Below are 71,597 nucleotides of genomic sequence, written 5' to 3' on the forward strand. Positions count from 1 at the left end.
TCTCGCCTTTGCAAATCATTTTGGCTAGGTGTGACACAGCTAACAGTGAAAAGCAGACAAGGAAAGTTAAGTATAGTTTAGCAAAAAAATTATTTAACGAAGGAAGAAGGATATAATATAGGGCATGTTGTTTAAAGAAACTAAGCTAGCACAGCTCCTTTAGAGTGACCCTTTGGACTAACTGCCAGTCTACCACCCCCAAACCGCCAGTCTGCCAGGCTGCACGAGGCCCGCGGCGGGGGTGTACGTTTCTGTCACGGGCGCTGTCCCACTCGCGGGACAAAACCAGCCTATTTTTCCCCGGTAGAGCGAGGAGAGCGGCCTGCGGCCCGTCACCCGCCGCCCCCTCCCCTCAGTCGGCGGCTCCTGAGGCCGGTGAACGCCTGTTACCGCCCCGCGCACGCGCCCGCCGCGCGCCTCGCCCGCGAGCGCCGTCCCCGCGCGGCAGCGCCGCCTCGCGCAAGGCCCCGACTCCTCCCCCACAATGCACCGCGCCAGGCAGCCTTTGAAAAAGCGGCGCGGCTCGTTCAAGATGGCGGAGCTCGATCAGCTGCCTGACGAGAGTGAGTAGCGACCCGTGCCCCCGCCGCCGCCGTCCGCCCCGCACCGCCGCGCCCTCGCCCCCGCCTCCCCCGCTCCCGGCGGGGACACCCGCGCCGCGCCCCGCCGCTGGCCCGCCTCCCTCCCCCTCGTTGTGGGCGCTGTGCGGGGCCGGAGCCCGAGCCTTCTCCCTGGCAACCGGGCCGGCCCGGCGCACCCCCCCCTCCCGCCCGCCGCCGTTGCCCCGCCGTTGCCCCGCCGTCGCCACCCCTCCCGGGCGAGGTCCCGGCCCAGCCGGTGGCGCGGGGAGGGCGGCGGGCGAGGAGCTCCTTCCCGAGGGTGCGACCCCCGTTGCCCTGGGGACTGCTGGGGCTGGGCCCCCCGCCCCGCCCGGCTGAGGCGGCGGGGCTGGCCGGGCGTCACCTGCCGGCGGGCGGGGTGCGGGGCGGGGGCGCGGGAACAGGGAGCCGGGCGGGGAGGGGAGAGCGTGAGTGGGTGTGCGGGGTACACCTGACAGCCTGCCCTGCCCGTGGGGTGAGGGCAGTGCGGGGGAAGCAGCGTCCTGCCGCGGGGAAGGGGTGAGTAGCCTGGCGCTCCTGTCCCTTCTGTCGTCCTGGGGGGGAAGGAGGACTTCTGGATTCATAGCATGTGCTGTGTACAGTGTGAGCACCTCTGAAGGACTGGGGGGCTAGGGCATGCACATTGCATCTAGGGGGCACTGATAAATGCGGAGGGAAGAGCTCGGAGACCCTGCATTGTGTGCCGGTGGATGAAAGCTAGCTGTATAGGAAGACAGTATGAAAATACAGGCTTGCACACATACAGACCTATATGTCTGCATAGGGTTTGTGTGAATGTTATTTTCAATGACACACGAGGATTAAGTAAAAACTTAGGTATAGATAAGAAAGATACATATATTGCCGTGTATATGGATTCATGTACAAGGTCTTGAGCATTATAGAAGAGGACATTATTTAATGTAAAATGTGTCTACACGCTACCTTGATATGTCTTCTTACAAAGAATGCAATAGAATTTAGGAAGACCAAGTTTTACAAGTGTATAATTGAAGGTGCTGGTATACCAGAAAGAGAAAATGTAAAGGGCAGTAGGGGCACGTAAAGGAGAAATTGGTCATGTTCTTATGTGCTTGCTTTGTGCTCTTCAGCAGCGTTGGAAGTAATTGGTGGGACAGTTTCTGTGTGCTGTGGATTCTAGATTAATCGTGACCATGTGCCACAAGACACCTAAGCTGCTAGCTGAAAGAAAAAAGCAAGGATTCCTTGATAACCAGCAGTAGCTGAACAGAGCTCTAAGCTGAGCTTGAGGGTATATTTTTTTTTTAAAAAAAAAAAAAAAGGTAATGGTTTTAGCCCTTTCTGTACTGCTTACTTTCCGTTACCCTATTACCCTTTTGCTTCTAGTGATACACTAAGCAGCAGTAGTGATCCCCAGTCTGAGAAACCAGAGGACAAGAACAGCATGAAATCAACAACTGATATCTATCATATGCTCTCATAATCATTGCTGTATTTTAAGTTCTGGCACTTACCGCTGAAGACAGCATCTAAGTAAAGGAGATCCAGAGGATGACAGAGGAAAGGGCGGATTTTGTGTGAGGCAATTTGGAAGGCTGAGACAGCTCTTGCCACAGAGGTGGTGCACAAGGTGGAAATAATGAACGAGGTGGAAAGAATTGAGCCGGTGTGAAGGCATTGCTTAGATAGAACACACATGCACAGCTACAGGCCCAAGTTGTGCATATGGATACTTGCAGATGCTGCTTGTATATAACTTTTGATTCTGCGAATTCACTGTGGTTGTTTAGAGAGTTATTTCAGTAAGGAAAAGGTAATGTGTGAATATGCATCTGTAAATTCACAAGAGTTCTCTGGAGAGAAATATCTCTTGTTGGAAGTGACTTATGGAGTAGGGTAAGACCTGGTAGAGAAATGCCCCTCTACTACCTGTAGATACTATGGGCTTTACTCTTCTGAGGGGAAAAATAATTTGATTATTTTTCCATGGAGATTTTGTTGTATTGATCTCTATATGGTATCCATTGTCATTCAGTTGATTAGAATGCAGAGGGAATTTACTGGAGAAGGAGGCTTCTCCTCAATGGCTTGACCTGTAGCGTTGTAGACTGTATTGACAATAGTCATGACGTAGTTGAATTTTGATAATGTCTTCAGTTTAGTGGTTTTAAGTCCTTATAGAAAATTACTCTGAGTAATCACAAAATTATTCAGTGATTTAGGAAAATATATAGACTAATAACCATTTATTTTTCAAAGTTATTCTGACTGTTGCTTTAAAAAGAACAATTGCTTTTGGGACATCCGAGAAGCTTTAAATTTCTTTCAGAGCCTGTCACTTACTATCTGTTGTTGTTCTGTATACAGCTCTAGCAGAACTGGTCTTACGTAAAGCATTGTAAAACTTTAGATGAAACTGTAAATATGTGCCAAGCTAAAACTGGGGCATTTAGTAGTTTCAATAAATGTCCATATAACAGGGTAGACTTATATTTTTGGTGACACTGTTTTGTGCATCACCATGCAAGTTCATGAACATACCAACTATTCTGTATCATAAGATTCTAAGAGAGAAGTGACTCAAAGTTGAAATCTTGCTTCTGACTACGGTGTGTGGATCTTCTTTAGAACTCCAACAGCTGTCAGGAGAAAAAAATGGTTAATATTCCTACATCGCCAGTGTCATAGTTTTAACCAAACAGATTTATGAAGGATCATCATAAATTAAGGATAGAACTGACACTCTCAATTTGGTACAGTTCAGTCATGTACACTGTACCATATTAGAATCTGATTAATACAAGTCACAGTCCAGCTGAGACAACTGTAATTAATAATTAGCAGTGTTTTATTGCTTATTGGATCTACTTTCCCTCTTCGCTAGAACGGACAGTGTTTAAGTTACTGCTCCTGCTTTTGCCTTACCCATCCTCCAGAGAAGGCACCATGTGTTTCAGGAAGTTAACATAAAGCATGAAAAATAAATTTTTCATCTCTTTGCCACCTTTCTATTGCCTACAGTGGCATCAGGAAGATTTGACAGGTCTGTTGCTTCACCTGTAACAGATACTAGAGTAGAGTGTGTGACTGTTTCACTCAGGATTGTGCTATAATGCAGACCCATGCCAGCAGTGTCATTGTTACGGTATCTGCTTGGCAGGTGAGGCAGACACACTGTGTGTGCATTTGTGGAGGTAATAGGCTTTTGCTGTGCTGACCTTGCCCCTAAGGTTTGTATTTAATTAAGTTTGGTGCAGGCAGGGGATGTTTTGGGTTTTTTCATCAAATAGAGAGGGAGATTCATTTTTTCTCTAGTGTTGGTAAACTGCTAGAAATGTGAAAGTTTCAAAGAGGGTTTGCCTTGTGCTTCTGTTCCTATTCTTTCGAGTTTTGGTGAACTGGATGTTTTCAAATTACACTGTAAATATCACCCCATATAGTTCTTTCATTTCCAGTCCTATACTTAAAATGAAGATATAAACATAGTCCTGACTGATTTAGCACTGACTTCATGCAGCTTTCAGTCTGCAACTTAATTTATAAGGGATAATAACAGTAAGCATTGCAAAATTGTTTTTGGAATCGTCCATAGTGGTGTAAAAATAAGTTCCTAAAAAAGTTAGAGTAGTTCATGACTATCAGACTTTTAAGATTTATGTATAATCCCCGTGAATTTTCTCCAGCATATTTTACGGTAAAGTAGTAGACCATAAATGAATTTTCACATAAAAAGAATTGTAAGTAAACACAGCATACTCAGTGATAAGAAAACAAATTTTGCAGTGTGGTAAGAACTATGCAGTTTCACTTTCAAATTGGAAATCTGATTAAGTGGAATTTGTCCCAGAGTGTTCTGATAGCACCTACTTGCCCTCTGGCAAGTTCTGCTGTGCAGTTGGGCAGTGAATATTCCTTAACCCAGGAGGGGGATAAATGTAATGCATATAGTTGTCTCATAATGTGTCCTTATTTTATCTGCTAAAGTTACTATTGTTCCATTCTTCTCTAAAGCTGGCATTCTGTCCTTTTGAAATGGAAAAGAGAGCTCATGCTGACAACCTAAAAGATGAAGATGGCAGTGTGTAAGTTTACATGCATTTCTTGTAGTTGAGGACTTTTCTTACTAGTGCTGCCAGGGGAGAGGAATATAGTAACCTGGTATGGAGCAAAGTTCTGTGAAGAAAGAACAATTCTGTCACAAATACTCTAGCTGAAAAAGTCCAGAATATTAAAGGTCCCAATTGCAGAAGTACTCTCAATACTAATAATTGGATTTATATTTTGGAGACAAAATTTGTTTCTGCAGACTGTTGGGTTGGTGCCCGATGAGTGACTAATTTTAGTCAATGCATTTCCCACCCTTATCTCCTGGTAATTCTGCAGCAGAGGTAAGTGGTGGGCAGTTTTACTGCTGCAAACCAGATGGCTATCTCTGCCTGAGCAGAGGAAAACAGTTGATTGTACTGGAGTGTACATAATGCTGCCCTAACTCTTACTACTAGTCATAGCAATCTTTTGTGGGTTACTTGGTTATAAAGTACACGCAGTAAAGCTGAGGTGAGACCTTTATAAAACGGACAACACGTACAAATGTGACTAGAGGATTATCCTAGTCCTGATAGAGGCAGAGCTCTGCAGGCAAAAGCACGGGAAAACTGTGTCTTGGTGCAGTCTTTTGCACAAGTGAGTCTGAATGAGGAGGACGCCTGGAATCAGCTCTGTAAAAGTGAGAGTGAGATGCCATTTTTGATAGAAGTGAAAGCATGCTTAGCTAGCTAAATGATCATCAGCACAGGGCCGCTGCCAGGAGTAAACCACTGAGCTACGGCAGAGTGCAGTGTTTCTGTGGTGTTTGTAGGCAAACACCAACAAGTGGCAGGTGAATTGAAGAAGTCAGATTTAGTAGTGATGGGTGTCAAAGTGTTACCCTTTTACAGTACCAATACTGAAAACAGTAGTATATTGCCAAATATCATATATTGGTAGACATTGCTGGTACTGTTTCTAGGGGCTTGTGTTTTAGGACAGGCACAAGAAGGGGAGGGGGGCAAGAATCTTTCTGCGTGGCCTTTTGTCCCATGGATGAAGGCTGCAGCACAAGGGCAGCACTTCATGCATAAATTGTTGTCTTTACCCCTAGCGCAACCTTATGTTGTGGTTCACAGGCACCCTGCCCCTTGCTCTGCTCTGACTCTTCCCTGGAGGGCTGGAGGAGGGAGGTGGCATACCTTCCACCACTTCTGTTTTCCAGTCCCAAGGGGCTGTGAGCCTAGCACCACTGTGCTATGGACATTTGAGGCAAAAAATCAGCAGAACTATATGAGATTATAACATTTGGGAGAGGTCTCAATATTAGTTTTGTGGCTGCTGTTAATACCCCCAAAGCTAATAATTTGGGGATTGTTTGTGCTGCATACCTTAAAAATTTTATACTACCATAGTATCAGCGTATTGTCCATCATGAGATCGCAGTGTTTCAAAAAGAAGGCTTTGGTATTGTGGTTATTGTCTGCACAAGTCCTGTAAAAGGGTTCACATGGCTGAAAAACTGACTTCCATCCAGTAGTTAAATTAGGATTTGGAAATACACGGATGTCACTTCATTAGTGGGTTCATAACATGAGGGAAATACTGATTCATGCTTGAAGCGAAAAGTTATTGTTCATTTATTTATTTATTTACCTTTTCAACAAGCCCAAAGTTTTGGGGGAGCTTAAAAGCTACCCAAAGCCACTTTTTCCTCTGATGTGTGCTTTTTACTTTCTAAGCTTTCCTGAATAAGCAATCCTTTTAGCGGCCAGTCGTTTGAGATGCTTCCTCTGCTGAAACAACTTGTGCTGTGCTTGTGTAGATGAATGATCTCTTGGAGGGTTAATGACTCAATCTATAATAAAGGCTCGTGTTTTTCCCTTCTACTCCATGACTTTCCTCTGTCACACCATTTTTAGTGCTGCCGATGTAGTTTAATTACACAGCTCTTTGAGGTAGTCATGCAACCAACGTTAAAATAACTGCTCACCTGTGCAGAATTTAGACAAAATAGTGTGATGATCTGGAGAGGAAAAGTTTTACGTTATGTAATTGCTTATCTGGATCCTAGAATTTTCTGTATTGATTTAGATATGCCCCTTTGTGCCCACACATTAGTAAAATCAGTAGCTATGGAACGTCCCTTTGGTTACTTGTAACCTTTATTTTTAAAATTGTAATCAGCTGTTACAAATTCATTACAAAAAAAAATCTGAAAACGCTTTCACAAATGTAATGTGCTTGTCTGTGTTTCTGTTTTAGATTTTAAGATCATCTGTTGAGAAGCTGTATTTAAACTGCTTTGCTTCATGTTAGTACTGAAAATACACATCAGGGCATCCACAACTGCCCGTATTGAATTGCAGTCATACTCCACCTCTTTTGATCAGTTACAGTATTTTCAAATGGGGCGAGGGAATCGATGCTTCTTTTTAAACTTAAAATCCAACTTTAATTTTTGAAACTGAGAAAAGCTTTTGTGCTTTTTTCCCATGCCTCAAAGCCTATCTCCACATCAGAAATACTTTTTGGAGGGCAAACTATCAGAGCTCCTTTTGAAGTCTGTTCATACTGTTTACAGAGCAGTTTGAAGAGGTTTTTTAGGTTCTCTTCATGGTAATCCTCTGTACGTGCTCCCTTGTGCTGGGAGAAGGAGGTTGGGCCTAGAGGAATGATTCCCGGCGGCTGCGCCGGTGCAGGGAGAGCAGAGATTCAGGACTAGGGGAGCTGTCCATCGGCCAGACCCCGCACCAGCAGCTGCTGAAGCCAACCGGATTTCTAGCTAGCCTAGCATGAAAACATTGGGGTCCTCATCGTGCTAGACTTGGTGGACTTGAGGTTATTCTAATGTTGATTTTTTTTTTTAATTCGGTTTTACATGGACTTCCTGAAAATCCCTTCTTGCAAGTGTTATAAAACATATAAAATACACTTATTCCTAACTCTTAGTTACTAATGAGCTTCCTGTTATCAGACTATTAAATGCCTCATAAGCTAGAACACAGTTATTTTTACAGCACATCTGTGGTGCAAATATTTTACAGATTTTTTTTTTTTTAGGGCCAGAAAAGGCCATTATAGTCATCTTACATTCTTCATTAAGCATGCTAAGATACTTGTATTTGGAATTTCTGTGCATCGATTCCATGCTTCCTTTTTAGCTATAGTTTTCTCTTTAAAAATAGACGTAAACTTGAAGTCTTTGAATGATAGGGAGCCTGACATGCCCTTTCTTTGATAGCTATATAAAATCTGTTAAAATTTACATTCATTGCTAACCTGAACTTATCCAATGTCGTTTTCCATCAAATAGATCTAGTTATGCCTTTGCTTGCAAAAGAAGGCTGCAGAGCTATTTACTGTCTGAATTATCTTCCTTTGTAGATACTTGTGATCAGTGCAGATCTTGACCTTGTTTGGGAAGAACAAGATTGGAGTGTCTTGACTTTCTCGCAATAAGGCATGTTTTTAGATCTTCGAGTCTTTCTCCTAGCTCTGTTCTGAATCCTTTCCTAATTTTTCAGACTTAGTCAAATGTGAACACTGTGTTCAAGTAATTAATTTACTAACAACGTACGCAAAGCAGTACTCAATAGGATACTAAGACAAGACTAAGCCAATTGTACAGTTTGCATTGGAGTAGTATGCCAGTGTAGGCTACTGAAAGCAGGCCTTCTAATTCCTGAGCCACTGCTGTGGTGAGGTGGCTCTACTTCCTCCCTGGGTTGAGGTTTTTTTATTCTCAGTATTAAAATCATGTCCATGATCCTCTGAAGCTGGAAGCATATTTTGGTTGTAATACCCTAAATGACGATGCATAGGCCTTATTTCTTCCTTTCCACCCATTTGGTTTTTAGGTGTTTGATGTTTGTAGAAATGAAATCTGTGTTATTGTCATAATAGGTATTTACATTCAAGCATGTGTGTTTATTCTACTTTAATCTCAATGTTTATAATTAAAATGTTGGTTAAAAAGACTGACTGTGATTATGTATTTGTTATTCAGAACAGGAGTGTACAAAATTACTGGTATTTAATGTGGGCTGGGATATTATACATCTAATATTTATTTTAACTAAAATTTTGGATAGTTTTGATAAAAATCTTATCATGAATCACTTTGCAATTTTTATTGTTTCTGAAATGCTTTTACCTATATTAAATGCTGGTTGGTTTTTATTGTAACACATTACTGCTTAGAAGATCATCCTAGTTTCTGGTTTTGTGGCCCTGGTAGTATGTACAGTACTGCCAAAATACATGGAAAAATTAGGGAGATGTACTATATTCCTTGAAGCTTGGTGTTGTTGCAGGTAGCCCCTAAAATCAATATAGAAGAACTTGACAAGAGTCGTCATGTATCATATTGTTGCCTTTAAGGTAAAATTAAGCTTATGAACATCTCCATTGTCATTTTGGTATCCTACATGTATTCTAATGCTTTAAGCTACAAGTGTCGGTGATAATAATTTTCTCCAACTTGTTACATTAAAATAGTTTAGTTTAACTTTGAATTTGCCTAAATCAGGAATTTCTTATATGAACACTTGTATTCCTAAATAAAGATGCCCTTTTCTGGTTACATTACTTTAGTTGCAGGTTAAGCGAAAACAAATGAGCAGCCTTATTCTAGCATGCATCTGTTGAAGATTAACTATCCCATGTGGAGAAGTCCTTGGTAACTGATGCTGTTTTGAGCTGGTAATCTTATAAAGCTAGAACGTAGTGTAGCAACATTCTGCTGGCCATCACTTTTCTACATGTTTCTGATGCCTGTCATCTGGGAGGAGATTAGAAGGGCCAAAGGGAGAAGATTAGAAAGGCCAAAGCTCAATTAGAGCTTGATTTGGCTGCTACAGTCAAAGATAACAAAAAAAGTTTCTACAAATATATCAACAGCAACAGGAGGGTCAAGGAGAGCCTCCACCACTTGCTGAATGAGGAGGGTAGCGTAGTGTCAGGGGATGAGGAAAAGGCAGAGCTGCTCAATGCCTTTTTTTGCCTCGGTCTTTAGTGTCAGGACCAGTTGTCCTCAGGAGACTCGGCCCCCAGAGCCTGAAGTCAGGTGCGGGGGGCTGTGTGAACCTCCCGTAATCCAGGAGGAGACGGTTAGTGACCTGCTGTGCCAATTGGACACCCACAAGGCTATGGGCCCGGATGGGATTCACCCCAGAGTAATGAAGGAACTGGCAAATGAACTTGCCAAACCACTCTCGATTATCTACTGGCAGTCCTGGTTAACTGGAGGAGTTCCAACTGACTGGCAATTAGCAAATGTAACGCCCATCTACAAGAAGGGCTGGAAGAATGATCCAGGGAACTATAGGCCTGTCAGCCTGACCTCGGTGCCAGGCAAGGTGATGGAACAGATCATCCTGAGTGCCATTACACGGCACATGCAGGACAATCGGGGCATCGGGGCCAGCCAACATGGATTCATGAAAGGCAGGTCCTGCTTGACCAACCTGATCTCCTTCTATGACCAAGTGACCTGCTTAGTAGATGAGGGCAGGGCTGTGGATGTAGTCTATCTAGACTTCAGTAAGGCATTCGACACTGTCTCCCACAGCATCCTCCTGGACAAACTTGCTGCCCGGGGCTTGGATGGGTGGACTCTTCAATGGGTTAAAAACAAGCCCAGAGAGTGGTGGTGAATGGGGCAAAGTCCAACTGGCGGCCGGTCACTAGCAGTGTTCCCCAGGGCTCAGTTCTGGCGCCGGTGCTGTTCAACATCTTTATAGATGATCTAGACGTAGGGATTGAGTGCACCCTCAGCAAATTTGCAGATGACACCAAGCTGGGTGGGAGTGTCGATCTGCTGGAGGGTAGGAAGGCCCTACAGAGGGATCTGGACAGGTTAGATAGATGGGCCGAGACCAACGGCATGAGGTTCAACAAGAACAAGTGCCGGGTCTTACACTTTGGCCACAACAACCCCATGCAGTGCTACAGGCTGGGGGAAGAGTGGTTAGAAAGTGGCCCGGCAGAAAAGAGACCTGGGGGTGCTGACCGACAGCCGGCTAAACATGAGCCAGCAGTGTGCCCAGGTGGCCAAGAAGGCCAATGGCATCCTGGCCTCTATTAGGAATAGTGTAGCCAGCCGGTCTAGGGAAGTGATCGTCCCTCTCTACTCGGCACTGGTGAGTCCGCATCTTGAATACTGTGTCCAGTTCTGGGCCCTGCACTTCAAGAAAGATGTTGAGGTGTTGGAGCGAGTCCAGAGGAGGGCGACCAAGCTGGTGAAGGGTCTGGAGGGTCTGTCCTACGAGGAACGGCTGAGAGAGCTGGGGTTGTTTAGCCTGGAGAAGAGGAGGCTCCGAGGTGACCTTATTGCAGTCTACAACTACCTGAAGGGAGGTTGTAGTGAAGTGGGAGTCGGCCTCTTCTCCCAGGCAACTAGCGATTGGACAAGAGGACACAGCCTCAAGCTTTGCCAGGGAAGGTTCAGGTTGGACATTAGGAAGAATTTCTTCTCAGAAAGGGTCATTAGACCTTGGAATGGGCTGCCCAGGGAGGTGGTAGAGTCACCATCTCTGGATGTGTTTAAGAAAAGACTGGACATGGCACTTAGTGCCATGGTCTAGTTGACATGGTGGTGTCAGGGTAATGGTTGGACTCAATGATCCCAGAGGTCTCTTCCAACCTGATTGATTCTGTGATCTAATGCCCTTCTCCACTGATTCATCATCATTCTCACGGGTGAAGCATCTGAGTTTGATGGTTAGCAAAGGATCTCAGGCACTTAGGCTGCAAGAATGACACCACCTCCTGTATAAAGCTTTGCTGCCTCTTGCTGAGTTGTTTCGTTTCTATTGTTGACATACTCACCCTTGACCGAATTGATTGAACTTGATTCATATGAGCAAGATGATCAGAAAAAGATGAAAATGATTGTATGTTCGATCTTACAGATGAAGTGCCTGAGATCTTTCAGAATAGTGATCTATTCTGAAAAGCCAGCATCTCTTCCATTTGACAATCCTGATGACTCTGCTTCTGCCTCTCCATCCTCAGTGACATGTACTTTCCCCATGTTCTTAAACTGTGTGTGCTTATTAATCCCTGCACACATTTCCCACCATCCCTTATGTTAATTTGGGGGGGACACTAGTTCTTCACTGTTCTTACTGTTACTGTTCAGGACTTCATTCTTGGTTGATAGCAGGATGCCCATGTATTCATGCAAGCAGGGTATACAGTATCTGATTATTAGTATGAAATAATAATAAAAAAAGGCTTTGATCCTGTGATACCTTTAACGTACAGCTTAGTTACAAGAGCTGAATTCACTATGAATCAGATCATCCTAAAAGCATGTTCCTGTACCAGTCACTGTTAGGTCTCCAACCTGACAAAGGTGATATGTGAGAAAAGAAACGTGCAATAAGGGGAACAGTATAGCCCAGCTTTGTCACCTTGTTTTTGACATGTAATCCCATATTTGTTAGCTGTTGTAGATTTGAACAGCTTGGGAAATAACTGGCGTGGAGGGCCTCTAAACCACCAGTGAGTCAAAACTAGTTCCATTTCATATCTTAAACATTTTTTTAATTTTTTTAAAAGAAGAGAAACTTTCTTTCCTTTTTCTTTTCTTATTGAACTTTTTTAAATACACGGCATACTAAGATGGCAGGAAAAAAAAAAAAAAGAAAAAATAAGGAATATAGGGGTTTTTTTTTGCCATTGCGACACCTGTATTCTCTTCCACATACCACCCCAAACCAAAATGCACTGTTCTCCTGGAAAGGAACAATAATTCATTCTTTGGCTCTGTGATATTCCCTGGAATGCATCCTCTTAGAGGCAAGGATCTCTGGCTCTGTGAGGCTAGTGGGGTTAGGACCTAGATACAGGGCAGCCACAAGAAAAGGAATTTCCAGATCTTTGTAGTCAGAAATGTTCTTGGAACAGCACTTGCAAAGAGAAGCTGAAGGAGGGAGCGGGGTAAGTGAGGGGGGAGAAGAGGATGCAATGCAAGAAGGAGCGGTTGCAACACTGGAATATAACTGGAAAGTTAAAGTTGATTTGAGAGAAAAGCATGAATCTGTGGAAGCACTGTCATGCAGAAATATCTTTCCCCTCTGCTAATGTAGTTGCTTCAAGCAGCTCATTCTTTGAGAGACATTTGAAAATTCCAGAGTGGGAGGGCAGTAGTCAGGCCCAGTTTTGTCCTTCCTGGCCCAGAAGCACTGCAGAGGTCCTACAGATGCAGTGGAAGGATGCGTTACACAGTTTGAACTGTTCAAGCAAACTAAGGATCCCATCTGCATCTATAGTATCTGAATCTGCTGCCTTTCTGCATAAGGAGGTTCCACCAGGGGGCAACTATCCAGCTCCCTACTTGTGAACCAAGCTTAGAGAGCATAAACTACTGCTTTCGTGGAAATTTTTGGCATTGAAGAATTTTAAATTGCTAGAAATAATTAAAAAAAAGTCTTCACTAGTTTCCTTGTCAGTTGTATAATACATTTGCAACTGCATCAGACAAGCAGCCCCGTGGAAGTATGTAGTTTGGACATAAAGCTTGTTCAGAATTTGCTGTGTTAAACAAAAGTGCTCGGCATCTGAAGCTGTTTTGTAGATGTGACACTAAAGGAAAAACAAAACATGAATATGCTTTCAAGATTTATCGGGTAATAAACATACAGTGCAATACTTAGTGCTATGGAGGGTGCGCTGGGTTCACTCATTCACCTGTGAAAGATTTAGTATTAAATTTCACTTTCTGCTTAAGAATTAATTAAGAATGAGTAGACTCTGCATAGGTCATATTGTTTGAAATAACTTATAATTTATGTGGACTTTTTGATATATTGCAGGTTCTTCAGCAAAAGCACTTGTGAGCTTGAAAGGTAAGAAATTAATGTGTTATTTACTTGTACCCAGTCTGACTTTCAGGTGAACTTTTGTTTCTGGCTTCAAAAAGTTCAAGAAAATAACACTGAAGAAGGTTTTTTTGTTGAAATATGATTGGGTTTCTTGTGGATATTTGTTAGTTCTATAGACTAATAATCCTTGGTGTTTGAAACTACATATGTTGTAGTGTATTTAGACAGTGCTCTTCTGGATGAAATTCCTGAAATGAGTTTTTTCTTCCTAAGTACTGCCTAGGTGTCAGGTTTGATGAGAAGACTGAGGTAATCTTTCCTCTCTTGAGGATGAGATAGGAGAAGGATTCTTAGTGAGACCTGTACATGTGACAAAATTTACATTAGGAAGGAATTTCACAATATCATTGTGTTTTCTGTCAGCAAGTTGTGGGCTAAATCAAAAATCTGTTTCATATGTTTTTCTTTGAAATTGTCTTCATGAACATTCATACAAATTTTGAGTACTTATAATCTGCCCAACAATAAAAGTTTCTTTATATATTACAAGGCTTCTATTACACAAGGAAGAAGACATGGTCTGTTGAATATGTTGTAACTAATACAGGCTTGTTTCAATAAGATTTTATTTACTTGTTGATGTGCATCCATTTAATAATTTTTTTAGAACCAGAAGGCAGCCACGTCTTGTAGAGCTTTCCCTTCTCCAAGTTTCAGTTACAGGCACAGTACAGCTGTCTAGATGTGTGTCAGCCTGCCAGTGGAAGTAACTGATTTCAGCAAAGGAGGGTTGAAGAAATCTAAATGTTGTCAGGAGTAAAAAATGTTTTGTTCCTGTTTCTCCTTGTACTGAAAATCTCTTTCAATTTTTTTTTAATTAGTGTTCAGAAAAATTTAATAAAAATATTGAAATCTAAAATCCATTTGTAGTTGAATCCAAAGAAGATGTTGCAAGTAAAAAAAAAAAATATTAGTAGTTGATGATGTTATATTAGCATTTGGGATAGTAGCTATGTTAAAACATACATATATGGATATGTGTATTAATGACATGATTTCTTCACAACAGAGGGAAGTTTATCCAGTTCGTGGAATGAAAAGTATAATTCTCTGCAGAAAACACCCGTTTGGAAAAGCAGGAATCCTGGTTCTGCAGTGGAAATGGTAAGAAGCAATAAAAAGACAACTTCAGAATTGGTAAAATACCATAAAGTGAATCAAATTTAAGGATCCAAAAATTTGGCTGAGATTTGTAGTTTCATAATTTCCAAATGTTAAACTATGTCCTTCACAAGCAGTCTACATAATTTGAATATGAGATGAAAACATGTTTTATAAATGAATAATCAAGCAAATTAAATTGCTGACATTGGTCAAGATAGCTCGTAATCACTTTCTCTCTTTTTTGTAAAGCAAGTGTTGTGTGAAATGTTTGTACTGTATCTACCACCTTGAACTTCGGAATCACAATTTCTGATCAACCATTTGTTTTATCTCATGAAATATCTCATTTCTAATTATGGCTGAGAACTGATGCATAAAGGAAAGGAAGGGAAAATGTCATAATGCGCTTCCATCATTGTGCCTTCTGGGGGGCAGATTTTAATAAAATTAAAGGAATGTCAGTGAAATGTCATGTAGTATTCTGAGAGGTCGTATAGGAGACCTTATGTTAAAGAACAGCCTTGGGGAATGAAAGGTAATGAGCCTGTAGCCTCCAAGGGCATGTCTAGTCTTTGGGTCGACCATTTCCCTCTCTCTGAAATATTCCATTGTTGTTTCTTTCCCCGTTGTATCACATTCAAGCTTTTCTTGACTCTTCTCATCCTCCTCTACTTTACCGAATTATGTGATTTTGGATTGGTTTTGCCACCAGCTATATTGCACCCAGTGCCTTGTTTGTCTACATCTGTAATATTGTGTGCTCTTTTTACTACACCCTGGAGAGTATATGAAATACTATCTCAAATGCTAGGTAGATCTTTCTCCTGTACTCTTCTGGTGCTGCCGCCTTCTACAGTAATTGCAACCAACTTGCCAACTATCACCTGTTTTTTTTATTCAAATCATTATTTTTTGTGAACTGTTTGTTTACTGGAAGGGAAACATTATGTTTGAAAACTATCGCACTTGCCTGCTCTGCACATAATCAAAATATCTGAGCAGCATCCAGTAGTGCTTTAAGCAGTGTGACTAACATCTGTCCTATGTAGCTTGTTCTGTGATCTTCCCCCTGTAGAGAGAAACTTACACAGAGAAGGTATTTTGGTAGGATTCACACAGGTATGTATACACACGTGCTGCTATGTGTTTATGCTAGAGAACATAAGGCCTACAAAATGCAGTTCCAGACAGTGACCAGAACTTTGTGACACCCCTTAGTTCCTGCAGGAGTTCATGTCACAGTTTTCAGCTGTTCCCCAGGAACGCTCATCTTCTCACAGAAGCAAGCCTTACCGGTACCTTAGAAGATTTCATGTGCTGAAGAACTGAAGTCACTAGCCATAACATTTGTATGAAAACTTTGTCAATCTTTAGGTATGCTGGCTGTGGGTGTTAAAAAATAAGGAGTCAAACTTTGAATGTAGCTCAGTATTCTGTAAAAAGCTGGGAGAAAGATCAGAGGATAGTCTGATGTGTTAGCAGTGGCCCATGTTGCTGAGGTGTGATGTAGCCTTCTGCACTAGTTTGAGTTCCCTGAACACTGGAAGTTTTGCAGATATGTTGTACTGTTGGTTGAAAAATCTTTCCAAAAATGCCTGACCTATTTAGCTGACGTGGATGATACCTTTTTTGCAACGCTTGTTATTTTATTCTCTTGTGAGGCACCAACAATCCAGACAGATGAAACACTCCTATCATTTTGGATAGTTCCTTGGAATAGAATTTGGCAGCTTCTGTTGAGGGTTGTAAAACAGTTCTCCTGATCTAGATCATAGCCTTAGCATAGGGTTGAAGGAACTCTTAAGTTTTGTTTAGGTTGTTTTAGCATTTGTGTTCCTGTGTTGGCACATGCTTTTCATCTGGTATAGGGTCAGAAAATCAAGAAGAACTATATAAACATTTGGGAGAAAAATATTATTCTGGAACCAGCATCTCAAATGTCAAGACTAAAATATAATTGCAAATATTCAACAGGAACCTGGCTCTTCATCCTGTGAGCAGAATGCTGTGATTAAAAAGTCCTGGAGTTCTCCAATGTAAGAGTTTTTACTGTTGGAACAGGATTGTGGATTTGTTTTCTTGCTCAAAAGTTAGAATAGTTCTGACCTTTCTTTTTTTAGGGTGATGGTTTGTCGAGGACGGCAGAGATGTTATAAAAGAAGATAAAGACATTGTAATTGAAATTTAAGATTGTTCTTAAGGTTTAGTGAATTGGAAGATGTGAAGAAAAGAACTTAATGTATCTAGATGAAGAGAGAAAAACAACATCCCTAACAATTAATAGGATAAACTAATTACTGTGTTAATGTGATGTGGGCACCGTTTGGTTACCTTGCCAATATATAGTTCCTCTGTTCAGTGTGTATCTCTTTCCTGGTTTGTAACATCGACAAGGAATGGACATTTTCTTCTGTGTGCTGAATGTGCTTAGGTGCCTAGCACATACATGGCACTACTGTTACTTAAATACACTTGTGTAGTTGTATTTATAAAATATATATAATTTAGAGTAAGAAAGGCACATTTCCCTGGGAAAGCTCCAACTGTTCTTATGGCATAGGACAGATAGATTTTTTTGCTACCACTAATTAATTTAATAGAGAATATATCTTTTCAAACAGATACTTTAATCAGTCACAAACTTATTAAATGTCTTTCTTAGGTGTAAATGCTTCTTAGTGAATTATTTCACTTTGTTGATTTATTTTGTTTCTGACTCCTATTAAGGGCTTATATTTGTCATCAGTATTCTTCACGTTGTGGGTGTTATAGATTTCATAGCCATATCAATTTGTAGCACTTTCACCATCTGTACTCAAAGAAGTGAAATCTGCATTTGCTCTGCCTTTACTCATCACCTTTGTAAATAGTCTGAAGTACAAGGAACGCTACAAGGTGCAATCTTGAGGTTCTGCAAAGGAGACACCTTTCTGTTGTGGCTGGCTCCTGTGCTGGGCCACAAAGTCTTCATGGAAGGAAAAGCTGCTTGCTCTCAGCACTGGGAGCCGGTCATACGTTACTCTCTTGTCCTCACTGAAAGCACAAGTTTTTTGTCATAGGGTAAAATGCTGAGGAATAACTAAATGGAAGTGTTTGTTTTCATGACACATATTTGCAATATGGTTTCTTGTTTTTAATCAGCCTTCTAATTCTCTTTGAGCTATAACATCTCAGCACACAAGTAAATTTAATTTAGCTTAAATTCTAAATTCTTCTCTTGTCTGATATTTTCGCATAACTTATTCAAGCTTTAGTTTCTTCAGTCTTCAACTTCCTAGCATTTTGCAGTGTAAGCACTTTCAATGAGTTAAAAAAACAACAAGCCCACAACACTATTAGACTCATAAGAAATCCTTGCAAAAAATTATATCCAGCTAATGTTTTTACTGAGAACATACCAAAATACATACACTGTTTGAATAAACTTTTTTTTTTGACCCAAAATTCAGAACAAACTGTTTAACAGATGTGCTTATAACCAAAGCAAGGACTATTTTAAGCTTAGATACACAAGTGTTTAGACACCTAACTCCTCTGGAAACAAGTGGGAGTTAGGTTCTAAATACTTCTGTGGAACTGGGCCAGCAGTATAGTAATGGGTTATAGTTAGCATTGGAAAGCCTGGAATCTTAAATTCCTTCTCTTCTCTCAGCCCTTAGATCTTTAACTGCTAGGAGGCACTATTTATTGTGCACTATGTGCCTTAACACCAATAGGTGACAAGAGAAAAGGCATTCCATTTCTCTCACTGTGAATTCTGTGCATGAACAGAGAAATAAGATTTTTTTTTTTTTTTTTGTAATTCATTCTTAATTTTGACACATGCAGCCCTTCAGAAATTCAAAACGGAGTCGACTCTTCTGTGAAGAAGATGACAGACAAATAAACACAAGGTCACCCAAACGAAATCAGAAGGTTGCGATGGTTCCACAGGTACCTACATGTATGCAGATATTTTTACCAAAAAGGGGAATGAGCCTATCTGTGTTAGCTGAAAACTGGAATACATTTGCTTTTCAAGTTGCATTATCAGTTGGTGAATATTCTTGTGGGGAAAGCTATTGCTAGGAATAAGCCACAATTCAAAACAGATTTATATTTTTCTTCCTCACAACTGGGTTCCTCAGTTTGTTTATGGGAGTACCTGTTCTTTTTGATCCTGGACATAAGCATACAGAGCTAGAAAGGATTCCAGGCTAATTGCCCATCTTGCTCCTGCAAACAATCGTATCCTGTAGTCTGCATAAATTTATTCAGCTTCAGTTAAAAACTAACTAGGTTTCTTGCACTGGCTACATCATTTAAAAGGCTGCTATGGAACTTAATGTATTCCAGCAGTTAAGAACTTGCTCTAGATTTGTAGCCTAAATGTATTCGTGGCCATCTATACCTTCTTGATCCTGTAATAATGATGTCCTCCAATTCAAACAGCTTGTTTTTCTACTCCTCCACTTGACTGTCTACTCCTTGATAAAGCATGAAAGAGCAGCTGTAATTTCTCTCAGCCTTTATTTGCTGTGTTACACAGGGCAACATCTCTTAGTCTCAAAGAACTGGCTGTCTAGTACCTTTGTCATCCAAATCACTTCTCTGTACTATCACCTTATGAGCGTAAATTTGCCACACTGAAAAAGTACTATTTGAATACTGGTCTTCTACTATTTGCCTTCTAAACTGTACTGTGCAGTTTTGAATGGAGAAGACTTAGCAGTTGCCAGTTTGCTGGGGCCATTTTGTCAGAGATGAGGACCATGACATTTCTCTCTATTCATTACCATGATTTCTTAACAGTAGAAAGACCTGGATAATGTTCTAAGCCCGGCTGGTTTGTACTTAAATGTCTGGTTCAGGAGGGTCCAGTGATTGCTAGATAATAATTTGTGAGGGACTGCAGCTGCCAAAGCTCACAGATCTTGCTGGCCTGCTAGGCTTTGTTTCCTGGAGTTCCAGTGGGAGAAAGGGGGCCTGTATCTAAAAGGTAGTGGGTAAGTGCAGCAGGAGCCAGCAAAGTGCCTACCGTATGCTTTATCCTATTATTGCTGCTACTAAAGGTCAAAATACTTTTGAGCATTTGGGGAAGGATAACAACTGATTCTGGCACAGGGACCCAGTTAAACTAATATTCTCAAAAAGCTGCTGTTTTTTGTGAATAAGTTTTTCTTTCTGTCAGTTAAGACAGCCATCCCTGGAACAAAATTACAGAATTATTTTTCTACAGTCTTGTTTAAACGCAGGCCTATGTATTATGCTTGCAATCTAAGACAGCGTCTTCTACAATTTATAAAATAGCTTTCAAATGTAGTTAAAACTTGATTGTTTATGTCCATACTAGTTACTCTTGCAGTTTTCTAAAAAGCAGACACTCTGCTCAAAGCTTTGGTTGTATTACATTCCTGTGCTAGCTTCATCCTCAGTTTAAGAAGAGTTAGCAAGAATAAAAGCACTACTGCAAATGAGGCAGTTGGTGTTGCTGGCATCTGAGCCGCAACATCACGTATGCTCACTTGAGACAATGTTAGCGTCATAGAATGGTTTGGGTTGGAAAGGACCTTAAAGATCATCTAGTTCCAACCAGGATCCCCCTTCAGTGGTGCCTCAAACTTTTGAAGTCTGTGAGTACTTTAGTGCCATGCTGTTGTTACCAATAATGTAGTTTCAGTGTTGGAAAATGTTTCTGTTAGAAGAGCTTTGTATAGAGAAAATTTGTTGTATTGATCCTGCTAAAGTTTGCCACATTGTTTGATTGCATTGCTGATATAACAGTAAGGATTATTATAGATCTGCAATAAAAAAATTGCCATGAAACAGTATGTGTGATTAAAATGTAACAATTATTAATATGCAATCTTTTATAAAGAAAATCTAGTTTAATTATTTGAATATTGAAGAATGTTAGACTGTGTTTAACTGTTTCCTTTATTTTACTACATAGAAGTTTAACACGACAATGCCAACACCAGACAAGAAAGCATCACAGAAGATTGGTTTACGGCTTCGTAACCTGCTCAAACTTCCCAAAGCTCACAAGTGGTGCATATACGAATGGTTCTATTCAAATATAGATAAGTATGTATGTTTTATATAATTATCTCTTATTAGTATAGAGACAAGTCATTTTCTGAAATTGAGCTGCAAATTTCCATATGTTGGTTAGGTACTCCAAAATTCTTAAATTATTCTTAAATTATTAGTTATTGAAATTTATTTCATTGGGGTTTTTGTTGTTTGTTTTTTTTTTTTTTCTCTTTTTTATAATGAGCAACGTACTTGGTTAGTTCCTTGGGTAGTCTTCTATGGAAGGCCTTCCTTCATGGAAATAATTTTCTTTTTATCACCTCTGTCTCTACCAGATACAAGATTTTATTCATAATGTTTTTAGCATCTTAAGCATGAAGTTACCAGAACACTTAGACTTTTTTGAACCTTTGGATCAGTGTTACACATGGGGTATGGGAAGGAGACTACTACTTCATAAGGTGCTGCTTTAAAAGGTGTAAATGCTGATTTCAGATATTTCTTCCCCATCATCCTGTTTTTATTGTGATCACTAACAGAGTTCCGGGTTGTGACTACTCAGCTGTTGTCTAGATATCGGCATCCTTCTTGGATCACTAATCTATCTCCTAGACTGTTTCTGCAGTTTGTGCCTCAGAGTCTTTGGCACTTATTCTCTTAATGCCACTAGCAAGGTGGTGTGAATTGTTTAAAAGAACTATTTTAATTTAGTCTCTAATTATGAAAAACTAAAAATTCTAAAATGTAAAAATTGTTATTGATTAATTGAATCTTAAAATCTACACTGATTGACTAATATATGAAACACTGGTATTTAATATTCTAAAGAATGGCTTCAGAGTGTCCTGGTTTGGCCCAAATCAGGCCAATTAGTCTTAGAGAAACCAAGGTCACTGCTAAATTCCTCACTGCTTACGAGTGAAGAGCCGAAGGGGGGTCGCAGCTGCAGGGGGGAGCAGACAGGGCAGGTGACCCAAGATTGACCAACGAGGTATTCCATCCCACACACGTCATTCTCACTTTCCTATTTATCACTAACCCACTGCCTCCTGGAGGTGGGGCCCAGGAGGGAGGGGCCCTCCTGTCTTCCACTGATTGGTACCAGCTTTGCCAATTCTCCAGTTAAAAGCCTGCAGGTGTGATGGCAGGGAGCTATTGCATTTTCCCCTCTGCCCGTGCTGGGGGGAGCAACTCTGCCTGAGGAGGATTTCCAAGCTCTCAGTCTTGGCTTTGTATATATTTGTATATATTTGTATATATTTGATTATTTCTATTATTATTGTTATTATACTCTTTTTCATTATTATAGTTTATTAAACCTGTTTTAACTTTCCAACCCATAAGTCTCTCTCCCTTTTCCCTTTCCCTTGGGGGGGGAGAGGGTTAACAGAGAGCATCTGCCACCTGGTTAATAGCCAGCCCAGCTTTAAACCGTGACAGATTTATTGGTGCCCAACGTGGGGCTCGAGAGAAGCTCCAACAGGTTGCTCTGATAAGTTGAATCCTGGCTCTGGTGGGAGGAGACCTGGAGAGCTCAGCTGAGAGAATATCAGATTTCTTCCTTTGAGATTTACGAGGGGTTGGAAAGTTAAAACAGATAGTGAAGATGGTGATGTCATTTTTGAATGCTGTGTTATCTCATCTTTTTATGGAGTTTCTTTCACAGTTGAGTATTGCAATGATGCCTTACCTGCCGTGGGCACTGTGTTATTGCTTGCTTCTTATGAATGTTTACATGCAGTTTAGCAGTGGGCACTGGTCGAAATGTATTGTTTTGGTGTGGGGTTTGATACTGATTTATGCTGTGATAAACTGGGCAGTTAATATTCCGATCTCTTATCTCTATGACACAATGATGGGCAGCTTTAATCGCGAATCAGTAGCAGCGACTTCATCTGCACGCTCCAGGCGTCCTTTAGCTGATTCTGTTAATGATTACACTTCCAGTTTTACTTCGGGAAATAGTACCTTCTCCTTTTCTGCCAAGCTGATTCCACTAGATTTTGTGAAATTAGGATGGTGCTGTCTAGGTGGCATGTTTTTATTTTTGTTTGTCCTGAATGTGTTTCTGATGTGGGATAAGATTAAATATCGGTGCAGGGACAGTTGTAGGTGTTATGCAGCCACCTCAGATCCTACAGTGTGTACTGCCGCTACAGCCACTAAACCCACTGAAGCCTCAGCAGCCTGTACCACAGCTACTACACCCCCCAAGATGGCCACTGCAGCTACTCAGACTCTCAGCACTCCCACGACAGCCACTGCATTTACTCAGACCCCAGCATCTATCGAATCTGTACCAATTGCTCCTGTAACCAGGAAGAAATACCAAAAGAAATCAGTTCGTGAAGAGAAGGATGATGACTCAGAGCCTTCTAAGGCAGAGCCATCATATGACCCAGGTGAGGGCCCTTCTCAGGCAGAGTTAGGGCCTGACACAGATGGGGGTTTCCTCAATCGTCCTTTTAAAGCAGACCCATCACAGAAGAAAGGTCCTTCTAAAGCAGAACTATCACAAGAGGACTCGGACGTAGAGATAACCTACCACTCCTTATCCCTGAAGGACCTGAGAAATATAAGGAAAGACTTCAGCCGTTATGCCGGTGAACCTATTATTACCTGGTTGCTCCGATGCTGGGATAATGGGGCAGACAGCATGCAATTAGATGGCAGAGAAGCCAGACAGTTGGGATCCCTGTCCAGAGATGGTGGTATTGATAAGGCGCTCGCAAGAAAGTCAAACACTATCAGTCTCTGGAGGTGACTCTTGTCAGCTGTAAAGAGCAGGTATCCCTATAAAGATGATGTTATGAGCCACCTAAGCAAATGGACCACTATAGAAAAAGGTATAACTACCTTAGAGAACTGGCTGTGCAAGAGATCATTTATAGACACCCACGGGACGTTGTAGATCCTGTAGATCCTGATGAAGTGGAATGCAACCGATCCATGTTCCGGAAGGTTGTGAAGAATGCTCCACCGACATATACCCATACATTGTCAATATTAGTATGGGGAGAAGATGATATGGCACGTTCTACTGTGGGCAAAATGGCTAACTGTATGCGACAGTATGAAGATAGTATTTCTTCCCCACTGCAGGCACGCATCTCGGCTGTGGAAAAACTGACTAAGGAAAACAAGGACTCATTTAAACAACTGTCAGACAAACTGTCCAAGATCGAGAATAAACTTGACTCTCTACCTACACAGGCGCGCGTTGCAGCTGTTAAGAGAAAATGTTCTCCTACAGGACCAGCTCAAAGGAAACGGAACACATCACGAGGTATCCTGTGGTTTGCCCTGCGTGGTTATGGGGAGGACATGAGCAGATGGCATGGACAACCTACCAGTACCCTACAGGCACGAGTACGTGAGTTGCAAGCTAAAAGAAATACCAGAGAGAATTTTCCTAGGAGGATGGCTGCTCCAGTTACCAGTGAGCAGGACCCCAGTCAGGGTAGATGGGCCTCAAATTCCTTTTTCCCAAGTGTGAATAGGAGAAATGAAGGTCCAGTCCCTGTGAGCAGCACGAATCCATTTCTTAATTAGGGGGGCCCTGCCTCCAGCCAGGTGGAGGAGAGGGACAACCGAGTTTATTGGACTGTGTGGATTCGATGGCCTGGCACATTAAAACCACAAAGGTATCGAGCCCTGGTAGACACTGGTGCACAGTGCACCCTAATGCCATCGGATCATAAAGGGGCAGAATCTATCAGTATTTCAGGAGTAACAGGAGGATCGCAAGTGTTATCTGTATTGGAGGCCGAAGTGAGCCTAACTAAAAATGAATGGAAAAAGCACCCCATTGTGACTGGCCCAGATGCTCCGTGCATCCTTGGCATAGACTACCTCAAGAGCGGGTATTTTAAGGACCCAAAAGGGTATAGATGGGCCTTTGGTATAGCAGCTGTAGAGACTGAGGACATTAAACAGCTGTTTACCTTGCCTGGCCTCTCAGAAGATCCTTCTGTTGTGGGGTTGCTGAAGGTTGAAGAACAACAGGTGCCAATTGCTACTACCACGGTGCACCGACGACAATATCGCACCAATCGAGACTCCCTGATCCCCATTCATAAACTGATTAGACAATTAGAAAACCAAGGAGTGATTGGCAAGACTCTCTCACCCTTTCATAGTCCTATATGGCCAGTGCGAAAGTCTGATGGAGAATGGAGATTAACTGTGGACTATTGTGGCCTAAATGAAGTTACGCCACCGCTGAGTGCTGCTGTGCCAGACATGCTAGAACTTCAATACGAACTGGAGTCAAAGGCAGAGTTCCAGGTTGTGACTACTCAGCTGTTGTCTAGATATCGGCATCCTTCTTGGATCACTAATCTATCTCCTAGACTGTTTCTGCAGTTTGTGCCTCAGAGTCTTTGGCACTTATTCTCTTAATGCCACTAGCAAGGTGGTGTGAATTGTTTAAAAGAACTATTTTAATTTAGTCTCTAATTATGAAAAACTAAAAATTCTAAAATGTAAAAATTGTTATTGATTAATTGAATCTTAAAATCTACACTGATTGACTAATATATGAAACACTGGTATTTAATATTCTAAAGAATGGCTTCCCAGTTAACAAGCATTCTTTTCCAGAATTTATTTATAACAAAATAATTACTGTTTTTCCTTCCTATTTTAGTCACGATTGCTGTGGCTGGTTTTCCTTACTGAGAAGGCAGTCATAGCAACAAAAAACATTTTAGGCTAAGTTCATTACAAGTACAAAAATTAAATGCCCATTTTCATTACTTTTAAATTCATCATATGTAGGATTTAATTCCTTTGAAAGGATTTTTTTTTTTTGCCTTTTTTCCTCCCCTTATTGGGGGGGGGGGGCATAACAAAGAACCCAAACCCTACTTATTCCCAGTAGTAATTTTAATATGTGACATTTATAATTATGATTTTTACACAGTCCAAGAACTTTTAGTTTATTCTCAAACAATTGTCTTTGAAACTTTAAGTCTATCAGTAGACTAGAATTTGAGTTTAGCAGGTAACTCTGAAAAACTTTTTGATAGTTATCAATGTATGTTTGTAATGCTAGTAAGGTATCATGTTAAGGTATTACAGAATCAACCAGCCAGGTTGGAAGAGACCTCTGGGATCATCGAGTCCTACCGTTAACATAGTATTATAACATAGTTTACGAAGGAACTACATATCTTTGGAAGAAAAACTTTTATATATGTTGTTTTGAGTGATATGATCTAGACTTAATGAGAAGCTTAAAAACGTTTAAAGCATAGAGTCAACTGTCAACTGACGACATATGGCTCACAATAAAGTCTCAAAATATTTTAATCAAATTGTCTTATCCGAAATTGAAATCATCAATTTAAATGCCATGTCTACTATTAAGTTTTTGAAATATTTTAATCTCTACAAATATCATATGTGGTTATTAGATTATTGAAGCTGTTTCAGTTGGATTCTCTCTACGCTGCTGCAGAGGACTGTTTTCTGTAAAATCCCATTGACTTCTGACACGCAGAGACTTCTAAAGAGCTCCTTACTACTACAGCGATCATAGGCCCTCAGAACCAGATGCAGCTGTAGCTTGCTTACACCATTTCCCAGAGCTTCCAGTCTTGTGGAAGCTGTGGGTTTACAGTTTGCCTGCTTAGGGACAAGTGAGAGTAAAACCAATCAAATACAGATTCTCTTTCTCCAAAAAAATCAAAACAGTTGTTCTTTACACAGATATCTTATGTTAGTGACAGTAAAGCTGGATAAAATAAGTCTTTTATACACTTCCTTGTCTGTTTCCTGAGCCTCATCCTTTGTGGTTTCCTTCTCAGTTCATGCCACAGCTGCAGATCCTTCTACTGCAAAAATATTTTCTTCCATTCTTGCCCAAGTCTTCTTATCTCTATGCACCTTCCCTCTCTCCTGCCACCCCACACACTCACTTGAAAGTGGTGTCGCTTCCGAGATCCATTTTGTTCTGTGCTTGGGGATATTCCCCTCTAAACCCTAGCACCCTTCAGAAAGTGGAGAAAAGTGGCTTTTTCTAGGATGCAGTTGTTATTTTGTTCTCACCAGGTGAGATCTATTTTAGTTGTACATAGTCTTTAATGATTAATTTGCTATTAGATGGGCATATCCATTGCTGCTCCTGTGTCTCTTCAGCCCAAGAAGGATGTGGTACTACAAAGTAAAAGGCAGTCTTAAAACATAGAGATACAGACAGGTCATAGCATCAAAGAGAAATTCATAAGTCATGTAGGTATGTTCTCTGAACTGTCACTTCTATAATATTGATCCTCTGCTTCATCATGGAGTCATGGTATGATACAGTAAAAGTCTCACCTGTATAGCTGTAGAGAATTACAAGTTGGCTCAATTTTCTGTATTTTGGAACCCTCTGTTGAGAATCTGGGTTATAACTGAATGAATTTATGAAAAAGGTACTGTCTTTCTATTTCTCAGTATCATATTATCTCTTCCTTTATTCTCAATACCTCACCATATCTTTATGGTTTCCTTCAGCGTGTTGCAGTATCTTCATGACACTGCATTGGCTTTGCTGAAGTTTCATTTGCTGCCTTCACGTACATTACAAGCAGGATGAATATATATGTTTCCCTGTACTAACAAGAGAGAGGAACATTTTTAAACATCACTGATAGTAAGGCTCAAGTAGAACAATGGTCCTGGAAACTTCCTGTCTTTGTTGTCAGTTGAATTTATTTCAGGTTAAATTTATCCTTTGAATAGGAGTGTCTTGTTTATATGACTAACTTATACATTTTGTTTTCCATGTATTTCTTATGATGGGTGGGTTTTGGAATCTCGTGACAAAAGTTTACTAAGTGTGGTTAACAGAGAACCAATTATGTTTCAACAGACCACTATTTGAAGGAGATAATGACTTCTGTATATGCCTGAAAGAATCTTTTCCAACTTTGAAAACCAGAAAATTGACAAGAGTAGAGTGGGGGAAAATCAGACGATTAATGGGAAAACCACGGAGGTAATTAATTTCTCTCCTCCTTTCTCTCCTCCTTTCTCTCCTCCTTTCTCTCCTCCTTTCTCTCCTCCTTTCTCTCCTCCTTTCTCTCCTCCTTTCTCTCCTCCTTTCTCTCCTCCTTTCTCTCCTCCTTTCTCTCCTCCTTTCTCTCCTCCTTTCTCTCCTCCTTTCTCTCCTCCTTTCTCTCCTCCTTTCTCTCCTCCTTTCTCTCCTCCTTTCTCTCCTCCTTTCTCTCCTCCTTTCTCTCCTCCTTTCTCTCCTCCTTTCTCTCCTCCTTTCTCTCCTCCTTTCTCTCCTCCTTTCTCTCCTCTACATGTAGTTTTGATGTTATTGGAATTGTTACTTCTAAAGTAATTTTGCATGCAGGTAGTAAAACAAAATAATAGCTGAGGGTAGAAAAACATTTTATTGAAAAAGTGTTTTCTGAGCACACACCCCGCTCCCCCACACACCCTATTCCTTATATGCATGTGTCCAGTCCATGTAGTTCTCATGAGCCTATACCTGAAATGTTCTCTTCCCACTCTAGATAAATGAGTGTCCAAGCTAGGATATGTTTAAATTATTATTGTATCTTCTGTGCTGCAGTGCTTCCTGGCATGGAAGACAGGCCACTTTTTCACCAAGTTTTCTCCTGACTGCAACTAAGCGCTTCATGGGGAAATCACAGATCACTGTACTGAGTTAGATTATATTTTGTTTGATGTAGGCTATTTCATCTCCTGTATCTGTAAACAATTTTACGGCCAAAAAATTGGCAGTCCAGGAAAGGCAGCAGAGCCTCCTTAAGAACAGTTCCTTTTGGAAAGATGTTCATATTATTTGAGCTTAACTGTGAGACAGCTTTTAGTTCCTCTATCATCATGCTCACCACTGAGAGGGACCTGGTGTGTTTGGAGGTTAAATCATCACTTATCCATTTTACTTTTGCCAAAAGTGGGTACCACTACAGAAGATCAGCTTGCCTCATTCAGCAGTCTGTTGGACCATTGATATAACTTCTTTTTTTTTTTCTTTGGGGGGGCGTGGGGAGCAGGGTGATGGTGGTGCTGTTAGTTTTGGTTTGGGTTTTTTTGTTAAGCTACCATACAGTTAGTTTTTTAAAAAGAGAGACTCATGCCTAAGGAACCAGAGGTCTAAATGGGCAGGAAGTTGTTTAATTTGAATTCTGAAGTACAAGTATTTAACTGGATATAGAGTCTGGTTTTGTTTGTTAACCAGAAGTTTATGATACCTTGCTTTTTATCAATCTAAAAAAAGTGTTCCTGTTTGCTTTTCATTTCTTTAATAATTTTTTAAAAACCCACAATTATTGGCAGTCTTTTTCAAGATCTCCAGAGTGGTCTTTGGGCTTGGTTCTAAAAGATTTTGAATTACTCCAAATAATTTGAATGCTTTTTCAAGATAATTTTCATCTATCTCTAGAGCAAAGCTTTTTGACATTACTGTTCTGTTAGAAATTTCTTGTCTGTCCTCATCATATGCAAGTAAGCTAAATACCGTGTCAACACCAATATCTCCCATGAGGCAGGAGAAAAAATAAGACATTTTACATCCACAGTGTTGATGACAGAGGATAGTAGTGTCTCTGTGTGATAGCTGTGCACATGGTTGTCATCTTTTTTTTAACTTTGTTTTAAATATATTGTAATATTTTCTTATGTCTGTTGCTACTTTAAATGTCCTATCACACCATCAACAGTGTGGTTGATTGGCACAACAGTGTTCTTCATGGGAACCTGCAAAGCTTGTAAGATTCCAGTAGACTGTGAGGAAAGATATGCTCCAAGAAAAGGAAGAGGTAATAGTTAGTCTCGTGTACTCTATATAAACTTCATTGGGGCTGAGAATTAGCAATGGGTATGAATTAAGCTCAGATATGCTTGTCCTGCAACTATATGATGGTGATGATTCTTCTGTTAGTTCAAATTCTCATGACTGAAGTAGAAACTGAGAAAAACGTTCAGCCTCTTAAAAAGCCTCTATAGAAAAGTAATGATGTTGCAATGGGATCTGTACCATAGTTTTCATCTTGATTTTTTCATAGGAATGGCATGAAGATGGGATAACCTTTATTAAATACATTTGGGGGGCATGGGGTAGGAGATTTCCTGTAACGGAAGCCACAAATACATTGCAAATACTTTCTACCTCCATGACCTACAGAATTCGGAACAGAGACTTTTTAAGGACATCTGAGCTAGTAGTAAAACAGTAGTTGCTGTTGTAGGGACCTCCAAGGTCAGTGATTAGTATGTTAGCATTTGAATTTCTTTTTTTAAAAGTGCGGGTCAAAGAACATCAGGCAATATCTGATGTTCCTGATGCAAGACCCTGGGCTCTGTGATCAGAAGGACTATTATTAAAGTCTATATTGCCTTTTTTTTTAATTTCTTTTTTTTTTTGTCTTGCTGTGATTAGTCCCTCTGTTCTCCTCAATGAAACTGAAAAGCTCTGACCTGCATTTTGCAGCTTCATATTCACAGCCCACGGCAAGTGTTATTTCACACTTGTTCCTTCCCAGTTGTAAATATGAAGCAAATAGCATCTTTAAATGAGAATATCCAAATAAGCTTTGCGTAAGTGTCCCAACTACCATCTCTCTCTCTGTGTCATATCCCTTTCCAGATATTTTGAGTTCCTAATGAGGATTATTAGGCAATACACAATTCCAAGTAAACACATTCTGCTCCTCAGTGATAAACTGGTGAATGGAACATGCACCTACAGTCGCTCAGTCTACAGTAGTTTCTAGGCTATACAAAGAATAGTGACAACTTTTGCAGTGGTAGTGGTTGGAAAGCCTAGTAAAGGAACCTTCCGTGCAGTGCATTACTGCACATACCTGACAGAAGTACATCACAGCTTCAGTTCATTCCTCTTCATTCTTTTTCTTTTTTTTAATGTCTTGCTTAGGACTAAGATCTCATTGTGTTAACACTGTACACACTGGACAAAACAGATGGTCTATGCCCCATATAACTTAGAAACCATGTATAAGATAAAAGGCAAATGATGTATGCATGTAGACAAGCGAGTGTGAAACTGCTGGTAAGTACGAAAGAAAGTGGTCTCCGCACCCTGGCAGCTTAGTTCCCAATGATCTTCTTATACACGTTACAAGGAAGAGAAATCTTGGAGAACAGTGAAATGACTTTGTGGAACTCTCCAAGTGAGGGGTACACAGAAGAAAACATAATGTTTATTTTGGCGTGTAATAAGAGAGTAGTATAAGCAGATTTGGAAATAGGACTGACTGCTCAGTACTGAGTGAGAGATAAATAACTGAGGAAGATCTTGAAGGGATTTAAAACAGAAAATAATTTGCAGTATAGAAGGGGGAACCAGCGGAGGAGTTGTCAGTGTCTTCTAAAATAACCTTGTAAAATAGGACTCTTATTGATCAGTAATCAATATATAACTGTATGAGTTCCACAGAAAATGTTTAAATTGCATTTCACTGCAGTAAAGCAATTAACAAAGGTAGTAGATTATTTGATAAATAACTGCTTCTGCAATTAAGCAGACCTACAATAGCATCTGTACTCCTTTTTTTAATTACTTCTTTCATTGACACAAGAATGATACTTTTTTTTTAATAAGGAATGAGAGATAGGATCGAGTCCTTAATGTCTTTATGCTTTCAGTATCTCCCTTGTGCATCGTGCCTATTCGGAAGGTTAAAAGTGAAAGCTGAATAAAACCAAGAAAGGGCCTTGGGAGTAAGTCTTTCATCTTTTAGATTACATTTTAAGACACACACCCCCCCAAAATGGGGGAGGAGACTGCTAGAGATTATCTGATTTTACACAATAGCCCAAGTTCAAACAAATTTGTACTTTTACTGTGATCAATCTTGGAACAATTAATCTGCAGAACAGAGATTTTTGTGGCTGAGTTTTGCTTGCATCTGTGCAGAGTACAAGAGACAGACAAGTGCCCTTTTATGTTCTGAGTCTGGTGCTCTTTCACACTAAGTTAGTTTAATTGAGCTAATGAGCACACGTGAAAGGGATCTACTGTGTATCAGTAAGTGATGGCAGGCAGGACCTCACAGTAACTCATCCTTACATGCATTGAACTGGTATTCAGAGTAGACTGGACGGGACCTGCTTTAGCTTTGTTATAACACCAGGTGGATCCCTATAAGCAGAAAAAGTCCTGAGGAGTTGTACTCTTCTGATATACTAATGCAAACAGCTAGCATTCCTGAGTATTATTTTTAAATAAACTGTTATTTTAGGAGTGGTAATTCTGGGGAGTAAGACTGTATAAATCCATTCAACTAAATCCTTTTCTCTTGAACGCTTCACCCCAAGCTTTTTCATTTTCCCTTACTGATTTGTAAACTATGCCTATTTATTTTATGTGTCTTCACATATGTATGTTTTCAGTGCTGAATTTAAGTATAGTTTTGCCTAATTGTATTATAGGTGTTCCTCTGCATTCTTTGAGGAAGAGAGATCAGCGTTAAAACAGAAACGGCAGAAAATAAGACTTTTGCAGCAGCGGAAAGTTGCAGATATTTCACAGTTCAAAGATCTTCCAGACGAAATTCCATTACCGCTTGTAATAGGAACAAAAGTTACAGGTAATTTCTTAAAAACAAACAAACAAAAAACCAGCCAAGTGTTTTGCAAATATTTTAGTAAACCAGAATGTGCTTAGTGCACATAGTTAAAATAAATTTAAAACATCAAAAAAATGTATGTTTTTATTGTTAGCTCATTGAGGAGGTGCTTGTGAGGATTAGCTAGTATTTTTAAAACACTGATATGGTTTTGAGGTACAAACTTAGTACGGTTTATTATTTCTGCTGTTCAAATTGTAGATTTTTTTTTTTTTGGTATAGCTAACAAATCTTGGAGAGAGATGCTTCAATGCAAAGAGCTGAGTGCTGTCTGAAAGTTTAAAATCTAACCTAATATAAAACTTGAGCTTTATTTTTCCAGAAATATAAAAATACCTGTTTTGAAGCAGATATACAATTGATACTGCAGGGTAGTTGGACCTGTATACTAAACATGACATTGCCTTACTGAAAAAACTTACACATAACTGAGGAAGGAATATTGTTAAAAACATTCCACAAGTTTTGTCTAATTTTATAAAAGCTTGAATTCCTCCATTCTATCTGTTTATGATCCAGATGCTTTTCAATTAAGCATGGTATTGCCCACTCAAGCCACTACTGTTCATTGCTTTTTGCGTTCTTTAGCAACACTGCCCATAATTCTTGCTGAAGAGCAGGCATGCACAACACTGCCTCTCCTCACTCTCCTAGAGCTGTATCCTTGAGCTGCATTCCTCAGTGTCTTTTGCTAAATATGTAGTCATCAGTGGAAGTGATCAAAGAGAAATGCTATGCAAAATCATCCGGAAATTTACTTTTGCCTGCAAAATGTGTCTGTCAGAAGGTACTGGGTATTAAATAGTGTTTTATTTAGACATAAATGTAGTGCTAAGGATTAGATTTGGGAAATACTTGACTTGCAAAGATAAATTTGACAAAAATTTGGGTAGTATTTCTATTGCATACAGTTCTTTTTCTGGGCTTACTTTTTTATTTCCATTTAATCTGTGGGTTTTAAATATACATATAAAGGGTTACTTGCAGAAGATACATTATGTCTATTTTTCTGATTGGTATCAGAACATTATAATGTTTGGTTTGTTGTTTTGTTTTTGTTTTTGTTAAGCACGCTTGCGAGGTGTCCATGATGGACTATTCACTGGACAAATAGACGCTGTAGACACTCTTAATGCTACATACAGAGTGACTTTTGACAGGGCAGGTCTTGGAACACACACAGTCCCAGATTATGAAGTTCTTGTAAGTATTAATGACATATTCTTAAAATAGCTACAATAAAAAATAAATTAAAAAATCTACAATTGTATGCTTTAATCAAAAAGAAGAAAATTCAAAATATTACATGCAGGTGATATTGTCATAAAGTAGAAAAAAGCATAACAGATGCATGGGAAATTCCAGGGGAATGAGCTTCTACTGTGTATGGTTTTATAGAACAGGATGACCCTCCATGATAAAAACATAATGGCTCAGGCTGGAATAATTTACTAGACCTACTATTATAGGTTATTATAATAGACTAAGTTTAATATGAAGAAATATAACAAGTAGTGTAAGATCCTAAAGAAAATTCTGCTATGGGATCCTGGCAGGATTTGCAGAAAATGTTCAGGAAAACCTGGCTCTTTGTAATTGCCAAAGTCTGGAAAGGCCCATGGTAGTTGCAAGCAAGTATTATAAGTTGATTGAACCTCATTTTGAAAGTTTTTATGGTAATGAAGCCACCTGTGGGGATGTTGCTTTCGTCAAACAGTTTGGGATTATTTCTTAGCTAATAGGCTTTGGTACCAAATCATGAGCTCCAGGAATTGTTCCTGCCAAACAGTCTGACCTAGATTGCAAGCTTTTCAGAGGACCTCGCGTTGTTTTGTATCTCGTGTAGTGTTGACTCTACTAAGGGCCCTTTGGTCTAAGAACTAGTCTTTATCATGATCTGAGTTTGGAGCCTCTGCTGGACTTCTGCTCAGTCATGATTTGTCTCCAGCTTCCCAATATAATTTTTGGAAATATTCTTGCAGGTTTTATTTGATGTGATGCCATAACACTTCGAAAACTCCAGCAAGGGAGTATGATTTTTGAAGCTCCTGCTAGCCCAAAAGCAAAATGTTAATCTTTTAATGTTGTTGGTTTGGGGGCATGGATGGGCATGGATAGTCCGGAGTCTAGAAATAAATTATATATTCCAACAGGTGTGTAAAATTAATTAATCTGACAGCTGAAGTATATCCTTCCTTTTCCTGTCTTACAGAGCAACGAGCCTCATGAAACCATGCCAATTGCTGCCTTTGGACAGAAACAACGGCCTTCAAGGTTCTTTATGACCCCTCCCCGATTGCCTTATACACCTTCACTCCAGTCTCCAGTTACAGTAAGTTACTTTTTTTCATGTGATATTAATCATTGAAATATTTTCTGATACATGTTGAAGCTGTTACCTTGAACAGTTTTTGAGATTAATTTTCTGAGGACACTTGGCAAGATAAAAATTTTAGCAAATACCTCTAAAAACAAGCTATTAAATTAAATGTTCTTTTTTGTATAGGACAATGATCCTTTATTAGGACAGTCTTCGTGGAAAAACAAAATTTCAGGCACAGACAGTGAAACACTAGGGGGCTTTCCAGTAGAATTCCTCATACAAGTGGTAAGTGTTAACTGCAGCTCTTAATTTTGTGTATTGTCCTTTTGTGTTTATTCTGCCAATTCTTCAGTTAAGTGACCTTCTGTTGATTTATGACAGAGATGGTGATATCCAAATTAACTTTGAAAAGCTGTTAATGATATTTGTTTTTATTCCCCTTGCCTCTTAATTTTCTCACTTGTCAGTAAGCTTTGAAATACGCTGCTCTTCAGACCGCAGGAGGGGCTTTTGTCTCCAAAAGTGTCTTATTTCTCCCAGCTCTACCACTTGGTCTAAAAAAAAAAAGATATTATTTCTACCTGCAAACTTTGTACTGTGCTAAGACTTACTTTTTATTTAAAATATACTTGCATTATGCAAAGAACATTTGCCCATGTGCATTATCATACATTGTATAATATTGTATTTTATGTTATGTCCTAACCTCTTGGAGAAGAAGCGAAGCCCTCTTTTCCCTGAAAGCAAACATACATGTTGTAGATAAAAAAAACTACTTTTTGTCTTCATCTTTATGAAATAATTCCACAGTGATTTTTGTACACCGGCACAGACAAGTAATGTTAGGAAGCTGGGATTCATTGAATATCAAAACTCATCAAAGCAAGTTACTCTTCAGGATGATGGAAGAATGTAATTGCTCATGTTGGCTCAGCTTAAGATCTGTGATTTGAATTCTTCAACAATGAAAGCTGTTTTGAACATGCTAAAGGAGATAGGAATGATCGGTGTTTAAAATACTAAGAACTGAGGACTAATGTTGCTAAACGCTTCTCAGATTTTAAAGTGTATGTAATTGGTTAAAAGAATCAAGTTGTGTCTGTAGTTCACATGAGACACTAATATTTTGGCCATTCAACATAATGAATTTTATTGGACAGAATGATCTCTTCAGTTTTTTAGGGGAAACTTATCGTATGAAGCTAATTTTGAAAAAGGTGGCTTGGCATCTAGCTTAGCTAAGAAAATGTAAAATAGATGTAGTTGCTGTAAGATTAATTATGTTAAAAATTGAAATACACAGAAGATACGGTCTTTGTTTATGCTGCTAAACTGTATCTGTGGCTATCCTTGAGTCACAGTGTGATCAATGAAACTGGGTAACTAAGGCGTGTGGAGCTTTACAACTATTTAGTGCGTCAAGTTGATCTGTTTATGATATTGTTGCTGTATTTTATATCTGAAAATGTGATTGCTCAGTCACGTTTGGTGTTATGTTATTACTCGTTATTAAGAAATCTGAGTTTTAAAAGTATAGGCCTCTTGCTTGTATTACAAATGATGGCATTTTACAATGATACTGCATTAATATGTATTTTTGCTTGAAGATTGTCAAAAAACGTTGAACAAAATCAGGCCACGGATTTTTGGCATTTGTTTATGTGAACATCTTAATACTTTATCCAGGTTTTTGATAAAGAATCGCTAGGCTTAAAAAAACATTTATTGAAGGACCATGTGTTATTTTTAAGCCTAACATCTTAAGCATTTTAAGCATCAACTTTTTTATTAGTACTTTAAGGATGGTCCTGAAATTCGGTGTTGTGAAATACATGAGACCGGTGAATACTGATTATTGATTGCACTGCTTTCACCAGTCCGGAGCTATTTTTATGTTAAAGGCAACTGTTAAAGATGTTCTAGCCTTTCTTATACACTGGTACAGTAAAAAGATCAAAGCCCTCATTCTGATTTAATGGTGATTCAGGAAGTAAATGATCAGAAAATGTTTGATTCAAATAAAACTTTCTGGACAGCTATTGCCAGGCAATTATTTGTGGTACTATGAATAAACAATTTCATGGGAAAACTTTATTATATGCAGCACACCTTGAATAAGGTTTCAACGCAGCCCCTTAGTTCTCTTTTACAAATTCTGAAATAAATTGGGAACAAAAGAAAGCGTAGTAAAAATCATGTATGGACTACTGATAAATAAATGTTAGGGATATTCTCTTTACATATAACTTGCAGTTGTAAGCAAACATTGGGACTTAATCACGGTCCTACACTGGTGATTCTTAGTTCTAAGTCTTTATATTAATTTCTACATGTTTACAATTTGGCATCAGGGACTGCTATTATTTCTGGTTTTTACTGTGGAAAAACATGTATATTAGGAGGAGAATGGCTCAAAAATTAACATTATGGTATTAAGAATCAAGTCAACAAGAAACAAGTAATAAATTTTTTTTAAAAAAGTCTTTTGTGCTTACATGCAGTATGTATCCTTAAATATTTCATAGGCTATACTGCAGGTCAAAATCAATAGATTGCATTCTTACGTTCTAGTCAGTATTAAAATTTGGAGGGTATTTTTCCAAGTGCTCAGCTACAGCTTTTTTTTTTTCCCCTTTTTTTTTTACCCCTCCTCTTATTTTGTTTGGGGAAAAAAATGAGACTGGGAAGGAAATCACGCAGGCCAAGGCGATTGCTTGCAGGGTCGCTGCCTGCCCAGTAGAGGGAGTATGTTAATGCAGCACGTTCAGAAAAGGGCATTGGTGTCTTCCTGATGGCGAAGGGAGTTATCTTCTCAAGTTAAACGCAGGAAGAAAAATCGAAAAATAGATACTGGATTTTTGACTATTTTCTGCTTATGAAAATTTTGAAAATATTCCGTAGTAAGTTATGACACACTTTGCTTTGAAATGCTTGTGTTCTTATAAATACTCTTTTGACTAAAAAATTAAATCTGAAGTACATCTCTAAACATACTGGTTGGGTTGTTCCTTCATCTCTTTTAACGTGGAAAAGCATTGTACTAAAACCTCATTTCCCGTTCAATGAGAACTATAAAGTGTAGCAGTAAACAGGATGAGTTATGCTGAAAATAGAGCTGCTAGGCAAGAATTTCTCAGGGAAAATAGGGCTGAGCTGAGTTAAAGCATTCACTGATGATACTGGCAAATGAAAATGGAAGTCTATTCAATAAAATGTACCAATGAGAGGAAGTTGGTAGAAATCACAGATCCAGTGAAAGGTCAGAGTTTCTTGTAGAAAAAAACTAGATTATCTTGATCACTGGAGTATGTCTGGGAATAGGATGAATATAATATAAAATCCAAGCTTATGAAGTGGAGAACTAGGGCCCTGCATCCTTGAATAAGTCTGGACATCAAAGTAGAAGTTAAGCACCAAATACCTTGCAAGTTTTGGGGACAAATAATATATTCTGCATTAAGTTGAGGACTCACCAGCTTCATCAAGGAGGAGGAGGACTTAGACGTATCGGGCAGTTGCTGGATGGTGATGACAGCAGAGCTTGACGAGTAACTCTTTGGCAGCAGTGGCAGGTGGTGTACAGTGCTTTCCTTCCTCCCAGGTGTTTTTGTGCCAACATGAGCATTTGTGTGGTGTGTTAGAAACTAGATCAGAGAGAGAATCCAGCTCACACGTAACAATTTTAAAACTTTTTTTTTCTTGCCTTTTCTGAATTTATTATTTGTTGTTATCAGTTCGCTGATTGGGTTCTTCACGTAGCTGCAAAAATGCAAGTCCTGGCTCAGCATGGGCATTGGGGGACAGCACAAGGACAGAAATGAGCAGCTAGAATTAGAAGAGTGATAACCTATGCAGTATTATTGCCTCTGTGCGTCTGACCATGACTTGCCATCCGTTCATAAGACGCATCTGGCAAAGTAGTTGCGGGAGAAAGAGAGAAGTACTGATGCCGTTTTACAGGTCTGGTTTACAGGTCTGTCATTTGGAATGCTGGTACAGGCTTCCTGTTACTCACATTAGGGAAGGATGACAGTGAATGGAAAAGATACAGAAAGGACCACAAAAGTTTAGGAGATCAAGAGCCTTCTATGGGAGAGGAGACTGGAAAGGCTTGGGTTGTTTAGTTTAGTGAATGAACGGTGGAGAAGAAACACCTTACTGTCTGTGAATAAACAGGGATAAATAAAAGGAGGGAGAGCCTATATTTAGCTGAAAAGCAGCTCTGGCAGAACAAATTGCTATGAAGTGAACAAGGATGCATTTAACATGGAAATTCCAAGAAGATTCATAATTAGTTGAAAGAGGTCCTGGAACAATTTTCCATTAGGATTTGTGAGGGCAAGAAACCTGGCTGCTTTAAGACTGAACTTGAAAATCAACAAAGGAGATTATACATAAGCAGATGTACGTTGAACTAGGAGTTCCTATTTCTTCCAGTCCCATGTTCCACTACTAGGATGCAGTTAAACCCCTTGCAATTTATAAAACCTGAAATCATGGCTCTGTTTACAACAGTAGTAAAACTGTTGCTGGTTGTAGCAGAGCTAGGATTTCTCTCAGGGCCCTAGAGAGTATGAATAGTTTTAGGAGTGACGTGTGTGTTGAGAGCACTCCCAGTGATTTCCACTTCAGCCTGCTAGGTCCCAAGGGCAGCAGAAACAGGGTATTCCCATTACAAAAGAGGGAAATGGAAAGCCCAGAGTTGTTCTGTATAAAATAGATCCAATGTCTATACCAGGTATTACTGCAGGAGTATACACAAAGGGCTGGTGCCCGGTCAAGGGCACAGCTGAGAACAGGCTGAGAACTGTGTGAAAAAAGGTATGGTAAGGTAAGTGATATTAATCGTAGTACATGATGATAACACCCTTTGCTTTCATCAGGCTGCAAAAAAAAGAAGATTCTTGACTCTTCGGCCTCTAGCTGGCCATAAATTATATTAGTCTTCCTATAGGGAATTTTGGCAGATGGATTTTAGCATTCTCCAATCTAGGGCACTTGAAAATGCTTTTAAAATCTCTGGAAAGTCCATCATTTAATTTTAATTTATTTTTATTTCTGCATCTTAACTTGATGAACAACAGAGAAGTGTATTTTAAAATTATGAAAGAAATATGTATTTTATTATCTTGAATTTCTATGGCATTTCAAAACTGCTTAAGGACCTATTCATTCTAAAAATAGTTGCTTTGTTTTAGACCAGGTTATCGAAAATCCTTATGATCAAGAAGGAACACATCAAACAGTTGAGAGAGATGAACACAGAAGCAGAAAAGCTGGTGAGAATATTCTCGTTTCAGTTCTTAAAACGGGATATGCTTTAACAGATAATGCAAATAAGTACAATTAAAACTAGAGTCTAGATAAAATCTATATTTTATCGCTTTCTATAATGGAAATTTTTTTACTATTTTTTTTGAAGACAAGTCAGAGAAGTCAGTTGTTTCAAATATGATTCCCCTTTGAAAGCATTGTGCTTTGGAAACTGATTAATGTTAACGTCGGAATAGCATGTCAGTTGACACGTAAAGTAAGGAAATACTATGTACTTTGAGAATCTTGGGTACAAGTTTATATGGCGTGACATTCATCATAATTTATTTTGCGGATGGTAGGTACTTATTTATTTAGCTTTCTGGCTAAAACCATAACTCAGTTCAGAGATTTTCTATATAAAACTCTGAGTGCCCTTGACCGGCATTTAAAATTACAATACCAAAGCAGCTACAGCATAATTAGCAGCAGCAGAATAGTTTTTCTTGCTAGGCTTTATCTAATCATCAGTCAGTAAATCAAAATGATAAGAATGCCTCTTCTACCACCCATGGCTATCAATCAACTTGAAAGTGGAAAGCTATCAGTCTCAACCTTGTGCTGCTGTCCATTCAGACAGTTGTCTCTACAATGTACAGACAGAAGGCTAAAGGTTTGTGGAGGAAGAGGAGTCCTTTTTATTTCTTGAAACCAAAAATGCTGATTTTTTTTTCATGTAAAATATTTGAATGTTGGAGGATTTGATTTATTGTGGTAAGATTTCCCTCTTTGTCCCTTCAGTGATCACGTGCACAAGTACGTTCTGTTATTCTGCTTCCTACTGCCTCATCCCTCTGTCTCTGTAATTTTCTTCTTTTGTGCTGTGATACTGCTCTTCAAAACCTTGTTATACTACATTTTTTCCTGTGCATCAAATGTTTTGCCTTTTAATTTTGCGTATTAATAATTAAAATTATGCAAAAAAGAAGATAGATTAAAACATACCATTGCAACCTCTAACTCTGATACTGAAAAATTACCAACTCTTCTTAAAACAAGCTAAAAAACTTTTGTTTTTACTGAGATATTAGTACTTTTGCAAAGATATACATAGGAATGACAGTAGCCTTCCTCTGACAAAAATCCAGATATTAATGTGTCACTCAGCTACTAAGTCATAAATTAACTGTATTGTAGAATAAGAATATCAAGGAAAATAACAAAATTGAGAGAGCAAAGAAGCAACAGGGAAGAAGGGGATCTAGAAAGAAACATTAAATTTGATATATTGGAGCTCAGTTGTAGCCTAGATAAGGACTTTTAGATACTTTTTAAATTCTTCCCTTGCACTGTTTCCTTTGTAAACCAGCGATCATAAAGCAACCTCTGTTACTATTTGAGGCTGTCCTGATAAAAATAGAGGACGTGATACCTTTCTATTGGGCAATATTCTTAGCCTGTCTTCTAATCCCCTTTGTCCCTTGGCAATCCCATCTACGTTTGTGCCACTGTGTATACGTTGTTTCTCCTTTAAAATATATTATCTTTGAACAAGAATATTTTTCAGGCACCAATCCACTTGAACGTCAATAACATACCTGAATGTGAATAAAATAGAATCTTTTGAGTTCATTCAGGTATAGTTTAATTGTCAGACTTTGATAATAATTCATACAATTGTGATTTTGATAATTTTTAGAGTAACACCACTGTTGGGTTTAAAACAATCCTTTTGTGGAGACCTTTTGTTTTTTGTTTTTTTTTTTTTTAAATGGCTGATCTAATACAGAAATAAATGGAACTGACCAAAATCAGAACTGGGACTGAATTTAGGCCATTATTATCTGGCAATAATAATAAATTTACAATAATAATAAATTTACATGAGGCGGGGGATGTCTTCAGAGGAGCTATTAATACATACAACTGCACATTTTCTATTTCATTTTTCTGAAACGGCAGCTTATTAATAGTTAAGCATCTTGACATCGCTATACTAGTCTTGGTTGCAGGCTATAAACAAGTTACCGTATACATAAAACAGTAAACACTTTTCTGATACCCATTTGGATAAACCTAAATAAAAAGGATGGCTAGTTCATTTTTTCACTTGACCTGCAATAAAGACAAGGTAAAGGTGATGCTGGTGGTTCCAGAGAAGCATGGAGATGCTCAATGACAGAGATATTACCTGCTTCGATCTACTGAAAGCTATCCATCTTTTGATCTGCCAGTTCAGCTCTTTGTCAGTGTTTCCAGATCTTGGATTGCTCCTGGATCAGAAATAGTGCTGGTGCTGAGAAATATTTCTTTCATCATCTCTACCACAGAATGCTCTTAGCCTTTCCTCTCTGATGGGGAATTCACAATTGTCTGCAGCTTTCGCAGCTAACCTGGATGAGTCTGCTTTAGAGGGGCTGGTCACTGAAGAAGGTCTGAAAGTTGCAATTTTTTCCTTATGTTCCAGAACTGCAGGAAGCATGTCAAATTTATGCTGGTTTCCAGTTTGCTCTTAGGTGAATTCTGAAGTTATAGTCTTAGTTTAAAGCCCTATTAATTTGGTATTCAGACTGGTAAATCCCTGGAGATCGTTTCAGTGCTTAAGTTTAATGGGGAACTTTGAACTGAACGGGTAACTGAAACCTTGATTGTGAGTTTTTGACCTGGATCCTCCTGATGAAGGCTCTTGAGTTTGCAATTTGCTGTAGCTCTTGATGTAAAATCTATAGCTACAGGTTTGATTGTATGAGGTACTTGTATCTCAGACTTGTGGCTGAGCAGCAGTGGAAATACATCCAGCTTATCTTGCAAGAGGCCATTTGTGGAGGAAATTTTATAATATATTGTATGTTTTGTTTCAGTTTCGTAAATATCACCCAAACAGTGTCAAGACGCATTCTGAAAACAGTACAAGAAAAAAGTACTGTATTCTGGTATTTATTTTTTGTGGAAAGCGGTGCTTACCCTAAATACTTATATTACCAGATATAAGCTCTAGTAACTTTCTTTTTTGGCAGAACAGTTAGTTGTAACAGAAGGTATGTAGCACTGAGTCATCCTCAGGTGACCACTACCTTACTGGACAGCTGTGCCTCCCATCCTGCAGCAGAGGTGGTCGTGGCCATATTGTCCTATGCTGGCCTCCTACTGACAGGATAGCTTTCTGTTCAGACAGTAGAGAGAAGCCATCCCCAGCTACTGGAGAAATAAGCAGGTCAGACCACAGTCATCTTCTGTAGCATGTACCACCACAGGTTACCACAGCACTTGACGAGAGTAAAAGCGTGGTAGTTACTACACAGTTGTCACTTGGAGTTTTAAATAGCGATACTACATTTTAATATTTTGTATGTTAACATTTTTCTATTAAACACTGGGATTTCAGATACCTCAGTGTTATTTTCAAGTGAAAATTCCTTTTGATGAGTTCAAGAGATATGAATGTACAGTATTGCATTAACTTTAATATGCTTTGTCTTTTCCACAGAAATCCTATTCTATGCCAATAGGCATCGAGTTTCAGAGGAGATACGCAACTATTGTTCTAGATCTAGAACAACTAAACAAAGACTTAAATAAAGTTTTGCATAAAGTTCAACAGTATTGTTATGAGGTAAGATTTTGCTGGAATCTGTATGTATTTGTTGGGTTTGCTTAACCTAAGTACAAAAAAAAAATCAGAATTTCCTGGGAACAGGGCATAGATGGGAGTCACTTTGAAATGAAACTAGTAGTAGCTGTACTGGATTCCTTCTCTCTCTCTGTCCCTGCCTTTGTCTGTCTGTCTCTCTTTCTTCAACCAGAATGCAGACACTTTTGCTGATGCCAGTGGTCAGTTTTGAAACAGACATGCACGTACATAAATGAAGAAAAAATACTGCGTGCTGTCTACCTGTGAAATCAATTGTCATTTCACACATACACCAAATGCAAAGATCGTTCTTCATTTTCTCTTTATTATATCCACGCAGCTTGCTCCTGACCAAGGCCTCCAGCCTGCAGACCAGCCGACAGATCTGAGGCGTAGGTGTGAAGAGGAGGCTCAGGAGATCGTCAGGCAAGCAAATTCCTCAGCAACAGGACAGCTTTGTGTTGAAAGTGAAAATTTAACTGATCTTATCTCTAGACTTACAGCAATATTACTGCAGATTAAGGTAAAATGTTTGCAAAAAATACAGTTTCTCTCATAAAATACATAGTGTTAAGGCTCTGTCAGTTTCTTTGTGCCAAACTGTGAGAACGTTTTTTGTTTCTTCTCCTACAGTGTCTAGCAGAAGGAGGTGACCTGAATTCCTTTGAATTTAAATCACTAACAGATTCATTAAATGACATTAAGAATTCAATAGACTCCTCAAATATCAGGTATTACTTTTTGAATATTTAATTCTTAATTACACACTTTATGCCAGCAAGCAATTCTTACTATATTTTAGAGATGAACATTGATTATAATTAAGGGTTTTAATCTGGTAACTTTACCTATAGGAATGGTCCCATTTAAAAGGGGGCTTCTTAAAGGCGGTGTGAAATTAGCAGTTTTCTGTTTGAACCTGTGTGAAGGTTCAAGTGAAGTAACCTCATTAAAAAAAAAAAAGTGCTAAATTGATGCAGCAACAACTAGACTTTCTTGCTCTACAGTCACTTATGGCAACTAAGAAGGTATTTTAGAACATTTTTAGACTTTCAAATCCCACTAGTAAATATAAGTTCTTTAAACCGCAGAACAGTACAATTTCACTATTCTTTTTGCATAGTTACTCAGCCTCTTGTCTGTAGATATGGAAAGCTGGCGTATGAGACAATTATAGCTTCTGACCAGCTTCCCTTAGCAATATTTTAAACCAAGAAACAGAAGAACAGCCATATTGTGCCAGATCAAAGGCCCATCTAGTCTAGATGGGACGTTTTTCAACAGTTGTCACAAGCAGGTGCCTGAGGAAGCATAAAAATAGCAAGAATGTGGCGAAACTTGTCTGGAGTACACTGCAGCCTCCAGCAATTTGTGACCAGGAATTTTTTTATAATTATAATGCTGCTAAATTACATAATTTAGAAAATATACCTAAATGCTAAGTATTTCTTTATACCCTCTCCATACTCTTATTGCTGCATAATAATGGGAGGCTACACACATGAATTTTTTTTTTTTTTGCAAAGATAGTCTGATGGCCTTTTGATTTAGAAAGAATTATTGATAAATGCTGTTTTATAGCATTTTTTGTTAGTAAAAACAAAAATAAACCCCAAACATTAGTGAAATTTCTCTATAGTCAACACTGCAAATCACACATTGGCATGGATTCAACTAAAGGTTGATGTACACTGCAAAGAAGGTGATCATGTTTCCATTTCACTGTACTTATTTTGGGCGTTTTAGCATGTCTTCATAATATTTTTACTTCATTAGCTCTGGTCCTGTTAAAGGCTTCTTTAAAGTACCTCAGCCAGTAACTCTTGATTTCATGCAGCTGTTTGTGCAAACGCTATTTTCATGTGTCTCTATCAAGTTGCATTCGCATGTACTACTCTCTGATTCATCTGAATTTTTGTGTTGGCTGTGTTTGTACCTTGACTTTCACCATAGAAATATTCAGACACAGCTCCTAAATAATGGGGTTTAATACTTTTTTTTCTTCTTCTTTTTCTTCCTGTAGTTGTTTTCAGAATAACGTTGAGATCCATGTTGCACATATTCAGAGTGGTCTGAGCCAGATGGGAAACTTACACGCTTTTGCAGCTAACAACACCAACAGAGACTGAACATTTTTCTTCCAAGTGTACAGCAAGTAGTTCTGGAAAATCCTCTTCCTTTATATAGGCTTCACCAAATATCCTAACTGCCAGAAGATAAGGGAAAAGAAAACCTCTCAGAAAGAACCCTTTTAAATACATTATATCTGCTTCTTAAGAAAACCAGCATTACTGGCCAGTGTTACATTAGATTTCTCCGTTTGTTATTCACATACAGTAGTTTTGCTAACTGGTAATCTCTTAGTAATTGCATTTATTATAATAAACTCCAAAACATGCTTTCATATAATTTGAATTTAGTTTTTAAAAGTTCAGATGAATTCTGCATACCTCTTGCTGTTGCCTCTCCTGGTATGTTAGAAGCGATGAAGAGGAAATGGCTCCAATCAGTAGCCACACGGCAGGTCTTTGGTGTGGAAAGCCACACTTCTGTGCGGGTACTGAGAGTAGCCATTTCAGCCTTCGGGTAGCGCGGTGACAGGTGACAACGCAGGCTGAGCGTTCCTCATCTAAAGAAGCAGCAGCAGGATATGGACAGCAAACAGAAGCTGTAGACTTGAGGATGTTGGGCAGGTCTATCGATCACTCGATGCCTTGTTGGAACTTTTTAATTTATCATAACTTATATAAGGAGTCTGATGAAGGAATATAAAAACGTAACTGGGAACTTTCCGGAAAGAGATTGGTTATGGCTTTTTCCCTTCACACGGGGCAAAAGAAGTGCTTTGGTTGGGATTTTATATAAATGACTGGTTAAACTTACTGTTTTTCCAAATTTTTGTTTGTTTTGCACAACTTTTAAATTAGATTACTGGTTATCCAACAATACCCAACATATGAAGATTTTTATAATTAAAGATAACCAGTGAGGTAAACTGCAACAGTAAAAAGTGACAACCTGCCTACAAGTACCTTTTGGAATGTTAATCTTGTACAAAGTGTGTATTGGTTTGTTTAAATAGTCTTGTATAGCTTCTGTGTAATGATTGTTTCCAGATATGAATTTTCAGAGATAGTTGTAGAGATGTTTTTGATTCTTTTAGATGCCTCATTAAATGAGGTCTTTTATATGTTAATGTACAAAGAATATGTAAACAGGATTATTTTCAATTTTAAAATTTTGTATAGTTTAAAGATGCTTCTGTATTCTGTGTTGGTATTGTGCTACTGCAAAACTTTAGTGCAGAGTTTCTATTTAGCTAAACTTGTTCTGTTAATTAAGAGAAATGCATAAATCTTTTATTCTCAATGAAATTTGTAACTCTGAATAAATTGACCTATGAGAGTTGATATATTTCACAAAAATGCAAACTCTTTTGCAGATGGTCTCAGGTCATTTTTTTAAAAGAAGTTAATTAAATTGCTGAAAATGAAATATTATGAGGACAAGGTGAGTAGCTGTTTTAAAAGATACTTAGAAAATTTACAAGGGGTATTACAGAACCATGCCAAACACTAATTCTGCTGAGGTACCCATGGAAGTTTACCTCTCTGCAGCAGAACATTGTAGTGGTCCCTGCAATTGCTTTTGTAATTACGTTAGCCATTATTTTGTGGTGTTACCATCGCTTTGGTAAAGAAGACAGAAACGTCCCCTCCTACTCAACTTTTCATTTAAACAGAGAAAAGCGCCACAGCCTAACTTAAGGCACGTAGGTTGAGTCTGATGGTAACTAACATCATCTACAGCTCACTCGGGGAAAAAGGAACCGTCCCCTCGCACCCCTGTCCTTGTCTGCTGCTCTTGAAACCTACGACTGTGCGTGTTCTGGGAGCTGTGCTGCTGAAGGACAGTTCACCCTTCTTGTCGAGGTTTGTGCCTGTGGCGGGCACTGGACTCGCTCACTGCTGGGTGAGGCAGGCGCCGGGGCCAGCACAAGGAAAAGCCGAGGACTACCTTTTGCAGCAGCAGCTCGTTGGCTTGCTCAGCGACCCTCAGTAATCTCTTACTGCTCTGTCAGGCCTCTGCTTGCGTGCTTGCACGAATGCTTTTGTGGAAGGGGGCTTCCTGATGGGAAGCAGTCAGGAGGCTGACTTTGCCCTGTTGATAGCAAGTACCCCAAACTGAGGGAGAGAGAAGCTGTAGACACTGGTAGATGCCGCTGCCAAGGATGGTATTCAGCAAAGTGGATTTGGGAACCTGCTTTTCATGACAAATTTGTTTCTTTCTGGATACAGAATACATTCTAATAACCACCACACTCCAATCTTAACTCTGATTCCGTTGGTACGATGGTTTTTACATGGGGATTCTTAAATGTGCTCCTTCCAACATGTTTTGTGATGATGTGGGATTTTTTTAATCATTGCAGGGTAATATAATATAATAGGAAGATACATAATTTGTGATAAATGTATCCACGTGCTTTCACATGGCATTTGGCCACCTCATGTAGGCAATGTGAACATGCACACCTCGCCTCTTCGAGAGGCTGCATTTCTCCTTGGTTGCTGGTATGTTAGGTCAGAGTTCATGTTGAGTTTTGGTGAAATACAGTAACAAATATGACTGGTTCTGCTGAATGTGGCCTAAGCATAGTAGGAATCTCAAGAACTCACTACAACTACTGTAATGTTAAGTCTGCAGGAGTAGAACGAGTTAGTTTGGTTTCTTAGAACACTTGAATTCACCCTGCGCCCCCAAGAACCGACTGTCTCATTTCCCATCTCCTCCTGCAAGTACTTCCCTTCAGGGGGTCTTTCTGACACCTAACCTAACGGCTCCTCAAGCAACCAGGTCCACTTGGGGCGGATGGTGACTGGTTTTGCTCGGTTCATTGGGTTTTGCTTCATGTGTTTTTCCAGGACAGCTCCCTTCTTTGGTGGGAGAATATTAACCTGCTATGCTGCTTCACCTTACAAGCTTGCAGTTCAGCCATGGTTCATCTGCCCCAGATCTTGCAAGCACAGGTACGTTACAGGGTGACACTGAAAGATTTTGTGCATTGGTGACCTTATTCTGTGGGGCACGATTCCTGGTGTAGGGTATTTCTGCCACCAGTACATGCATCACTGTCCCTTTCTGTGCTTCCAAGATGGTCCTTCTAGCTGTTCAGGCAGTTTTTGTAACCTGTCCTTCAGGCCCCTTCGGTCTCATTCACACCTGACCAACAGCCGTGGCTCTCGAGGACCTGGGAAGAGAACCTGCAGCTGGGATATCTACCATCTGTTCTCTGCCCCACATCAGCCAAGGTAAGAAACCCTGTCCCTGCCTCAGGTATGCACACAAGTAGAGCAAAAATGTAAACCTTTATTTTTTTTTTTTCCTCTGTCAAAAAAATCCCGACAGACCAGCCCTCATCCCCAAAACACAGTGGATTTGGTTAACTTTTTGGCTAAAGAAGGTTAAATAGGAATACAAAACATGTTAATGGAAATCTTTAAATACAGTGTAAAAAGATGCCCTGAGCCGATGAGGCTGACCCGTATCTTAAATAAATAGGTAAAAGATCAGTTACTACCGGATAAAGTGCAACAGTGGCAGCAGCGCAGGGGTGAGGTAGCGCGGTACGTGGCTGCACCCCGCCTGAGCCCCGTACCCCCGGGCCGGGGCTTGGCGGGGCAGGACGTCTCACCGAGGCCGGGGGACGCCGCCGGGACCCCCCCGGGCCGCCTCCCGGCCGCGGCGGCGCTCAGAGGGCTCGGAAGGCGCCGCGGCCGTTCTCCTCCCACTCCGAGCCCGACTCCGAGTAGCCGCTGGTGTCCTCGGCGTCCGACACGGGCGAGTACTGCCCGCAGAAGGCGCGGGCCGGCGGGTAGGGACCGGCCGCGCTCCCCACGGCCGGCGGCGGCCCCGTGAAGGAGGCGGCCTCGGCCCCGCCGGGGGGGAAGGCCTCGCAGCCGGGGCCGGGGGGGAAGGTGGCGGCCGGCGACCACTCGTAGGGGGCCGAGGCCCCCTCCTTACTCGGGACGACCTGGGCCAGGCCGGGGAGGGCGTAGCGGGGCCTCTCCGGGGCGCGCAGCGCGGCGAAGCGGGGCGGCCGCGGGTAGCCCGGCGGTAGCTCGGCGGCGGGCGGCGGCGGCGGCGCGGTGGGGCCGGGGCGGGGCGGTCCCCGCTGGCGGCGGGACTTGGCGCGGCGGTTCTGGAACCAGACCTGGGGAGAGAGGGGCGGTGGTGAGGGCGGCCGGGGGCGGCCCCGGGCGGAGCGGCCGGCGCCCCTCACCTGGATGCGGGACTCGGGGATCTGTGTGGCGTCGGCCAGCTTCTCCCGCAGGTAGATGTCGGGGTACATGGTGTCCTGGAAGACGAGCTCCAGCGTCTCCAGCTGCGCCGCCGTGAAGCTCGTCCGCTTCCGACGCTGCGAGGCCGCCGGCGCCCCCTCCGACGGCTCCACCGCCGCCTCCCCGGCCCGCCCCGCCGGCGACCGGCCCCGCTCCGTCGGGGGAAGCGCCCTGAGGGCGGGCGAGACCGGGCCGGGCCCGCCGCCCCCCGCCCACCTGCCTGCGGGGAAGGCGGGCGGCTCCGCCGGGGGCTCCCCGAAGCGCAGCGCGGCCATGGCAGCGGGTGAGGAGGGGGCCTGGGCCGCCCCGCCGCCCTTTATAGCCGGGGAGGGGGCTCGGCAGGGGCGGGGGTTCGCAGGGAGGCGGCACGGCCCCGTGGGGAAGGTGGGCGCGGAGGTGCGGGCACCCCGCCGAGCCGCCTGGCCCCGCACGCCAGGCTTGCCGGTGGGGTGACGCCTGGGGCGTCCCCTGCCCTGCTCAGCCCCACGCGTGCCCGCCGGGGTGGGTGATGGCTGGCGGCCCTCGACCCTCTGCACGAAACACGGGAGCAAAAGGGAGAGCGGAGCGGGGTTTGCATCCACCTTCTGCGGGCAAAACAGCTTGGTGTTGGGAGGTTGGCACCCCAGATAGGGCCCTGTCCCACAGCTGGGTTATAGAATCACAGAATGGTTTGGGTTGGAAGGGACCCTGAAGACCATCTAGTTCCAACCCCCCTGCCATGGGTAGGGACGCCTTACACTAGACCAGGTTGCTCATTTCTGATACAACGTCTGAGCTGATACAGTTATGGCGTTTGCTCCCTCCGGCTGCTGGTGGAGAGGTGGGTGTTTTCCAGCAGCTGTCCGCTTTGGCGAGCGAGGGAATCTCGCGTGGTGTGAGACTCCAAATAAACAAAAGTTACCTCTTCCCGTGGCCGCTCTCCTTGCAGTGCTTCGTTGCAAGCTGTGGGGCCGGCGTACGACCTCCTGCTGTGCCTGCTGCTGCTGCAAAAACACCTCTTTGTTTTTAAGATGCAAGTTAAATGCACCTGGAGAGCCCCAGCAGCAGAGGCAGACACTGGTATCATCACCTTTTCCACCCACTCGCTAATGCCTGCACACTCCTACTCGCACTCACACAGCCCAGGCACTTCTGCGATAACTGTTTCCCAGCTGGAGAGGTCTCACGCCAAAACCTCACCTGCACCCTCCAACAGGCTATGCCTGACCCCATCACCAAGTCGCTCTAAAAAGGATTTGCCCTTACGCAACTGTCTCCTATGAAAAGTTATTTTGCATGAAAGAATGGTGCTTTGATTGTTAAAAGCCGTTTTTGAAACTTTTATTGCTAAAGTGTTGGTACCTTTGTGCTTTTACACGTGTGGCAATCTGGGTGCTTTCGTTAATGAAGTTTCTAGGCCGTTTGTTCCCCACATCCTGCCCTGTAGTCTGCAGGCCGCGGTCAGAAACCCAAGGCTTGTACAGTGTTCTCAATTAGCAGTGTAACGAGAGGGCACGGTGGTGAGAAAGGGTACAGGTGAGTGGTGATCCAGAAAGCACAGACAGCAGTATTTTAGGTTTTTAACAAAAGACTCAGGGAGGGTTGAATTACTCTGCAGAGTCTGTGCAGATTTAGAGGATGCCACAAGTGGCACCTAAAGGGAATTACTCTATGTGACGTTGACATGATGAATATTTTACTCTATTTTACACCAAATAACGTTTGCTGAAAAAGGCAAGCAGAGATTTCTTTCCCGTGTAACGCAGAATGGAGATGTGACATCCTTTATGTTTCTGAAGGATTTAATCCTGCTTTGAATTACGCTTTTATAGGGATATTGACTTTAGTTTCTAGGATTTGATTAAGGTGGATTAAGTACACCAGACAGAGCATCTTTTTCAGAGAAATGTGTTTTTTCACACACGTGCACGTGTTTTTCTTTCAGCAGCAGCAGCAGCCCAGGCTCAAGTAGCTGCTGGCACTGCAGCCCCCCTGCTGTTCACCCCCATCCTGATGCTTGCCCTGTAGCTGAGTGGGTTGCTAAGCTGTATGAGGGTCCACACAGTGGGGTCAGGGAACTAATCCGAGTTAAAATAACTGTACAGTAACAGCAGGGTGTTTTTTTTAATCCAGATCTGGGATTCCCCACCCATGGGTCACCAGCAGCCCCTGCGATGGCTGTACAAGTGAGGGGGCACTGCCAAGTGGAGCAGGAGGGAAATGAGGGGATCCCATCTGGGGGTGCTCCTAGGGCTGCCGCCACCTGGATCTGGTGCTGAGCTAGAAGAGGACAAAGCTGAGACAGACTGCCCAGGAGCGTGACGGTTTTCAGTGTCAGGCTTCCCACTAAGACGACTACTTTATCAATGTATATTGAATACACACGCAGGAAGGAGCGAGTACTGGGAGTTAACAGACCTATTCCCAACTTGTAAGTCTGGAAATGGGCTGACTCTTTGATCTCTGACTGCTGTGACATCCTTGGGGCCAAAAGCCTTCTCAGTTCCCTTGCACTTTACAGTACCAGAGGTGTTTCAGTAGCTTTCTTGTAACAGCAGCTACCGTGCTTCCCCTGATGAATGGAGGTGTTTCCCAGGCCTGAAAGTTTTCATTAAGAGACAGAGAGGTAACATTTATAGACCATAAAAAAGTCCACTTTGTTACAGGGGAAGAAAAATAGCTTCTGCCTACTAAACTTTGTTGCAATAGATCTTGTACATGTGTGCAGCTTGACCACTAGTTCTGCGATATGGCCCAGGGAGCCCGTGTTTTGCAGCTCTATAAAACAGGCTGGGTGCACCTGCGCTGCTGTGCCTGAATCATGCGGGCAAAGTGGTCGGTGCCCTTAATGCAGCCCAGCTCACGCACAGGCTCCGGGGCGTGGGGTTCGCGCTCAGTCACTGCATGACCCGCCTGCAGAAAATTGCATTTTCTGGCAGGCTCTCCCGCAGCTTACCCGTGCGTGGCTGGGGCAGCTGGGCCTGGCTGCACTGCCTGGCTGCACACCTTTCGTGCTCACCTCTGTCTGCTTACACTCTCCCTGCCTCAGTTTCCTTTTCTGGGCTGGCTGACTAATACCAGCATATTGATATACGTTGGTGATGAGTCCTCCTCTGCGTACCAGTGGTATGCACTGGACGCAAAAGCAGAGCAATTCTGGGGCAAGACCAGAGCCCAGGAATCGTATTTTCCCTTTCCCTAATTTCCTCTGCGGGACGCTGGTGGCCACCCTTCTGTATCAGCTTGGTTTGAAAGGCATCTAAGATCGAAGAAAGGCAAGGGGGACAGTGCTCTAAATTGTGAAGGAGTATGCTGTTAGGTGGAGATCAGAGTAGGAGGCTGTTGCCTCCTCCTAGGCAAGCAGGACAGCATGCAAGACAGCTTTTGCTTTCTTCTGCCAGTTCTCTCCCCTCCCAACGCTGGCACACCTCTCCGCAGCTCCCACAGAGTGTCACCCCACTGATGTGCTAAAAGCGATGCCTGGGAGGCGCAGTGCCTCCTGCAGCAAGGAAAACCACTGCGTCCCGATTCGGCAGACTTTCCTTTCCCCCAACAAGAAGTTTTCCATCCTGCTGTGCCCCTTGTAGTCTGACAAGGAGGTTTCCAATGCCTTGTAGGTGCCAGCATCTGTATGGAGTTACACCTAGGTAAGGGCTGGAAGCATTTAGGAAGACATTCAGGTTTTGTCTCTTCCTGCTCTGCATACTTGCTCATATTTGTGTCCTGTCTAGGCACAAGGGGGGATTTCACTTCTTCCCTCGAGATGCAGAAGCTGTGACATAAGTCCAGAAGTGGCTTGCTTTTTGAAATTAAGATGGCTAAAATTGAGAGTGCTGTCTCTAAGGGAAGAGCAGACTACCTTGTGTAGATAACAGAGATTACAGGCTGCTTCAGAGGCTGATTACATTGATCTTCACTATGTTTGTCAAGAGAGAAACTCCTTATGCTTTTGCCCGTGCTGGGAGCACCTCTGCACTGAGGCGCCTGTGCCGAGGGGTCTCTCGCAATACGAAATGCACCTGTACCTGCAATGAAAACATGCTTTTAAGCTTCAGGTGGAGAACACACTATCATGTCACCGCTGCCAGCTCCGAGCATCAAGCAAGGGTGAGACAGGCTCTGAAACACAGATTTTGGAGAACGGGGAGATGGGCCCTGTGCAGGGTTTGCTGCCCTGCTGGCTTTTCAGCCTTTTCCGTATCAAGCTGGGGAGGTTCGCTCAGGCTGTTGAGGGCCACAAAGTCAGCTTTTAAACATGCAGATTAAGATCCTGCCTTACGTGACTTGAGGAGCTGGGGCTTGGGAAGCGTCACAGAACGCGTGGCAAGAGTAGGCAGCAGTGCGACACTGAGTCGTGTCTGTGCTGCCAAAACAAAGGCACCCCCTTTAGATAGCGAACACACGTGAGCAGTTCTGCTGCTCAGTCCTGGAGGGGATGAGACACGATGGACTTTGCCGTGCAGTGGTTTGTAACCACTAGTGCAGCCTTTGCTGCATTCAAACTCCTCTGGCTTGTCACATCACTTTGTTCCTTCTAGGACTCGGCAGGGAGACAGCTCTTGCATGGTATTTTTTCATTCCAGCAAAGCTCTTATTTCTTTCTTTTTTGGTGGCTGTCTTTAATATGAATTCTCTGGTGTCTAAACCTGAGATTGAAGCTTTTAGTAGTGCAAATTTAGCAGTCTCTTGTTTCCCTGACTAAACTTGCAAAGACTTGGTATCTTGGAGATCTCAATTTCTACATCAGTTTTAATTGAAACCTGGCCGACAGGTTCAAAAGCTTATATTAGGAGACTGACCAAAAAAGGAACAGTGGTCACACAAACCTCATTTCATTAACTTAGAGAAAGTTCAAGAAAAAACAAAACCACATTTTTGCTGTTAAGACGTAGCTTAAGTTTAAGCTATATGGAAGAAGCAATGCCTGTATAACTATCTCACAAATAAAATTGTGGACTAGACAGATTTTTATGGTTGCATACTTAATTACATTTGCTCCAGAGCTTTTGCTGGCATGAAAGTGCCGTATAATTTGCAGCTTCTCCAGCAGGGCCCTGATAGCAAAAATCATTAATGCATGCTAGGCTTAGGTTTTGAGGGTTTTTTCATTCTCCCTAAGAGGAAATCTTTAGGTGAATGCTTAATTTCCCTCCAATTGCTTCTAGTCACTGTGACAAAGCTCTTTACAGCCCCCAAATGCTTTTAGGGGTTTAGTAGGTCTTCCTAATGCACACACACCGAAATCTATATATTGAGGCACATTCCAGGCTTTTAGGTAGAGTTCTGAGATCTCACGGTGATGTCGTGTTTTTAATTTAAGGTTGCCATTTCGTAGTGTTTGTGTGTTTAGCCCTCATGGGTATAACAAGGAAGAGCTTGAGAAAGTGGGCTGTGTATAGTCCTCACTTTGGCAGTTTGCAGATGTCTTGAAGCGTATTCTTGAGAGACCTGAGCTGCCTGTTCATCTTGGATGTTCAGCTGTGTCCCTGAGAGCTCCTTCTCACCAGAGCCCCGGCAGGGTGCTGAGGAGGTCCTCCCTGCCTCACCCTGCACATCATCCTCTGCTCCTAGGGGAGTCCCGGAACAGATCCCAGCCTCCCTGAAGACAGGGACCAGCACCCTACAGAGAAGAGGGGGTTTGCCTTCCTGATCAGCCCAGGAAGTGTATTTGGTGTAGAGGGCTCCTTCTGCCTCTCAGAAGGATGGACGATGGCACGCTCATGCTTAGGGCTGTGCCGTTCCCATTGCATGTGTGTGGTGGGTGCGAGCTGTACGGTGACATATCCAGTGTCCTACTACAAGGTCAGAAGCATGACTCAGCCATGCTCCAGGCTGTCCCCAGGCTGTCCCAGTTGGCAGCAGGCGCCTGGGCACTGGGGATGGGGAGTGAAAGGGAGAGCAGTGCTGTCCCTGTCATGTGGCTGACAGTGTGACCCACGGCAGTGCGGCTGCAGTGTCCTGAATAGTGACCTGTGACCAAGGGGCTGGGCTGAACCCCTGTCAGGGCTTTTGTACCTACAGGTAAGAAATATGTGATGGAGCCCATCTCACTGGAGAACCGGAACGATGTCAGATCCTGGTGACATCAATCCCTAACGCAGGACACTGCTCGCGCAGCCCAGCCCAGCCCAGCTGCAGTGCCACCAGTTATTTCAGACCACACAGTAAAGGGCCAGTCTTGCCCAACAGCTCTATGCACAGATCTTCCACGGGGTTAAAATAAATGCGATGTGACAAGCCGTTGTGTTCTCTCTGAAAGATGACTGTCTTGCTTGGCTAGGATCTGATTACATCTATATATGCATGATCTATTTTCCTTTGAACGTTAAACTGCTGTCTCTCTTTGGTTTTGGCAACAAGGAACTAATAGTATCTTGTGACTTTAGCCCTGTGCTTAGGAGGGGGATGTGACTTGGTGGGGTAAGCCATTTCCTGCGAGGTGTGAGACATGACTTCAAGACCTGGTGGTGCCATTCGTGTATTCTGTTCGGAGGAGGAGTTGATAAGAGCTTCAGACACACAGAAAGCCTTGAAGAAAGCAGCCGTGGGGGAGGCATAAGAACCTAGCAAATGCATATGAAAAGATCAAGGGGTTGCATTTGCTAAATCCCAACAGGAACAGATTTGGGGCGAGATGCCCAGGTTCAGAGGGGACCCATACACAGCAAAGGGGCAAGGGCAGAGTATGTCTGATGGCTGTCAGCTGGCTCCCTACCTTCGGAGGGGGAGGAAGATCAAGGATTTGGGAGTGGGAGGGAGATAAGAGCAAACGGTGGGGGTGGGAAGAGGGAAAGGAAAGGGCAATAGGGAGGAAGCTACCTGGAGATAGGAGAGGCTGGTTGAAAGGGCAGGGGATATTTAGAGTTGAATTTGGGCACTGTTAAACCTCAGCCTGCCTTTGAGTTTTGAGATACCCTGAGAATGGCAGGATGCGTGTACCTGACTCTCACTGTTGCTTCTGCAGTGAGCGGGCAGTCAGTCCCACAAAGATTCCTGTGGCAGCAAGCTGTAGGCTGAAACAATTCCTTGTTGCAATTTGTCTCTGTGCCCTCTCTGATTTTATAGCATGTGGTACTGCTAGAGAACCTAAAGCCTCTATTGAATAAAGCTCACCGTGTTGCTCTGCTTACTCGCATGCTCTGAACAAGGTCACACCCCATTCTTAGCTATTTTCCTTAAGGAAGAATTTTATAACAACTGTTGATGCAGGTGATTGTATATATAAAATTACTGGGTTATCTGAACTCCCAGTAATGTTTACTTAATTCACTGTACAAGCAAAGGAAAAAAACTCTGTCTCTGCAGGAAAAAAAAAAAAACACAAGGAAAGAAGAAGATAAGAATGGAAGAGCTAAGGAAAAAGGCAGGACCCTGTTTACCTCCTTTTCTTACAGCATCTCCTTAGGAGAGGCAGCCTTCCAGGGTGCAGCCAGAATATGCACACACAGCAGGGCTAGCAGGGTGATATATAGCAGAGAGGCCACATCCTCTTTTAATAGCACTGAATAACAGAAAGAAAAGCTCCAAACAGTCCCCTCTCTTCCTTTTTCAGGCTCCTTGGCCTTAGCAAGCAGTGTTAAGGCATTGTTTTGTACCTTTTCTTGGCAGACTCCTAAACCCTTATCGTCATCCCCTGCATGTGGTAAGGTCTTCCTTCTAGCCCGACCTCGCAAGTGACAGTCACAAGATTCTCTGTTTTTGTCTTGCAGTGTTTGGTATCTGTCTGAGCTGCTGAAATGAATAGATTTTTTTATGATAAGTTCACTTTTTTCTTCTTTTTTTTTTTGTTAAAACTTGGCTCATGGTGATTGAGAAAAGGATCCAAATGTGAGGCAAATTTTGCTCCAATGGTTCAAAACCAGAAGGCAATATATAGAACCAGAACTTTCCCAGTAAAGCTGGATGCCTGTTACAATACAAACATGGATCCACTATCTTTCTCTGCCCCTGGCTGCTCTGGTGCTATTAAACCCCCCACAACTATTCCCTCTCTGAGTGGTATTGACTGGAGATTTCTTCAGCTGACTTCCCTGTGCTTCCCTGCTGCTGCTCAGGCACCTGCCAAGGCCAGTGCTCTGGCTTCTGTCTTATCATTCATGCTAAATGTTTCCCATCACCTTTCCCAGTTAGTTTTGGAGACAAGGGACTGTTGGTCTCTCATGTATTGTGGCATTTGCAACAAAACCATTTTGATTTGCTCTAGCATTTTGTTCTGGGGTGTTTCATTTCAAAGATATTCAGGCCTCTGTACAGTTTGGAAGATTTTCAGCTTTAACATGTAGATGGAAGATGGGAAGTTCCACCTGAGTTGGGGATTTGCAGTTGATCATTAAATCAGCAGTTTCGGGTGATCATTGCTGGGGAGTGCAGCGGTTACTAGGCCATTTGATAAAGTAATTCTCTTCCATGCATGAATTGACTCATACTTCTTTGCTGTTTAAAATCCCACTTAAGAAAATAAAGAAAATACCATGTAATGAATCCATTAGGCATTATTCCTGTGGATTATCCTGATTTTTGTAAGCCCACGGCACAATTTTCTGGTGTCTGACTCACACAGAAGCTCCACGCATTTGCATAGAAAAGTATCTGCCTCTTCCTCCCCCGCTATCCCATTCTCCTGCCTCGGCCAGCCCAGATAACCCCTCCCATACCACCCTGCATGTTTCCTCAGTCCTCTCTGCAAACACACTCTCTGGGGCATGCCCCTGCCCTCCACCCTGGGCCGCTGCTCCCCCAGGCTGCCCTGCACCAGACCTTCAAAATGCCTCTTGTTCTCTCATCCCCATTTTGTATGACGGTTGTTTTTCTTCCCCCATTATTCAAGCTCTGCTCCTCTGCTTTTATTTCTGGCAGGGTTATTTTTCTATTTGACTTTGGCCCTGTTTTTCAAGGGTGCACCCTTGTCACCTCCTTAGTCTGTCCCTCTCCTTTGTTGTCTAAAGGTCTTCCTCTCTTCCCTTTTATTGGTACTTTTATCTCTTTCCCGGTTGTCTTTCAGTCCCCTTGATTCTTTCCCCTCTCTTTTCCATTTGACCAAGCTTGTCTTATACATATTACTTGGGGGTTTTAAGAATTTTCTCCTTGACAGCTTTTCTTCCCTGCCCCCTGGAAGTTTCTCCGTGCTGCTGGACATGTGCCAAAGAGCAAATACATTTATTACTCCAAACAAGACAACTGCAATCCCAGACAGAGAGTGACTCCAGGCGGCACTGATCGCAGCAGCTCTCTACTGCCATCTTAGCCATCCCCCATCTCCTTACGAGACCACGTTTTTCCTCTTTTTGCTGTGGTATCTTCATATCTGGGAGGCTGTATTAAGGTCTTCGAGGTAAGAGAAGGTATAAAGGAGTGACGAGAGTTTGCTGCAAGGCTGGGTGATCAGAAAAGGGTGCAGCAGCATCGTAGTGTAGGTTTCTATTTGCAGTTCCACCGCTGCTATCGTCCCTTGTCAGCACCCTTGGGCTCACTGTCAATGCCTGAAGCATGAGCGTAGACGAAGTCTTTATGATGGTGGCTGGAAATTGCCAAAATGGGCACAATAACACATCAATCACATCATCACCTGGGTGTTTTACATCATGAATGTCTTGGTCTGTGCCAGCATGGCAGCATTCATGGTTTTCTGGCATTTAAAAAAGGCTGGATTTCTCTCAAAACTTACCAGGATAGAAAAAGTTATGGTCTTCAAAGGGCAGAAGTGAGAAGATAAGGAGTTTCCTTTGATTAATTTCTCTTGGTTGAACTGTATTTCCTCCGTGTTTTGTGTTTCTTATCAGATAAGGCAGCAGGAGTCCTGGCATGTACAGAGCAGTCCAGGAGAAACAGGGAACCTGCTGACACTGAAAATCCTGACAGATGGAAGACTGATCCTCCTTGCCCACAGAGCTTGATTTTGCATCTCTTCAGACAAATCCTTCCACTGGCTGCACGGAGCAGGCTCCTGCTTGAGGGACCAGGATGATTTCTAGCTGTGAGATGAGAAGAGCCACACAGGTGCCCACACAAGCAAACTGCTGTATGTTGCGTTCTTTCCCCACCTTAGCAAAGTGTCCAGAATGCGTGTGACCACTGACCTTCTTCATCTCAAACACGTCCTTGTATTTCAGCTTTCCACAGCAGCAGGTTACCATTAACAGAGATAGCCAAGTCTGGGCTGTCCAAACATACACATCAAATGCCACTGTAACTTGCCTGTGGCCCTGTTGCTGAAGGGAAGGTGCATGGCATGCTGGCAGAGACGTGCAGTTGTTCCTAGAAGATCCCTGTTCCAGAGCAGGATCGGTGCCTGCTTCCTGCTCTCCAGGCCTTTATGTAATCTTGCAGCAATGCAGCTTCACCAGATTCCTTTGGCTAACCAAAGTGGAAAAGCTGGTTTCAGATGGGACTTTTACTTAGGACCATGTAAAATGCATATGCACAAAGAGCTGCAGAAGACCGAGTCTTTGCAGGTCTGCCTGACCTCTTTTCTCTGTCCACATTTCCCAGGGTTAGTTCCCAAACTCTTGCCGGTGTTTTCAGCAGATACAGAAACCATGGACCACGTCACACAGTAGGAAAGGCTTACTGATTTTTAATTCACAACAGAAGGAGAGTGACTCCTGTGAAATGCGGTGTATGTGGGTCCGGGTTGTTGGTTTTCTCCATGTAGGCATATAGAATTCATGAAAAAAAGAAGTCATGAAGTGCTCTTTGGAGTACTTGCAGTATAGCCATAGTTGAGATATTTGCAATTATTTTTTGCTGGGTGAAGTTTGGGCCATTTGGGAATTGACCATTAAGCATGGTATAAATAGGAAAGGGAAAGCTAAGTGGGAAATACCTTTGCCAGCAGTGCCTCTGGTAGGCACAGCAGAAATAAGCAAGGGATTTGCCAACCTGCTTTGGCTGGCACTTTTTTTGGTGAGGAAATGCCTCCATTAGACCTATTTATGCATGGACTACATTAGCAAAATGCTCCCAGTACGGCTTTTGTTACATAGCAAAGTGTTATTTTCCACCTCCTTCCTGAAGAAAATAGGCAGTGCTTGTAAAAACAGAGATCTTGCTGTCAGAACTGTGTTTTTATTACAGTGCAGAAGAGCAGAGGGCAGCACTGGTAACGCCATGGGGATGCTGTAGGGCACTGCTCTTGGTTGCCCTGCAGGAAGTACACGGGCTACAGGCTACATGTGCCTTGGTGAGGAGACAGTGTGACACTGTCCACTGGTGCCCTCGTGTAGTGCCAGGTGGGAGCACAGCATAAAGAGGGCAGCAACAACCTTGGGGTGAGGCTGGAGAGGACTTCTGTGGTTGCTGGTGTCACATGTTTAAGCAGAAATTCATTTGACATTTTGGAAGGGGGAAGGCCGTGCTGATCATTCCTGGCTGCTGTGCTGGGTATGTGCCGATGCACTTGACTACAAGGATGATGCATTTTCCAGCATAGAGGAGGCTTGTGTCCATGCAGTTTTACGGTCAAATTGTGTCATCACACCCTTGAGACAGTAAACAGCGGCAGATTGTGAAAGGGGCTGTACCAGGAACTCTTACCTATGATGTTTTTGGCACACCATCTAACCAACGCCCGGGGGAAGGCTCTCAGACTGTGGTGATGCACCATCTCCTCACATCTTGCAGCCTTTCCTGGTGAAGGTAGGCTAGATGTCCCTGACTTGGCCTTTTAAATGGACTTCTTGCCAGGGCAGCAGGTCCCTAGAAGATGAAACAGAGCAGGTTAAGGAAAGAGTAAGACATTGACATTTCCCCATGAGGTCTTTTAGGATCTCAGAAGAAACCATCACTGAAGACCAAACGATCTTTAGTCACAGGCTCAGAGGGAGGTGCAGTGCATGGAAAGCTGTGAAAGTTACCTCAGGAAGCCCAGGCTGTTCACATGGAGTATGTCCAGCAACGCAGTAGTATAGATATTCACACAGAAGCAAGCACAGGGTGGATTTAGAAGTTTTGGGGCTAGACCGCATATAATCAGCACTGGTGAAACCTTGGCACTAAACTTTTATTTGGCAGCGTTTCAGCCTGCCCTGATTTATTGTACCCTAGTTTGCATGTCTTGTATCAGGCAGTCCCCTGAGCAGCACCCTTGAAAGAAATGGAACCAAAAGTGTCTTCCGAATACGCCACGTGGAAGAGAACCAGCAGTCACAGCGGCTGCTCCTATTCTTGTGTCATCACTTCTGTTGTCAGCTGACAGATGTGATGATGGAAAGAGAAAAGGGAGCCTGGAAAGAACCCAGGCAACAATTTGGATACATTGGGGAAAAATACTTGATTACTATGTGTGATTTCAGCTCAATGGGCTGGCATCATTGCTAGCTGGACAGAAATGCCAGGCAGGCATCAGGAAGAAGCACATCGTGTATTTCATTCCGTATCTTTCTAGCAAACAGAGAAAGTATGTGGCTTTTTATGTGCTGTAGTAGCCCAGGTGAGTTCATGGAGTGTTGCAGTGTGGAGGGCCATCCTAGCCCAAACTCTTTCCTTAGTCACTAATCCCCTCATGTTGGCTATAAAGATTGCAGGGTACAGGCAGGAGGTGCTCTGAATCGGTGTGGTGAGTCCCCATCTTCAGGTTTATGGGGCTGTTCCCAACCTGTTCTCCCTCATGTTACTGCAGCAGATGTCATCCTCAGGGACCATTATCCTCAATACCCTCGAGTTCTGGATAAGCTTTCCCCAAACTCAGCTTCATTATTTTCTTAATAGCAAGTGTGGTGCAAAGCACTCTCCCAAAAGCTCTGGAAGCTGCTGGTCAGGTCCATAAAGGGGCCTGGGTGTGTGATGCTCCTCACCAATGGTTTTGACTGCGCAGCTGCTTTTACCCAGGTTCCAGCAGCATCATGGTGGCACCAGTGGTAGCAGTGTAAAAGCACTTAGCCTCTTTTGGTCTGGACAGTCATCTGTGAGGCACTAAGAGATTGTTAGCTACTTGGCGGTCACTACAGCTGTCAGTCACTGCTGACCTGGGCCAGATTTGAATGCTGGGTCCCGAGATGAGAGGTTTCACCCTGTCGTTCTTCTCCAGAGGCAGCTGTTCTTCCTGAAGAAGTCATTCAAGAGCATTTCTAATGGACACAGGAAAAAGAAGAAAACACATCCCCAGGCTTTTACTTCCATACTGGCATTGCATTGCTCCTTGTGACCCTCTCTCCTCCCAGCAATGCATGGCTTTAAGGTTGCATAGGCTGGGTGGAATATATTTTAGAGCAAGACTCTATTTAGCCGTGATGTCAACTGCAGCCAACTATAAACAGCTCAGTAATGCTCTTTGAAAGTGTAACAGCTGCTGCTCTACACAGTCTCTGGTGTATTACCAGTCTGCCCTATTTCATGTGCACACAACCAAAATAAAATATTATAGCAATCATCTTATTATATAGTTCAAGGAATTTGGGACATAAGCTCCCCAGAAACCAGGAGGAATTCAAGGTTAGACAAACTGGGTAATTTCACACAGTTTGTTAACAGAAAGGTAATTTTATCCAGCGTTGCAACGTCTCCTGACTTTTACCTAGCCCTTGACTATGTGCTATCAGCAATCCCTGCATAGTGACAACAGAGCAGCAAACCTTTCCTTTGGGCAGTTTTGCTGGACGTTGTTCACATACAGTTATAAACTGAGCTCTTGCATTGGGCAAGTCCAGCAATATATTATCCAACATATGAAACCTATTTTTGTCCTTAACTGGATGTGGCCACATGTATTTGAAAACACAGTAGCGAGGCCAAAATTTCTCATAAAAGCAGGACTGTTTAAGAAAACGTGATTTATTAACCTAGAGTGAACAGAGAGAAGTGAATGACTCTGGAATTGCACTAGCACTACACACTGCCACAGTACTGGAGATGGGGTCTTGGCTGGGTCTCTGTTAGGACAGCCCTGAAACTGTAGATGCTGTAGTAAAGCCAATTCTTTTCTAAAATCTAAATAAACATTTAGGAATAATCCCTGCATTTCACTCTGTGGAATTCCTTCTGTTGAGGCTCTTGATACATTTTGCAGGGATGTGTCTCGGTTTTACTAAAACGTGGGAAGGTTGAGCGACCTGCCCACAGTTGTGCGAAAGCCAGCGAGTGGCAGAGCAGGAAGGAGAGCCTGGCTGTTCTGGTTCTGCTTTCCCCCTTCCCGTCCCTTCCCTTTAGTCACTGGGCCTGCTGTCTAATGAGCTGACATTACCAGTGGTCCATCCAATTCAATTTTCTGCAACCAAACAAGACAACTCGAACAATATGAGTCCAGGAAGCACCAGGTACATAAAAAGGACAAGGCAAAATTTTCAGAAAAAAATCTCACGAGTGCCCAGTTTGCTGTAGTCATTCCTTGAAGTCCTGCTGGGCTGAGCCCTGACTCAGTGGGGTCCGTCATGGGGACCAGCCAGGCTGAGGGACAGCACTTTCCTGCCTTGCAGAGCCCAGCTCCAGGTCCCTTTTGCATCCATGACAAGACTCAGCAGTGCAAAGTGGCCGCAGTGTTGTAGACAGGTTGATTTTGTTTGTTTTGTAGTGCAGATAGGGCCTTTGTAGTGTGGGTGAAGAACAGCCTGCTCCTAAGTGACGTGTAAACTTCTCTGACACAGGTTTGAAGTGGCAGTGAGCTCACCAGTCTGCAAGGAAATGGTCGGCTGCCAAACACTGCAGTTACCAAAGGTGACAGGACAGTTAGGCAAGGTGAGGGATGATTTGGCATCAGACAAAGCTGCTGGGATGGAAATGCGCACACCGCGGGACGGGCTCAGTCGTGTCTCAGAGCGCTGGCTGCACCCAGCTCCCAAGCAGGGATGTTTCATCCGTGAGGACATGGGAGGCACCCAGAAAGGAAAACAAGAAGCTTGGGAAGGAGCCAGGGAGCAGCCTCGGTGCCCAGGCACGGTGCTGTGGGTGCATGCCCATCCTTCCCTGCCAGCTCTCTGGAAACCCCTCAGGCTCCCCGACTTTGCCAGGGCGCTGGGCTGTTCACTGTGCTGTGAACAGGAGCAGCGTTAGCAGGGTAAGGAGCTGACTGGGGGAGCTAGTTTCTTCTATGTACAAATACACACCGTACGATTGTTTAAATACAGTGATGCTGAAGAAGGGTGACTTGTGTCAACAGACAGAGATGAATTTACATGCTACAGCATGTAGCAATATGCTGTTAGGTAAGAGCTGGCACGTTTTTTGTGTCCAGCCATGTATACATAATGGTATCACAGGGGGAGCTGAGTTGCTGCAGAATTTAAGGTTGTGGTTTTTTAATGGCACCTAGGAAACAGGATACTGGAAATCCTTGAACATTCAATAACTTCCCAGCCAGAGCCTTTTTTTGTCCTCTAGTAGTCTGCAGATTATTTAAGATTTTACTATATCCCCTGATAACTAAGAGCTCAGCTCTTTAGATATTGAGCAGCCTCTCTTCTAAATAGGTACGGCTGAGACTTTTTGCAAAGCTTTTGTCTACCTTTGTCTGAGGCTTTGCAACAACTAAGTAGCTTCCACACGCCTAGAAGTGAGATGAGTAAATCATTGGCAATGAGCCCCTTTGTTCAAAGAAGAAAATAAAACAGCACTGCAGTCCTACATGGGTGACAAGATGAAGCTGTCTGTCTTGTACAATAGCCATAGAAACCTCAGGCTCCTGGTGTTCTGACTCCCTGGCTATGATTTTCCACAGTGACCGAGTAATGTATTTAATCCTTTCAGTACCTCTTTGTAGAGTCTTGGAGCTTGAGGGTGTCAGAAGGAATCATCAAACTAACTCCTGCAAGGCATTAGAAGGCAAGATCTTGCCTTGTGTCACTGGGGAAAAAAAAAAGAACTTTTCTTTCAAAACAGATGTTTTCCCTCTAATGTATTTTACAAGTTGAGGAAAACAAGCTCTTTCAAAAAAGAAAATTAATTGAAAACTTGGATCCTTTTGCAATGAATGTGATGCTAAAGCTGACATCTCATTTCTTTCACTTGTGGTTAGAAAAATTTTCTTCTTTGGATCTTCAGGACTTTCCAGTCCTCCTGAAGGATTTTTCTCCTGACTCCTAGGTGACTGTTAAAAAGATCAAAATTATTAGATATTTTGTAGTGCATTAAGTTACTTGCCTCTAAATAAGTATTCTTGTCACCAAACCAGTCATATTGGATACTCTTACTTATTTTTGTGGGATTTGGAAGTCCTAATCAGGACCAGCCCCTTCTGGACATGACCACTAAAGCCTGGGGACTGAGTTGTTCTGTTAAAGTGATCAACAGTGAGATAATTACATTTTGCACACAAATGTGAGGGGGTCCGAATGAATACCCACTGACCTGAATGTGGCATTTCACACCACAGCGATAAGGTTCAACCAGCAAAGATTGCTACTGCCCTCTTTTTGAATAGAGAGGATCGGCAAGAACTGGCTGTCTGTTGTGGCTAACAGGTAACTGGGAGGTGCTGGGCATGCTACTAGTGATATTTGGGACTCCATCTGGCAAGGAATTTCCTTCCCCAGGTTTTGATCTGGAAAGAAATGTCAGTTGCTGTTGTGAATATCAGAGCTGGAAGATATTGTTGGTTTGCTGTTATATAAAGGCTACTCAACGATTACAATGACGGGCACTCTATGGAGGCCTGTAATAAAAGCAACCCACAAAAGGAGATATTACAGTCATGTATTTTTGAGCCTAAGGGCTTGTCTATACTAGAGAGATTCTTTTTTGCTGTATCTCAGTGAGGTTAAAGATGCACTCTTCCTGCCTATGTCTGTATAGCTACATCTAAATGAGGGGTTTTATCAGCATAACTATGTCAGCAAAAGACCCAGCTCTTAACTCACATAATTGCACCAGTAAGGCTCCTTAAGTGGAGGCCAGCTTATACAGATTCTGCAGACGGAAGGAAGCAAGAGAATTGCTCCTTTCATCATGATAGCATTTTATCTCGGAGGCCTAGTGCTGACATTTTGAGCGTTGTTAACCTCTGCTATTTTAGGAATGGTGTGTAGGAGGGCATCACCACCGAATCAGGCATTCAGATACTTCTCTCGTGGGAATACGGTTCAGAAATCTGGCTGGTAAGATGTAATTACCTTGGTTAAACTTTTCCTTTGAGAACTATTGCTGTTTCTCCCTGATGAAACTCCCTCACATACCAGCCATCTCAGAGCCTGTTTTACATGAGATACATGATGAAGTCCCCAGTGGATGACTCCATGACTAAATTATATGTTACTATGTCGTTCCTCTCCTCATTCAAAGATTTCATTATCTTGCAGCAAAGCATGTGAAAGGACGGGGACTCACATCTCCCTATATTTAAGAGGAAAAACATATGACCTCTTCAGCAGCAGTTCCTCTCAAGCAGCAGCAAGATATGGACCAGTAAATAAACTGCAGACACTTTAAGCCAAAGGGGCTGGGTCAGATCATGGATGCACTAAATGTGCCAGTCTTGAACTCTGGCTTGATGAAAAATGAGGGTTTGGCAGGTTAAGGAGATCCTGCCTGCCACTCCCTTTGCCATCTCCCTCATTCACACTCCTCTCCTTGCAGCCCTTCACCCTGACAATTGTACTGACTCAATTGTTTATGGGGCTGCGCTGTGAACCAACTCTGGGAATAAAGCCGGTTTAAAAAGAGAGAGAGAGAGAGGGTGGGATAAAAGGAAGGAGGCTGCATTTCACTGCGAGCCAGTGTTACCACTGAAACCCCATCGTACCAAAACAGCCTTCTGCAGTGACGGGGAGAGAAGCCGCGGTGTCTCCAAGAGGAACATCTGCAACCCAAGAAAAAGCACAGTTACTAGTGCAGCCTATACACAAACTTAGATTTGTGACTCTGCCTTGCAACAAAGGACCTTGCATTACTTTTGTAAGAAAGGATGTTACTGTTTATCTCCTTTGAGGACAGCCTACTCACAGGTAAAGAGAAAGGGAAGTCCTCTCTCAGTAATTTGTCCTGTGCTGTCCATTAGGAAACGGGAGTGAGGAGGTTTTAGCTCAAAGTTTCCATCTTTGTTCACCAGCCTCACGCACCATAATCTGCTCTGATTTTACTATCCTTGATGAGAAAGAAAAAAAAAACATGAGAGAAGAAAATGATGTCAAAACACTATCACCTGTCTGATGGGACCTGTGTGACTCTCAGCAATTCTGCTGTGCAGCAGATTTCACTCTACGGTTGTTACCACTGTGGACGAACTTCCAAGATCCACAAAAGCCACAAAGAAGTGGAAGTCAATAGATTTAGTCCCGCTGTGCAGGATCTGCCTCTCCACTAGCAGTCCAGAAATCAGAAGAGGTTGAAATTGCCTGCTGGAGTGCAATTCTACTCACACAGAATAAGGGAGATAAAAATACAATTCTTGCACTGAGAAGACGTTCATTAGGGCAGAAGAGCACAGGTAGGGAAGCAAACTATCTAGTGTTCTGACTATTCCAGTAACAGTAGGGTGGCTGGATAGGTGTAGCTACTTCTTAGGGTGCAGTTTGGTATTACAGCTAAGCTGATGTACAAGCTAGTTGCTGTCCATGTTTCCTGTTCGTGTTACTTTCCTTGTATTACATCTAGTGGCTGTGTGGCCACAGGGCAAATCTGTTCATCTGGCTGATAACAGCGGCAAACTAACCATGCCATAAAAATGAGTAGCTTTCAGCCAGATCAGCCAGCTGAATCAACTCACCCTGAAGCGACTCCATCACTAGATTCAGCACAAAGCAAAGGCCAGGAGAACGCAGCTGGGAGCAGCGGTGGAGTGCGACCACTGCTATTTGGCATTAGCTCATGGCTCTAACTGCAAGCTGCCCCCGAATGGACAACCTGCTCCCATCCTCCCTTCCCTGCTCCCAGCCGCACGTTCCTGCTGCTGCCAGTGCTTTCCTGACCCCGCAGTGAACCAAGCCAGCTCTCTGAGCTAGCAGAGAACTAACCCAGCACCTACTAAGCGAATAGTTTTCTGACGGCTTGATAAACTGGGTTGCTGAGAGGTCCGGTAAGTGAAGAGCTGGCAACAAGGATGCTGATGGGTGTTTGTGGTGTGTGGCTGGGAGCAGACCAGAGCGGCTCCTTCTGACAGCAGCCATTTTGTGAAACCTTATTCTCAATTTACCCCAAAGCAGGAAAAAAAACCCAAACAACATAAAAAAGTGAGCCACAGCTGAGCAGATGGGAACCAGCTGCACAATCCCCATTAAAAAGAGTGTATCTCATAATTAGATGAAGAGGGACAGGTTTAACCCATGTTTTTGAAAGGTATGTTATGCTTCTGTTTACTGTATGTAAGGAGCGAGATGAAGAGTGCCACGTATCACACACAGCCTTGCTCTTCCCAAGAGACAGGCAGGAGGGTCAGCAAACAGTTTTGCAAAGACCTATCATTTCCCATGCCATTGGGCAGCTTGGAGGCCCAAAGGCAGATAGAGTTGGTTTGAAAATAAAGCCAAAAGGAAAGGCCACAGGAGGGAAGAAGCTGGTACGTAGCACAGTGCAGAGGAGGATGTGCCTGGAACAGCAGAGCTCAGGGGCAGGGGTGTGCCACCTCTGTCCCCTTTGGGGACATGTGCTAGCTGGGGTCAAACCCCAGCCCAGAGGTACCACTCCCTTCTAGAGGTGTTTTAAAAGAGCACCCATAGGTGCTCTGAATTTACGTGGATGGAAATCATTCACCTGGCTGTTGATTCACAGATTTTTCTGGGCAGATAGCCAAAAATGCAATTGCTAATTGCATCAATTTCCATGTCCTCTCTTCTGTACAATCACTTTATTAGAGGACTTTGTTAAATTCAGGAAGTTCTCAAATTCCTGGCCATATCTTGTTTAGCAAAGACTTCGTGATAACAGTGCTGTACTACTTCTCTCACCTCGTGTGCCTGTAAAAGGCGCGCTTGTTTACAGAGTTACGCTGCTGCAGATGCAATCATATCAGCATAAGATATATTAAACTGGTATCGCTTATTTTATTAGACTGAACTGTTCTTTTATGATCACCTGTAGCTGGTATAGCTGCATCCATGCTACGGGATGTTTGCTGTGTGTCAAAGTGGGAATATTTAGTGAAGATGGACTTTAGCACGTGTATGTTTCCTCAGGAGTCACTCTAGCACTCTGTCAATAAACCTGTTTTCTGTCAATAAACCTGTTTTCAGCAGTGTTTGCTGACACTGCTAAAAAGGTATTGCCAGACCCTCCATGCGATTAACTGTTATTCTGCACCTCGTGTAATTTAGAGAAGTCAGTGTGAATGTCACCATAAATTACTACATAAATGGAAGGCAGCAGCGCAGTGAACGGTGTTAGCTTCAAAGCGGAGACAGCTCTTACCCACCTCGCTGTAGAGAGGTCCCAGAAGGGACCGCAGCTCGTTTGCAAAATTACAACTGTACTGCTGTGTTTCAGAGTCGACCAACAGGGTGTGAAGCACACGGCACTGTTTGCTCTTGGGTGCAAGGCAAGATTAGACCATGCTTTCAAGGAGACCTCTCGAAGGAAAAAGAAAATGAATTGTGGTTATTTTCAGGCATCGACTCAAATTGCATACAGGTTTTTCCTTGGAAATTGCATACAGGTTTCTACTTGGAAAAGTACCTTTCTCTTTTTTTTTCCGCTCTCAGATCTCTGTTTTTGGAGCTTTCATTAGTTCTTAGAAAAACTGAAACTATTCAATCCAGAGGAGACTGTGGTGGAGGTCTTGCAGAAGTGGATTCAAAGTGCTCTTTTGCTTAACTGAAAAGTAGAAACGTAAAGTCTTGACTTGGCTTATTTTTTCTCCACAGACATACAACATTTGAATAAACAAGTATTAATGAAAAAGGACAGATTTAAATGACTTAAGAGAATTTTCTCTCAGTGAATCCTGTGGTACCATTATACGCTCGGTTGTCCCAGATCTGCCAATCCCTGTAAGTCCAAACCCAATTTACTGCGCATGAACAAATGGCTGGAGCGTGATCCTTGAGTTTAATGTGTCCTGAACATCTCAAGAGTTACTGAGAAGATCGGCCGTTTGTCACATGTACACTAGGGTCACCCTGGGCTCCGGAACTTCAGAAAAAACAATAAACAGCCACAAAAAAGCAGCTTGGTGGGAGATGAGGTTGAGTGGTCACCAAAATGGGCAACACTGTCAGATTCATTGTAGCTCCTGGGACAAAGATGTTTTCCAACAGACTTCCGAAAAAAATAAAAATCAATTTCTATAAAATGACTGGGATCAAGAGAAGTATAAGGGGAAAACAAAAATATTTACATATTTACTCTTAGTCTAGATTGTATCAGCCAGAGCAACGTAGAGACATAAGTGCAAATCAAATTTGTTTTCCTTCATGTTGCTAGCAGAGCTGGGAGTCCGCTACACTGTAACAGTGCCTCCACCGGTGGTTTTACAGTGTAAGATCAGCTCCTGAACAAACAGCTTGTATCCCTCCTTCAAGGAAAGGCAGACAGACAAAGAGAAAGCCTGTAATTCAAAGTAAAAGAACTCGAACACTTTCTTCCTTCTGGCCCTGGTCTGTTCCAGCCAGTACAACTCTCATGAATGCAAAATGAAGACAGTAAAAAGAGGAACAGAACTGTCATGTTCTGGGAAAAGGTAAATCCTGTTACTACTCACAAATGCAATTCAATTGCCAGATCTTGGGGAATCTAATTCTTCCATTAATCTGGTCGCCCTCCCAGAAATACACGTAGCTGTTCCTTCTAGGCAGCCCACTTTCCTCTCTCCCAGCTACAGGAGCTCTGGGCTGGTACGACAACACTAGGGCTGGGAGTGATGTTCACACCTAGTTTATTTAGCGTAGCCATTCCTGAGCAGCTGATAATATTTTCATAGTGAATGATTTGCATTTCTGAGCCCATAGCACAGTGTCAGACCCAGCTGCTCGGAGATGTTAATTTGAGA

At 42.3% G+C, this 71,597-nt stretch overlaps 2 protein-coding genes across 3 annotated transcripts; one reads left to right on the top strand and one right to left on the bottom strand.

Annotated features, from left to right (window-relative positions):
• Window positions 1-484: 484 nt before the first annotated feature.
• Window positions 485-46,802, top strand: LIN9 (lin-9 DREAM MuvB core complex component). 2 transcript variants are annotated; one of them, XM_068400935.1, is made up of 15 exons: window positions 485-563; window positions 13,430-13,462; window positions 14,508-14,602; window positions 18,431-18,535; window positions 20,535-20,668; window positions 27,477-27,602; window positions 32,033-32,190; window positions 33,299-33,432; window positions 34,442-34,561; window positions 34,736-34,837; window positions 39,751-39,831; window positions 43,293-43,418; window positions 43,777-43,959; window positions 44,070-44,167; window positions 45,460-46,802. In XM_068400935.1, the coding sequence occupies exons 1-15, from the start codon at window positions 485-487 to the stop codon at window positions 45,563-45,565; spliced, it is 1,680 nt and encodes a 559-aa protein (XP_068257036.1). In that variant the 3' UTR covers window positions 45,566-46,802. The 2 variants fall into 2 exon arrangements, with proteins under 2 accessions (XP_068257036.1, XP_068257044.1); XM_068400943.1 differs by lacking the exon at window positions 18,431-18,535.
• A 2,300-nt stretch (window positions 46,803-49,102) lies between these two features.
• On the bottom strand, window positions 49,103-50,052 carry MIXL1 (Mix paired-like homeobox). The gene is made up of 2 exons (XM_068412185.1): window positions 49,720-50,052; window positions 49,103-49,650 (listed from the first exon to the last, which is right to left on the bottom strand). The coding sequence occupies exons 1-2, from the start codon at window positions 50,050-50,052 to the stop codon at window positions 49,189-49,191; spliced, it is 795 nt and encodes a 264-aa protein (XP_068268286.1). The 3' UTR covers window positions 49,103-49,188.
• Between the last annotated feature and the right edge of the window lie 21,545 nt (window positions 50,053-71,597).

Source organism: Nyctibius grandis, chromosome 1, assembly GCF_013368605.1.
Source record: "Nyctibius grandis isolate bNycGra1 chromosome 1, bNycGra1.pri, whole genome shotgun sequence".
Taxonomy (NCBI): domain Eukaryota; kingdom Metazoa; phylum Chordata; class Aves; order Nyctibiiformes; family Nyctibiidae; genus Nyctibius; species Nyctibius grandis.

Excerpts from the sequence above, each read along its gene's own strand:
- MIXL1 (XM_068412185.1), bottom strand. The coding sequence starts at position 50,052 with ATGGCCGCGCTGCGCTTCGGGGAGCCCCCGGCGGAGCCGCCCGCCTTC. Across the intron at positions 49,651-49,719 it reads TCCCCGAGTCCCGCATCCAG|GTCTGGTTCCAGAACCGCCG; the intron begins GTGAGGGGCGCC and ends CTCTCTCCCCAG.
- LIN9 (XM_068400935.1), top strand. The coding sequence starts at position 485 with ATGCACCGCGCCAGGCAGCCTTTGAAAAAGCGGCGCGGCTCGTTCAAG. Across the intron at positions 20,669-27,476 it reads TTCTATTCAAATATAGATAA|ACCACTATTTGAAGGAGATA; the intron begins GTATGTATGTTT and ends ATGTTTCAACAG. Across the intron at positions 33,433-34,441 it reads TCCCAGATTATGAAGTTCTT|AGCAACGAGCCTCATGAAAC; the intron begins GTAAGTATTAAT and ends CCTGTCTTACAG.